This window comes from Marmota flaviventris, chromosome 1 (genome assembly GCF_047511675.1).
Source record: "Marmota flaviventris isolate mMarFla1 chromosome 1, mMarFla1.hap1, whole genome shotgun sequence".
Lineage (NCBI taxonomy): Eukaryota > Metazoa > Chordata > Mammalia > Rodentia > Sciuridae > Marmota > Marmota flaviventris.
The window spans coordinates 207,207,493-207,279,581 of NC_092498.1; the positions used below are offsets into that span (position 1 = coordinate 207,207,493).

Below are 72,089 nucleotides of genomic sequence, written 5' to 3' on the forward strand. Positions count from 1 at the left end.
AACCCGGGCCGCACGCATGCCAGGCGAGCGCGCTACCGCTTGAGCCACATCCCCAGCCCCCCACAGTAATCTTTTTTAAATTTTAATTTTTTTAGTTGTCAATGGATATTTATTTATTTATACGTGGGGCTAAGAATCAAACCCAGTTCTTCATGCATGTGAGACAAGTGCTCTACTACTGAGCTACAACCCCAGCCCAAGATCACAGTAATCTTTACAACAAAAAACAATCTTTTGAACACAGCTTTAAATAAGCTGAAGTCCAGCCTCTTTTGGAGACATTCTAAGATGGAATAAGGTGGGAAGCAGAGCCTTATCTTAGTTAAGGTGAGTTTCTTCACAAATAACACAATACATTATTACATCTGAAATATGAATCCACGAAAAGCTTAGAGAGCTTTTAACCCTTTTTTTGTGGGAAAGTGGTAAAATGGTTTCATGTTTTACAATATCCACTTTTAACCAGATCAGGCACTCATTATCTTAAAAGTACATTTACCTCAGTGTAAAAAGTAACAGGTCCTATTATAGACCTGTTGTAATTTTAGAATACACTAAAAGACATAAAGAAATCACCAGCTAAATTTGTTATTTCATTAAGTTTAAAATTACCATTTCAGACAATTTTAGTTTGGAGAACATTAGCTTGGAAAAGTGCTTTTTCAAGCTTTATATTTTAAAACTTGTATATTAGAAGAACATGAGCATACTTAATATAAAAAGAACTAATAGCATCATCATTACACAGATGTCCTTATATTAACTAGATTATTACAGGTTTGCAGAGTTTAGCAGTACTAGGAAAAAACCCTTAAATCTCTTATACATTTAGGGAACAGCATTAATGATCAGAACTAGATTTACTTAAAGCAGACAGATTTATATCACTTTTTCAAATGGCAGTATGGCCCTTTTATGCTAGATGCAATATATAAAAGATAGCACTTATTGGTGAAACCTGTATAAAATTTCATTTTATAAACTTTTACAGAACTTTTAAATAAGACTCAGACAAACCTATTTAGCTTCAGATGCATACACATCTCTAGTCACATATATTCATATATTCACATATTATCCATGAAAAAGTCAAGCCTGGCCAAAATTGTAAAGTTATCTGCTTCTCTAGCAAAGAAAAATCCTAAAAGTAATGGACATCACACTTTAATATTTTATAGCTCAAGCCTTGCACAAATTGTTATTCATCAGTGTTGGGTGTTTGTTTGTTTTCCTTTTCTTTTTCCAGGCAGCATAGGCATAGTAGGATACCTGGAAAACCTGACTCAACGTACATTTTCAAAAACTATCCAGAAGAGAATGAATCCCCAGAATCCCCATTAACATCTCTTAAGTGGTTATCCCCTCCTCCTCAGGGGCAAGTTATTTCTTCCTAAAATAAACTCTTGGTTAAGAAAACCTTGATCACTTTTCTCAGGGTTAGGGTTAGGCTTTTCCACATTGCTTGCACACATAAGGATTTTCTGCAGTGTGAATTATTTTATGTCTTCTAACTAAATTGGAATGAATGAAAGCTTTCCCACAGGGTTTGCAGGTATAGATTTTCTTTCCACTGTGAATTTGTTCATGTATTCTAACGGAGCTGCAAGATCTAAAGCCTTTTCCACGTTGCTAACATATGTTAAGGTTTATTTCTAGTGTGAATTTTTTCATGTGTTCTCATTGAATTGTAAGGACTGAAAGCTTTCCCACATTGTTCACATGTATAGGGCTTCTCTCCACTGTGATTTCGTTCATGGATTTTCATGTAGCTAGAAGTACTAAAGCCTTGTCCACAATGCTTGCATACATAAGGTTTCTCTCCAGGGTGCGTTATTTCATGTATTTGAAGGGTTAGGGTTGGGTTAGGGACTGAGGCCCGGGTCCTTCCCCAGCGACTCACCCATTCCCTCCACCGCGACCCGCTCCCCTTGCGGGAAGGGCGCCCTCCACACTCACCATTGCCCTCCTTCTAGGGTTTCCGGGGTCGCCTCGACCTACAGAGGGCGGAGGTCACAGCGAGGAGGCTCAGCCACTTAGAAGTTCTCTTCGCAACACATGTGACACACCTACTAAAGTGGCTGGAGAAATGAAGGTATTCAAAAGTGAAAGGTTCCTGTCCTCTCCCAGCTGCGCTCCTGACTGGACAGTTCTTGCAGCCCCACCCCGTGTCTCTGATTGGCTAGTGTTCCAGGACCCGCCCCCGAACCCTGAGTGACAGCAGAAGAAAACCTCCCTCCTGGCTGAATGGAACCCAAGAGATGGTTTCCAGCTACTGCCTTTCCCAGCCTGAGCTTCTTCCCAGGGCCTGGATCTGAGCTAACGGGAGGGATAATTGCATGGATCCATTTAGGTCCACCCTCCCAGGTCTGGAAACATCTATAAAAGATAAATATAGTATACAATATGTAATATAATTTTATAAAATACTACCATATTATATTAATATGGTTAACTAATATTACATAATTTAATTAATTTAAAATCATTATAGAATTGAAAATTTTGGATTTAATTGGTTAAGCAAAATTCGATCGTAGCCCTTCAGAACGGGTGTTGTCTTCTCAGCATACCCAGTGGGCTCTTCCTGTTTCTTGCCCCTGTGATTGAGGTAGCAAAGTGTACAGGCAGTTCCAGAAGCAATGTCCATGGAGATAACACCCCACGTCAGAAAAGGACATCTTGTCAGAGGCGGTGGCACATGCTTTTAATCCCCACAGCCGGGCACCTGAAGCAGGAGTACTGCAAATTCCAAGCCAGCCTCAGCCACTTAGTGTAACTCTTTCCCCAACAAATCATTTTAAAAAGAACTGGGCAGGTGGATCAGTGGTTAAGCACCCGGGGTTCAATCACCTGTACCAAAAAAATAAAAGGACATCCACCCAGACTACCACGACATAATGGAACAGAAGGGAGTGAGGCAGTGCCTCATATTGTCAGAGGTCAGAGACATTTGGGATGAGACACCTGGCTTCATAGCCAAGGCTTTCTTTGCCTTTTCTGTCTACTTACCCACTTTCACCCAAGAAAATAAAAACATACCTACAGGGAAGTACAGTTATTCAATTCAGGGGGAAAATGGACTTATATGGAAGCAACATTCTACAAAGGAATCAAGAGGGAATAGAAGGAAACATTTGAACTCAGAAACCAGCCTGCTCCACATGAGGCCATAAGAAAAACTTAGACGCAGAAGGTTAAACAAATTCACAAGCTTGAGGGCCAAAAAGACAGCTTGCTGAATCCAAGTTTTCAGAGTGGGACACTCCAGAGTTCTGAGCAGGATACCTAAGGATTTCACTTGGGGAGCCACCATGGCCAGCTGTCCCCTCCTCATGGTGTGCAAACTCTCCATCCTTCAAGACCTGAATATTCACCATAGACATTCTCACCTTGACTCACTTTCATGACCCTTTCTCAGGAGATCTTTAAATCTTCTTTCTCTAATGCTATTCCTCATACATTTTCTTCATAGGAACAAATTACAGACCATCTCCAGCAAGCTACACATTTGAACTCAGAAACCAGCCAAAATCACTGTCTCCAAAACAGCCACAGTGAATCATGAGTCTCAACCTCAGAAAGGAAGCAGTCCCAAGTCCACCTACAAAGGGGGCTCCTGCTTCTCAGAGCTCTGCAGCTTCTCACTGTCACCTCGCCCTCTGGGGTTGTGCTCAGCAGCAGCAGGACACCTACAGGAAAGGGCTGCTGCAGGAAGCACCAAGGGGAATTCAGTGCCTTCTCTTTCCAGGCTAGACACAGTCCAATGTGTAGGAAGAAAGGAAATGCTTTATTGCACAGTGAAAAGTACATATTCCAAGCTGCGTGTGGGTTTATTCAAAAGCTGAGTAGCTCCACAGTTAGAAAGACTGGGCTATTGTAACACAGAACATGAGTCTGGGTTGTCTCATGAATTCTAAGAATGAAATCTGTGGACACAACAGATTGAGAGCAAAGCAACGTTTATTGGGCAGAGGTCCCAAAGAGGGAGGGAAGCCACTGGGTGTCTGTCGTCTAGGGTGTTATGAACTTGATTTGTCCCTATAGGAGATTGGTTAGATGACATAAAAATATAGGATTTAAAAGGGGGCTCATCAACTGTATTTTGTTTTCTTCAACAAACACAGAGACAATAGTTTTTAAGCCTTTTCTAGCATAAGGGTTGGGGTGAGGGTTTGCTGGCTCTAGAGAAAGTGATTTAGAGAAGGTTATGTGATTTATGTTGTTAGGCATAGCGGGAGGAGGAACTCAGGATGAGCTGTTGCAGTTGAAGCTGTCAAGGGCGGCAACAATACATCCCCCAGGCTAGGATGGCATGGTCTCTTCCTCCTTTTATTCTGAGACCCTTTTCTGGTTGCCTCTGGGAGGTCTCTATTTCTGTCTCCTTATGAAGTTTAGGGTTGATCTTCATATTAATATTCACAAGCAGGGTTGATTATGGATGCAGTGCCTCAGAATAGGGAGGCCCTTGTGGAACCCCACTCAATATCATTAGCATGTAATTATGCAGCTAAGGGGTGAGGGAAGACATATGGTAATAAATCATAATAAGCAAAATGTAAAGTAGAGGTCAGCTTTCTTATTAGTGCAATTGAAGGCTTGCTCAAGGTACACATTGCTCAAGGTGTGGTCCCTTGTGGCTAGGGAGACTATTGTCTTTTCCAAACTAATGCAGGTGGGATACCTGTGGATGAACAGGAGGCCTGATGCCAGCAAGATTCCCAACTACTCCCCATATTTAGAATTGAGCAGGAAGCCTTATGCCAATGGAATTTCTGTTGTTGAGCAACTGCCCACTGAGCAAGACTGTGACTGCACCTACTTCCCTGTTTCCTGTCTCATTCGTTCCCTTCTCCAGAGACTCTGATATCTTACTTAGGACTTGATAAAGGGGGATGGTTCATTTCCAGAGATGCCTCTGGCTGGAGTAGGACAATATCCCTGCCTAGCCAGGAACCAAAGGTGTCTGACTGCCTGGACTCGGTGGAGGGGATGGTGGCAGCTGGGGGGTGGGGTGAGGGTGTAGTCTCTGGTGTAGGGAAGCCTAATGTCCTTGACCCAGCATTTTCTTAATCTCAAGTTTCTGTCTCCAAGAGACATATTTTACCAGGAGATAAAGATCAGGGCCCAAAGTAGGAGAAATATAGCAATCAAAAATCCTAATCATGGTAACAGCCAGGTGAAGCTAGTCAAGGAAGCCTCATAGTTTGGCATAGAGCCCAGCACTGCCTGGGGAAGCAGTTGCAAGCCAAGTATTTACAAAGATTTACTTTGTAAATAAAGTCTTATCAGCTATCAGCACTGGTTTCTGGGTTCAGACACACTGACATGAAAACAGCAGGTGGTATTTGCCAGAGCTCAAATCCACCTTCCTGAGGCAAAAAAATAATCTCTTATTTTGTAACACCAGATGCGTTAACGAGACCATGGAATTTGGGAGCAATTGAATGTCTTGTCCAGTTTCGATAGCAATGTCTCTTGTGGTTTCTGAGGTGTCACCAATCCAGAAAGTGATTTAACTCAGGTGATTCCCCAGCTACAGTTAGACTTGGACCTCTCTTGTCCAGTTCCTGTGTAGCATAGAGATGGTATCTCAGTGGTCATTGGTGAAAATGTGTATTTTGTCAAGCTGAAGAGAAGATACATCCTACTCCCCATGTTTGATACACCTCTTTTTAATAATGTGTTATAGTTTTCATGTTATAGAAGCCTCCAAGGTTTTGTGCCTGTGTCACAAAAAAACATTTTCCCAGGTAAGCACACAAGCCTGTGTTCAGGAACAGGAGCCGCTGAGGCGTCACAAGTTCATTTACTTAACAGGTTGGTGTGCGAGTTCCTTTTCCAAATCTTTAAAACAATGACATCCCTTGGTTGAATTTGTGGTACAGCAGGGCTGGAGTCAGAAGCTGAGTGGACTTTATTTCTGAACTCCAAAGGGCCTTTTGCACTTCTTTCAAATTGATTACATATCTGTGGCCTCTTGTACCTTAGGATCAGTGACAGGGTCTAAGTCACAAATGGCCTCTCATACAGTATTTCACAATGGCTCAGCTTGAGAGAAGTTTTGGGGGGCCACTCTGATTATTCACAGCCCAATAGGCCAAAGTTGTCCTAAGGGTTTGGGGGTTTCTTGGCAGTCTTTCAAGGTGATTTTAATCAGTAGATTGTCCCTTTCCACGTCGTCTGACAATTGAGGTAAGGTTGTAAAGATGTAAGAGGTGCTCAATGCCCATTAGGTCTCCTGTGTCACCTAGGAGATAGAGGCCCACGATCACTCTGGAGTGACCCAGGGATCCAAACTGAGGGATAGTTTCCTTTCATAGAGCTCTAGTGACCTGTTGGGCCTTTTGGGTTCAGGTGGGGTATGCTGCTATTCACCCAGAAAAGGTATCAGCAAAACCAAGAAGGTGTTCACATCCTTACCATGGGGGAGGGAAATGGGGAATGCACCTCATTCCTGCAGAGGTTAGGTAAAGGGGGTGGTTTGGTCACCCACACCCCGACTCTGCTGGTATTACACGGGTGTGGAACAAGCTCTTATAGCATCTTGAATGGCAGAGGTGACATCTTTCCCCACAAAAGTCTGAGTGACCAAAGTCATCAGTGCCTCCCTAAGCAACAAGTCATGTTTTATGATCTCTTTAGTCCCCCAGCCATCTTCTGCTGCTTCTATCCCCACTGTTTGCTCATCTCTCCTCCATCTTTGATTAAGAGCAGGATGCACACGAGATTGGGGCCACAGGCATTAGGCCATTTCTGAAGCACTGGGATCTATAAATGTACTCCCTGCATTCTGTGTGAACCACTATCTTGGGGGTCCCCTGACCTGCATGGACGCTGCCTGAGTAACCATACTGCTTCCAGGAGGGGGACAGTTTCACATCCATGTTTTTATGTTCGACTGGTTTTTTTTTTTTTTCCCCCGTCAGGAGTCCCCGTTCCTTCTATATTGTCATGTGTGCATGAAGACCTAGGAATGCACACCTACAGTCAGTGTAGATTCTGACTCACTTGCAGAAAAGCTGGTTATTTCAGTTTTGTTTTGTTGAGGAGCCTGGGGGAAGAGGTCTTGCTTCTGGGATGGAGTGGCACAGTCTGCCCTCCTGCTCCCTCCCCCAAGGAATACTTCCCTGTGTCAACCAGTCCACATCAGAGTTGGTCAAATGTTGGTTCCATCCCAGAGGTAAGGCCTTCTAGGGTGAACCTTTTCTGGGGTCTCCATACAGGGATGAATGAAGTCATCTTCTCCTCTGGGGTGGGAACCAGGGTTGCCAGGTTTTCAGTTAGGCAAACATTAGGAATGACCACAGGGGATTCCAATAGGGGGCCTAGGGCTTGGACAGTCATCATCCAGTCAGGGGTCTGAACCTCCAGTATGTATCCCAGGGTTAGTTTAATGACCTTTTCCACCAGAAGGCCTGTGGTGACCATGGTACATAGGCATTGAGGTATGCACGGGATGCAGAATCGAACTGATTAGAAAAGTTACAGGTCGAGGACCCTCTCAGGTATGTATGAGAGGAAGGGTTCATCCAAGTCAGGATCCCCCCAGCTGCAACAGAAAGCAGTTAAGTTTTTGAGCTCCATTTCCCTGTCCAGCCCAGCAGTTCAGTTGGGACCCAGAGTAACCTCAGAGTAGCTTGGCCAAGGTCAAAACCAGGGATCTACCTTCTACAAAATCCGGTCATTTCTAGGAAGGCTCTGAGTTTTCTCTTGGTGTGGAGTGGTTCTACCATTTAAAGGACTCAGGGGTGAAAAGTTATTTCCTGTGGAGTTAGGATATGGCCTACATATGTTACTTTTCGCTGGGAGAGTTGGGGATTTTGTGGAGACACCAGTATACCGGGCCCCTAAGAAATTAAGAACTGCCAGGCATGGTGGCACATGCCTGTAATTCCAGTGGCTCAGGAGGCTGAGGCAGAGGATCATGGGTTCAAGGCCAGCCTCAGCAACTTAGCAAGGCCCTATGTAACTCAGCAAGACCCTGACTCTACATAAAATATTAAAAAGGCTGGGGATGTGGCTCAGTGGTTAACCATCCCTGGGTTAAATCCTTGGTACAAAAGAAAGAAACTAAGAACTGACAGCAATTTTTGTAGGGCTGCAGATAAGGAGATAATTATTGAAGAGCTCCATTTCTATTACTTATGATGCTTCAGTTCTTTTGTTAGGCCATTTCTAAATAGGTGGGAATTGTGCTTGAGTACCTGAAGCAGCACCACCTAAGTGTATTGAGTGGTTTCTATTGGGGAAGGGTCAGTCCACTCAAAGCAAACAGGTGTTGCGAGTCAGAGTATAATGGAATAAGAAAGGTGGTTTTATTATTGTTGAGGTCAAGGAGACACTTCACTCATCCAGGCCTACTGGTAAACAAGTCAAACCAGTGTATAGGTTTGGGACTGTGGGATGGAGTGGGATAACTGCCTCCTTAATTGAAGGAAAACCTTGGAGTAGCAGATATTCCCCATTTGGTTTTAGTGCTGATAGAATCAGGAGACTGGCAATGAATGTCATCCTTTTCCCGAGTTATTTCTGTGACCTTTTCATAATTTATTTGCTCATGCACATTTTCATTCCTTTAATTAAATGTCGTCATGTGTTTCCAATGAGAAAGGTTGGTGTTGGGAGCTGTCTTGGATGCAGATGACTTTAAGTCCTGATGTCCCAAGCCACTGAACAATTATGCCTTCAGTCTGGGCGACAGTGCCAGGTCACAGTAACTTGGGGGGCGTTACCCCAGCTTAGATAACAAAGCATGCTCCAGGAGTAGGTGTCACCCTCCGGGGTTGAGTTACACTCACCTGTTCCTTTGTAATCCTACCCCTTTGCCCTTTTGGGGATAGAATATTCCATGGAACAGCCTCTTCCAATAAACCCTGGGTTCGAAGCATGCTGTCTTGCCACCTTTGTGGGAGCTGGGTCAGAGGAGCCATCACAGAACCCAAAGGAAAAGGTATTTCTCTGACTCTGTGTGATTCTTTCGTGTCAGCCTAGTTCATCTTGAGTGACCCTGGCTGGTGTGGTTGTGTATTGAAACAGGGTGGTATACCCTGGCTACCAATCCAATTAGGATCCTGGGTGTGTCCTGCAGTAGTTCCTACTCCCTGACTGAAATCCAGGGCCACTACACCTTCAGCATAAGCCTGAGCCTTGCCCCAGGTATGAACCTTCTCCTCTAGGGTACAGTAGGTGGACAACACTAAAAACAGAACACCCCAGGTAAGATTAAAGGTCACAGCACCTGTAACTAATCAATTTGCCTCAATCCCATCAGAGTCATCATTAGTTTTTGTTTGCATCAAGTCTAAACTAGAGAAAGGGGAATATATCCAAGTGATACCATCTGCGTTGGAGACTTCCTAGAGTGGACACATGGTAGTTGTTCTGGGGCCCCACTATGGAGTGAGGTATATGTCTGCCTGCTTTTCTCTGATATGATAAGCAACTAGGGAAGACAAATAGGTGGGGCAATTGGATTGAATGGCACTGAGAAGTGACTGGTAGTCCCCTTATGTGGGAGAGGCTGGACTCCCAGCTCCACAGGCCTGCTTTGTTGACACACAGCATTTTCACTCAGAACATTCTTCCTGGCTTCTGGCAAGAAACATGACTACAGCCCAGAGTCCTGGTACAAGACCATGAAGGTCTGGACATAGGGAACTTCTGTCCAGTTTTCCTCTCCCTTGCAGGAGATTCAATTTGAGCCTTGTATTTTAATTCAGAGAACCATTGGGAAGTCAAATTTCCCCAATTCCCAATCTGTATTGAGATCTTGAAGTACTGTAAGACAAAACCAACCTTTTTCTTGAATCTGTGAGCCTTAGATGATGAGCCATTTATCTTACATGTAGCTAAGAGACTTTACTTGACCTGTGGTTTACTTTTCTAATCAACCCCAAAGGAGCTGGGCACTGTGGTATATGTCCGTAATCCCAGTGACTGGAAAGGCTGAGGCAGGAAGGCAGGAAATTCAAGGCCAGAGCTTAGCAAGACCTTCTGTAATTTAGTGAGATCTGTCTTGGAATAAAAAACTAAAAAGGCCCAGGAATATACTTAGTGGTACACTTACTGTCTTTGGATTCAATCCCTACTACAAAAAACAAACAAAACAAAACCCCAAAGGGGAACTGGCTAGGATGGGTGAGGTGAGGCACCAACCATTTTGAAAAAGCTCAGCTTGGTCATGAACTGGTATTTAAACCTTCTTAGGCTTGAAAGAGAAAAAAAAAAAAAAAAAACAAATGATCATCTCCTGAAGAGATCCTTGCCCCTATGGACCAAGTTCAAGAGCAATCTACTGTGGATTTGGCCTACACAGGTCTGGTTTGCGATCCTCCTGAAGGTTAAGGATGTTAGGCATCCCTAAACATAATACTGTGGTACCCAAGTACTCCTAGAGACCCAGAATCTGCTTAGCATTCTCAAAGCCCATTTACAAGAGCCACAAAGCTCCATCAGGGTTCTTGAAAAAAGAACAATGTCAGAATAAAAGAGTCAGTTTTGGTGGGCCCTGTAAGAATCTTGAATGCAATTTTCAGTGATGGAAATAATTTGTATTCACCCTCATAATTATTCATATGGTTCAGCAGGGTAAAAGGATAAATACCCTGAACACTCCCCCAAATATCTGGTGAGAGGTTTGAGGAAAATAGGAGCTTCCTAATGGAAAAAATTTGGACTTAGTGACTGTCTTATCCCCACACCACTGCCAGAGCAATCGAGGATGCCAAGTCTGCCAGTGTTGTGATGGAAGGAGAGGAAGTGGGCAGGGAAGCTAACTCCTGGATAAGGTGAGAGCAGGGATCTACCAGAAAATGAGTCCAAGGGCAGAGACCTTTAGTGTGTGAGAGAGGAGAGTTATCTTCTGTAAGATTAGGGTGGGGGTGATTCCAAAGATGACCTTGGAAAGTCAAAAAAGATTGTCCCGAAAGCTTAGTAACAAGCCTTTGCAAGTAAATGCAAAAGCTAGAAAAGGTTGAGCTTCAGAGTCAGAGCAGCGTGAGCAGCATCCATTGAACAGGATCAGGTAAGTTTTCTCTAGATGCCTTAAAAAACAAACAACAACAAACTAATTTAGGGGCTGGGATTGTGGCTCAGCAGTAGAGCGCTCGCCTAGCACGGGTGGGACCGAGTTCGATCCTCAGCATCACATAAAAATAAAGGCATTGTGTTGTGTCCATCTACACCTCAAAATACAACAAAACAAAAAATCTAATTTAATGGACACCTCTTCTTTCCCTCAAGACACTGGTGATCAACCTGTGTGTACCTTCCCAGATGAGCCAGGGACGTTCCTCACACCCAGAAATGAAGTGTTCCTTTGGAGCTTCCCTGAGACGGTGCTGCACATGCGGGGTGTTCCCCCTCACATGTTCTCCCTGTTGAGTTGGAAGGAATGAATGCTTACAGTCAGGCACTCACAGACGTTCCAAACTAGAAGAGGCAAGGCTACAATGATTTAAGAGGAAACAAAACAGGCAAAAGGGCGGGGGGGGGGGGGGGCAGAAAATTTATCTAGTGGAGGGATAGCAGACTAAATAGAATATGCTAGAAAAAAGTTGGCCACTCACCAGTTTGTGCTGTTGCCTTCAATTTACTACCTGTTGGCTTCCCAAGGAAGGAAAACTGTCACGAGTTAGGGGTTTGCAGAGTTGTCCAGAGACAGAGCAGACCTCCACTGAAATCTTTCTAGGTTCCTAACTATGCCATCAAATATAATTTTATTTATGTCTTTATACTGGGGAATGAATCCAGGGGCATTTAATCACTGAGCTACATCCCTAATCCTTTTGTATTTTTTGAGACAGGGTCTCCTAAAGTTGTTTAGGGACCAAGATGCTGGAGCTGGTCTTGAACATGTGATCTTTCTGACTCAGCCTCTTGAGCTACTGGGATTACACGCAAGCCAAACCACCAAAAAGAACTTAAGGACAAGTCAGGTTACAGCAAAAGAACAACTGTTTTGTTGCAAAGGAAAGGTACACGCACTAGGAACAGCATGCAGGCATACCTGAAAGCTGAGCAGCTCCAGTGTTAGAAGGGCTGTGGTTGTTTAGAACTGATAGTAACATCAGGGGTTGACTATTTGGAATAGGGAGGTAACTTCATGGAACTCCACTCAACTCATTAGCATATAATTATTCAGCTAAAGGAGGAGGGATTACATATGGTAATGAGCCATAATAAGCAAGAAGGTAAAGTAGATGTTACATTGACTCTCGGTGCACCTGCATGAGAAACTATTTGGAGCTGGCTCAAAGGTGTTATCAATCTGGGGTTGTATGGATATCTTTTTGCTCAATTATAAGCTAACAAGATATCTGTGGTTGAAAAGGAGGTCTGATATCAGTGGGATCCAAGCCTGGTGCTAGCAGAATCTACACCTATCCCCATAACTACAGTTGAGAAGGAACATAATACAATTGCCTGACAGGTAAGAACTCTTGCATGGCCCCAATAAAAAGTTTTAGCTGAGCCAGTGAAAGTCCAGCTACATGGGAGGCTGAGCCTTGACAACTTGGACATATTCCAAAATGAAACAGGTCTGGGGATATGACTCAGTGGTATAGCACTTACCTATAAAGTATGAGGCCTCTGTACTAGAAAAAAGAAAGAAAAACATCTCTTAGTCATCAAACTATATGCTCTACAGGGCAAATATGGCAATTTGATTTTGGCAGGGCCCTTGGGCTAAGATTGGTTTCACAGATACCTGTAATCAATTTGATAACAGAGAAGACTTAATTTTGAACTCAGGGAAGGGAATTAGTATCTGAGAATTTCATTCTTCTCAATAGAACTATACCCACCCCAATAGTACTCAATTATTATCAATATATTTTGAGAACTGAGTGCGGTGGTGCACGCCTATAATCCCAATGGCTCAGGAGGGTGAGTAGAAGGATTGCAAATTCAGTCAGCCTCAGCAACTTAGTGAGGCCCTAAGCAATGTAGTGAGACCCTGTCTCAAAAAAATAAAGGGCTGGGGATGTGGTTTATTTTTTGAGCACCCCTGGGTTCAAGCCATGATACAAAACAAACAAAAAAAGTATATATATTTGAATTTTTCCAATAAAATTTAGAGAAAGTTAAAAAAATAGGAAAAATATATTAATCTACAAATTGTTTGAAAGAGTTAAGAAATTCTTTATAAAAAAATCTACAGAAATCTGAAGAAAATATATTATCAAAAAGTAAAAAAACCTAAAACGTAAAAATGTCATTTGTTTCCTGAAAATGTACACACACACACACACACTTACATAGTTCAAAATGAAAGAAGACTTACCATCCAGTTTGATTTAAAAAGACAGTTACCTATTAAACTCATATACTAATGCCTAATCAAAACTTGCAGAAGTATACCACCTCAAAGTTTATTTTCAAGAATAAAAATAGAAACACACAATATAGAGATCTACTTTTAAGAATGAATTACTGGAGCAGGCATGGTGGCACACACCTATAATCCTAGCAACTTGGGAGGTAGGAGAATTCCAAGTTCAAGACTAGCCTGAAACTTAAGCAGACCTCGTCTCAAAACAAAAGGTAAAAAGGCCTGGGGATATAGCTCAATGGTAAAGCATCCCTGGCTACAATCTCCAGTAGCAATATGCATCACACTTTTTTTTTTTTTTTTTCCCTTGCACTGGGGATTGAATCCAGGGGCAGTTTACAACTGAGCTACATCCCCAGAATTATTAATTAGTTTTTCAGAGAGGACCTTGAACTGGGGATCCTCATATCTCAGCTTCCTGAGTTGTTGGGCAATAGCAGTGAGCTGTAGGCTAATGCATGTGAGTATATGTGAGATAGGTTTGGCTCAGCTTTGAGGTTCACTAGGTGTATTAAATGCATTTGTTCACTTATGTGTTAACTTACCATGGGTTTATCAGAATGGAACCATATCAGTAGTTAATTTATATTTATGGAGAACACTGTAAAATACATTGTAGGAAATTACTATTTAGATAGTAAGTAAGAAAGGCAAAACCAGATCCTGAAACCTGGAGTCAAATTCATATTCCAGCCAATTATGACACATACTTCTGACAATGTGCCTGTAAAACTGGTGAAACAGAACATATTCTGAATCATGAAAAGGAGCAAAGTTTCCCTTTTCTCACTGAAGTGACTGGTACATCTCATGAATTAGGGTTCCCTTCACCCCATTATTGCTGCCTTCCAAGTCAGAAACTATTATGGTTACCAGACAGGAGTGCACTCAACCCTGCCAGTTCATCTAGTAGATGGAGATGCCTCACTACACTGAAAAGTCATCAGTCCCCCTAGAAAAACAGCAAATCCTGTCAGGAGGTCTAGGAGAATGCTCTTACTAATGAACCACATAAATAATCATTTGTGATGAAGAAAGTAATTACTGCAATTCAATACATTCTATATGACAAAGGTATATTCTGGCAGTCTCTGGCAAGAGTCCACTCACAATATCAAAATGTCTTTTTGGGTTTGTTGAGTGAAGGACAAATTATGATAAAAAGAAAAGCTATAAAACTATAACATATAAGCAGGAAGAATGAAAATTAGGTGGGAAAATAATCTTTAGTTTTATACACATGATAATGTATATTGACATGAAAGGAAATACAATTCACACACTTGATTTATCAGTGATTATGATGGGCTATTTACAGGTATTTTCTCAGTAAATAAAACATATTGTAAAGAAAAGAAAACACTCTAGCAGAGTTTTGTTATGACTACATTTTCTCCTTTTGTTAGTCTCTATTCATATCCTTATGACAAAGTTAATGTTGCAATCATTTCAAGGTAGCTTTATATTCAATAAATTTTTTGGGGGGATACTGAGGATTAAACTCAGGGGCACTCAATCACTGAGCCACATCGTCAGCCCTATTTTAGAGACTGAGCCTCACTGATTTGCTTAGTGCCTTACTGTTGCTGAGAGTGGCTTTGAACTTGCAATCCTCCTGCCTCAGCCTCCTGATCCCCTAGGATTACAGAAGTGTGCCATTGCCCCCGGCCTCAATAGTTTTTGTTATTACTCACAGAATTGACAAAAACAAAAATCCATAACAGGGAGGAAAACAATAAGCAAGTAATAAAAACAGTGAATCTGAATACTTTGGTTAACCTTCAAGTAAGTCTCTAACATAAGCAGAGAGTCAGTATGCTGGACATGATGGCACACATGTATAATCACAGTGAGCTGGGAGGCTGAGGAAGGAACATTACAAATTCCAAGCCAGTCTAGGCTGGTAATGTGGCTAAGTGAAAGGGGCTCCAGGTTTATTTCCCAGTACAGAAATAAACAAAACTAGAAAACAACAGCCTGGTGTAGTGGTGAATGCCAGTAATCCTAATTCTAAATATATTTATATGCAGTATCACATATATTTATATCAAACATATAAAGTAAGTATTAGTAGACCTAAAGTAAGAAATAATATCCAAAACCGTAACTGGGTGGCAGAGGCAGGATGATCACAAGCTTGAGGCCAGCCTTGGCCACTTAGCAAAACCCTGCCTCAAAATAAAATTATAAAAAGGGCTTGTGATATACTTCAGTGGTACGTGCCTCTGGGTTCAATCCCCAGTTCCACAAAATAAGTGAATAAAAAACTAGAGAACAAAGTACATAATTACCCTGAGGGCCCTGGATTTAATGCCTGGTACAAAACAAAACAAAACCAAACAAAACAAAACCTCGATAATTACCATAACAGTAAGATTGATATTCAATTAAAAGACAGAAAGAATGAATGGATTAAAAAATGCCCAATATGTTATATGAAACTCATTTAAACTGTAAGAAGACATAAGACTGAAAGTGAGGGGATGGAATAATATATTCCACCTCAGTAAGTGGAAGCCAAAAGAATGCAGCAGTGGCCAGACTAATTTCAGATAAACTTTAAATAAAAAGCAGTAAAGAGACAAAGGTATTAGATAATGACAAAGGTGTCAATTCAGAAAGGAAAAACAATTCTAAATATATTTATATGCACCCACTATCACATATATTTATATCAAACATATAAAGTATTAGTAGACTTAAAATAAGAAATAATATCCAATACCATAATATTTCCACACTGAACAGATCACCCACAGAAAATCAACAAAGAAAGAAAATTAGCCCTAAAACACTACAGAACCTTCGATTGACAACTGCTGAAAAATTTTTCTCAGTAGCATATGGAACACTCTACAGAATAAATGAGGTGAGAGGTCACAAAATAGTCACAACAAATTCTAAAAATGTAATATATTTAGTAAAGCTAGAAATCAGTAACAAAAAAGTAAAAACCTTTGAAAACTATACACACATGTGGAAATTAAATGACTTAACTTTTGAACAACCAATGTATTGAAGAAATTAAGAAGGAAATTTTAAGAATTCCACTGAAACAAATAAAAATGAAGACACAACATATCAACAACACAGATGTTTATAGCAGTCAATGCCCAAATAAAAAAATGGACAAGTATCTCAAATAATCAAGCTATTCCTGCATCTCAACCAGAAAAAGAACTAAACCCAAAATTAGTAGAAGGAAAGAAATAACAAATATCAGATCATAAATAAATCAAAGGGACACTAAATACAAAAAAGAAAAAAAAAAATCAATGAAACAAACAGATGGTTCTTCAAAAAGAAAAGACAAACCATTAGCTAGACTTAAGAAAAGGAGAAAACTCAAATAAAACTGAAGATGAAAAGGGAAACATTACAATTGATACCACAAAAATATAATACATCATTAGACACTGTTAAGCACTACTATATGCAAACAAAGTTAATAATCTAAAAGAAATTCCTGGACACAACACCTTGCCCAGACTCACTCTCAAAGAATTAGGAAAACCTGGAGCTGGGGTTGAGTATTTGCCTTGCATGTGTGAAGCACTGGGTTCGATCTCAGCACCATATAAAAGTAAATAAATAAAGGTATTGTGTCCATCTACAACTAAAAAAAAAAAAAAATTAAATTAAATTAAAAAAATAATAATTAGGAAAACATGAACTAACCAAAAAGCAAGTAGCAAGATTGATGGGGCTAAGGCTACAGCTCAGTAGTAGTAATACTAGCATAACATGAGCGAGGTCCTGAGTTCAATCCCCAGTACTTCAAAAAAATAAAAATAAAAAGGAACAAGAATCAAGCAGAGGTGGGGTGGGGAGTAAGAGCCTTCCATCAAACAGGTCAGGATCAGAGTGCTTCACTGTTAAATTTTATCAAATATTTAAAGGACTTTTACCAATTCTCCTTAAGTTATTCCAAAAAAATAAAAAATAAAAAAAGAAGAAATGGGAAGAATACTTCCAAAGACATTCTCTGAGGCCAGCTTTATTCTTCAGGTTGGTATCCATCTGTGTTGAACACAGATGCAAAATCCTCAACAAAATACCAGCACACTGAATTCAACAGCACATTAAAAAATTATTCACCATGATCACATTTTATTCATTGCAGGGATGAAAGGATGGTTCAATAAACACAAATCAATAAAGCTGATAGAGTAAGGGCTGTGGTTGTGGCTCGGGGTAGAGTGCTCGCCTAGCACGTCCGAGGCCCTGGGTTCAATCCTCAGCACCACATAAAAATAATAAAAAGGTATTGCATTCATCTACAACTAAAAATTAATATTAAATAAATAAAGCTGATACAGTACACCAACGGGACAAAAACCACATGGTCATCTCAACTGATGCAAAAAGGGTATGTGATTAAATTTAGCATTCCTTCATCATAAAAATACTGATCAAATTAAGCAGAAAGTAAGGTATCTCAACATAAAATCATTTACAATAAGCCAAGAGCTTTCATTATATTGAGTGGGGGAAGAGCTAAAGGCTTTCTAAGATACAAAACAGATCAAGGATGCCCAGTTTCACTTTTATGCAACATAACAGCAAGAAGTTCTAGCCAGAGACAAGGAAAGAAAAAGAAATAATGGGTGTTCAAATTAGAAAAATAAAACTGACACTGTCTACAGATGACATGATTATACATAGAAAATCCAAATCAACCAAAAGAAAAAAAAAAAGGTTATAGATTTTAAATGAATTGAGCAATAATACAGAATGAAAGTTCAACATAAAAAAAAACTTTGCTATATGCCAACAATGAATTATCTGAAATAAAAATTAAGAATACAATCTCATTTACAACAGCTAAAAGAAAAAAATATTTAGGAATGACTTTAAAAAAAAAGAGGGAAAAGAGCCTTAAAATTAAAAATTATAAAACACTGATGAAAGAGATTGAAGGGACACACACACACACACACACACAGGAAAATAACCTACATTCATGGATCAGAAGAATTGATATTGTTAAAAAGTCCATACTACCCACTGTGATTTACAAATTCAATACTATCCATATCAAAATATTTTTCACATATAAAAAAGAATTTTAATATTTTTATGGTACCCAGAAAAAAATCTATTAATAGCCAAAAGCATTTTGAGCAAAAAAGAATACAGCAGGAGGCAGTTAGCTACCTGACTTTAAAACATACTAGAGAAAGCTGTTGTAATTAAAACAGCATGGCAGAAGCACACAAGAGACACATTTATCAATGCAACAATATGTATTAGAAAAAGGCTGTCTTTCAACATGTTAATGAAAAAACTTAATTTTCAGATGCAGAGTGACGATATAGATGTTTGTCACTTTCTCTCACCAATCATAAACATCGACTCCAAATGGCTTTAAGACCTAACCATAAGAATTGCAACTACGAAATGAAAATGCAGGGGAAATGCTTCATGACTCTGGAGTGCACATATTTTTTGGATAAAACCCAGAAGCCTTGAAATGAAAGCAAAAATAGACAAATGAGATTACCTGAAGTTAAAAGTTTCTGCACAACAAAGGAAACACGAATCACAGAATACTCAACCAACATAATGTGTGAAAATATTTGCAACACACAAAAACTCAACAGGAAAAAAACAACCCAATTCAAAAGTTGTCATTACATCTAAATAGTTCTCAAAAGATGACATGGAAGTGGCCAACAGGTACATGGAAAAATGCTCAACATCACTAGTCATCACAGAAATGCAAATCAAAACCACAGTGAGATTATTAGCTCAAGCCAGTAAGAATGGCTAAGATGTAAAAGGCACACGAAAACAAGTGCTGACAAGAATGTGGAGAAATGACTGGGCATGGTGGTGCACCACTGCTGAGGCTGAGGGAAGGCTGAAATTCAGGGCCAGCTTCATCAACTTAGCAAGGCCCATAACTCAGCAAGACCTTCTCAAAACAAAAAGGGCTTAGCTCAGTGGTAGAGCACTCCCAAGTACCTGTCCCTCACCCCCAAATGTGGAGAAACAAGATCCTTGCAAACTTTTGGTGGGAAAGTAAATTAGTACAGCCATTATGGAAAAGAGGATGGAGGTGTTTCAAAGAATTAAAAACAGAACCTATGTACCAGCATCCCACTACTGCCTCTATATCCAAATGAAATTAAACCAGAATTTGGAAGAGACATCTCTATTCCCATATTCATCATAGCACTATTCACAATAGCAAAGTTACAGAAGCAATTTAAGAGTCCATCAACTGGTAAATGGATAAAATAAATGTGGTACATACTTGCATGCTGGGTACAGTGGTGCATGCCTATAATCCCAGTGACTCAAAAAAGTTGAGGTACGAGGATCGTAAGTTCAAAACTAGCCTCAGTGATTTACAGAGACACTACCTTAAAATAAAAAATAAAAAGGGCTGGGGATGTGGCCCAGTGATTAAGTGCCCCTAGGTTCAACCCTTGGTACTTAAAAAAAAAAAAAAAAGGTACCTATTTGCAATGGCAGACTATTCACCCATTAAAGGAATGAAATCAGGGCTGAATACGCAGCTCAGTGGAAGAGCACTTGCCTAACATGCAAGAGGCCCTAGGGAAGTAAGGAAGAATTAAAAAAAAAAAAAAAAAAAAGAGATAGAAATCCTGTCATTTGCAACAACATGTATGGAAATGGAGATTTTGACACTATGTGAAATAAGCCAGACACAGACAAGTATCACATGATCTCACTCATATGTGTATTCTAAAAAAGCTGATTTCATAGAAGATGACATTTAAGTGCAGATTACCAAACACTGGTGAAAGATGTGGTGTATGGGGAAAGGTTGATCAATGGGCGGTAAGTTAAAATTACATATAATCAGAAGCTCTGAAGTACTACTGCAGAATGGTAACTATAGGTATGTATTATACATACTAAAAATCTAGAAGACTTTTGAAAGGTTCCACTGCAAAGATATAAAAAAGGCTTACAGGGAAAAAATATTTCAATATTTATCCTGGCTTAAATATCACACAGTGTATATATTGTATGGGATAGTACATTATCCCATTCTTATGTATTATGGTTTTGTACTCCAGCTAAGATTTTTAAAAGCAAATACAAACAAAAAATATATATAATTTTTGAAAGAAATGAAAAACAAATTAAAAAAAAAGTCCTGAAAACGCTTAAGTTTCTTCCCATGGCGTAGTGAAACCAAGGGAATGAGTCATTCTAACCAAGTTTTTCACATGTATGTAATTCTAAAAAGTTTAACTCTCTTACTTCTGTTTGACTTCAATTCTCTGGTCTTACATGGAACTAAAAAATACTTATTTTGGTAATCAAAACTAAACATAGGTTCTTTCTGTGTCTTTTCATCTCTGCTAAATAATTCTTTTGGGAGGGGGAGTACTGGAGATTGAACCCAGGGGCATTAACCATTGAGCCACACACCCAGCCCTTTTTTAAAATATATTTTATTCAGAGACAGGGTCTTACTGAGTTGCTTAGGCCCTTGCTAAATTGCTGAGGCTGATTTTGAAATCATGATCCTCCTCTCTCAGCCTCCCAAACTGCTGGGATAACAGGTGTGCACGACCATGCCTGGCTCTGCTAATTCTAATACATGTCCAAACAAATAGATGTCCTGTATACACTAAGGAAAAGATGAAATGTGAAATAAAGCATATAAACCAGGAAAGTTACAAAACAGAACAGTCCTAGTCTTTGCTTACTTCTGCTTTTCTTTCTTTTTAAAAATATTTTTAGTTGTAGTCGGACACAACACATTTTATCTATCAATCCATCTATCTATTTATTTATGTGGTGCTGAGGAACGAGCCCAGTGCCTCACACGGGCTAGATAAGTGCTCTACGACCTAGCTACAACCCCAGCCCTTACTTCTGCTTTTTAACTCTTCCATGGTCCCAATAAAATGTCTTTTAGTCACCAAAGCATGGTCAAATCTGGTCATCTGATTTTGCATGGCTCTTGAGCTATAATGGTCTTCACAGATGGTATATTTGATAGGTAAACTTTAAATTTTAACTAAACTTAGAATTTTAACAGTTAAGGAAATTTACCCCTGAAAAGAACTTTGTTCTTTTCATTAGTAGACCTGTATCCAAAAAAATTATACTCAATTATTATCATCACTACATTTTGAATTTTGTCACAAAATTGTGTGGAAATATAAAAATGGGGAAAAAGGACATTTCTTAAAGTTGTTTGAGACACTGAGAAAAGTATTTAAAAAAAAAAAAAAAAACAATGTACAAGAAATAATTTTTTGGTAGATGGGAATGGGAAAGACAGTGGGATAAATCAGACTTAACTCTCCCAAGGTTCACATGAATACACTACCAGTGTAACTCCACATCATACACAACCACAAGAATGGGAAGTTATACTCCATGTATGTATAGTATGTAAAAATACATTCTACTGTCATGTATACCTAAAAAACAAATTTAAAAAAAAATTGTGTTTGAAGAAAATCTACATCAAAAAGTGAATACAAAATCTATGTAAAAAGTCCTTTGTCTCCCCAAAACCAAATGTGTATGTACATACATATATGTATGTGTGTGTATGTATATATATATATATGTACTTATATATGTATGTATGTATAAAGGGGTAAAAACTTGTCACGTGACTATTAGGAAAACCCCAACAATGAAATCTAATTTTCCCATTGGTCCATTAAAAACAATTATTTAAAAACTACACGGAGCCAGGTGTGGTGGCACATGCCTGTAATCTCAGCAGCTCACAAGGCTGAGGCAGGAGAATCAAGAGTTCAAAGCCAGCCTTAGCAACTCCCGAGGTGCTAAGCAACTCAGAGAGATCATGTCTCTAAATAAAATACAAAATAGGGCTGGGTTGTAACTCTGTGGTAAAGCGCTTACCTGGCATGTGTGAGGCACTGGGTGTGATTCTCAGCATCACAAATAAATAAATAAATAAAGGTCCATCAAAAAGCGAAAAAAATAATTACATAAAAATTAAGTCCTCTGACATTAGAAATATACTTCAATTTGCCTATGAGTCCAACATGATTCAAAATAAAAGGAGAAAAACCCCATTACCTGGTTTGAATTTAAATTCATCCACCACTGCCTAACAAAACAAAGTATGTCACCACAACTTTATACTTTCATGAGTAAAAATTAGACACACACAGGGTGGAGATACATTAAGAATGAGCCACTGGAGCCCTTTCCTTTCACCTGCACCACACTGGGGATGGCCAGGGCCTTCTGTGGTCTTCCCAATTTGCCTGGGGTTTCCAAAGATGGGCATTTTTTGCAGCAGCCTGGGAGTTAAGGACTGTGTGTGAGAGTGTAGCCTGGGTTAGGCGGGCTGTCAGGGCTTGGACTGGGAAAGCACATGCTCGTGAAACAGGAGACAACCTCCTGGCCTAGGCTCCTGCCCGCAAGCCATATGTTCACCAATGGAAGATGAACCCCATCCATGTGATGTTCTCAGATGTCTGAAGAAATCACTGTCTAAAAAGTACCTAAGGTACTTAACTCCCTGAGAAACATTTACTCAGGTCACTCAGAACCGCCTACTCTTCTTCAGCTGGGCTTAGCAGCTCCAATTACCATCTCCTTCAAGACAGAAAATGCTCTGCCTCATCACACTGCAATTAACCCACTTTGTTCACATCCAATCCTCATGTGGAAGGATGCACAGCTCAGCTAGAGGCATAGTGCCACAGAAGGCTCTCCACTTGCACCAGTGCAGGAGCTGGAGAGAAGAAATTGCAGGAGTGTCAGTTTCTCTCAGGGCTCCAGGACCTCGTTCTTCAAGAGGAACAACATGGCCATACAGGTTTCCCATGGCAGCGGGCACTGTGCCAGTGGGGTCTGTGTCAAAACTGAGGATTTTGCAGCTTCCTCTTACCACAATGGTACAAGAGTGTAGAGATGGCAGCTATGATCGCACCGGATTCTGGCCTTCCAGGATCACACCAAAGGCAGTCCCACAGATGCCAGGATAATGAGGATGAATACACCTTCACCATGTCCAGCAGTGCCCTGTGTTGGGATAGTAAGGATCTCCTAGTGGATGATCTGGATGTTCTGGCCACTCTGTTCTCAACCTGCCAGATCCCTAAGACATTCACACTAGAAAAGAACCACAACAGCATGGTACTGGTCACTCCCCAGAACTCAGCCATGGCTCCCCCATGCTAGTCCCACAATCCAAGCCAGGCAGAAACACCTCAGTGGAGCCAACCTAATGGAGCCACCCTAAGCAGAGATCTGTAGTCAGTGGAAATGGCAGACTGGTTTGTTACTGCAACCATCTCCATTTGCAGCATCTTTCCTGCAGTTGACAGCAGGAACTTTACCCAAGTCAGTGTGGGCCCAAGCTAAAGCTAAAATAATAAGTAGTAGTTCAGGAGCCTCACATTTTGCTGACCCTCATCACCTGGGCCAAGGGAGACTTCAACCTTGTGGTAACTGACACTCAGGATGCAGACCTCTTCTACCCAGTCCTCAGCAGGTCCTTGTAGAAGTCCACCCTCCTAAGGGGGGACAGACTCTGGGTACAGAGTCCTTAGGTTTAATTATGGTTCAAATCAGAATGCTTTACTCACTAACAAATCAAACCAAAGATTTTTAAAAGAATTTACATCAGGCCAAAATGGAGCCAAGCCTAGGTGGGCAGACTACTAAAACAAAATCAGAAATTCAGGATATATTCTAAACTTGAATCTCTTTGGTTGAAGTCTCAATGTCTACTTGAAGTATCTAAATTCCTGTGTCACTCATTTTCCACTGAGAGCATTCCAATTCTGTGTATCACCACTTCTGCCTGATGAAAGAGAACAATATCAATTCCTTTATGTTTGCATCCTGCCTCACAAAAGCTTTTTCTTATCCATCCTGTTGTTTAAGAGTTTGGTGAAACAAAACCTCACTTCTATTTCATGTGAGGCCCAAGGAAGTTAATAGAATTATTGGGTCCTGCAGTCATCAGAGGCAGAGATGACTCAGACTGGAGTCCCAGGGCTGGTTCTTTTATCCCTCCAAAAGCAAGCACTCCCCTGAGGCTTTGGAACTGAGGGTGGCAGAAATATTTATAAAATATGTCCATGCCCTTCACAGCTTGCATTCATTTGGAAAAATAAACACTACATGTAAAAGACAAGATGCTCCCCTCTCCCCAAAAAACCACTGATGAGCACAATCAATTCATGACAAGTACATTTCCTTCAGGTGGTGCATTTTCTGAAGCATTCTACTCAAAATTATTTTGCATCAAGGTCTTCACAGTAATCACACCTTTAGAATTCCAGTCCAGAGGCCTTTTTAGAGGACAGTGAAACTTTTTCTGTTAAATGACAACTTTCTTGTATTTTTCACATTCACAGCCTTTTTGTTCAGTGCAAATACTTACACATGGGTCAACTGAAGGCTTTTGCACATCTCTTCTATGTTCATTTATATGTATATACTGAACAAAATGACTGCGGGCATCCCCACATACTTAACATTAATACAAGTTCTCTCCACTGTTCACATTTGACAGAAAGTTTAAGAAAGAAGTCTTACCACAGTCTTTGGTCAGGGCTACTTTCCCTTGAGTTCTTTCATCTATGAGAACATAGTTGGACTGAACGAAAGCTTTCCCACACTGCTTGTATACATGGGATTTTTCTCCAGTATGTGTTTTTTCATGTATTTTAATATAACTAGAAGAACTAAAGGCTTTTCCACATTGCTTACATACATAGGGTTTCTCTCCAGTGTGAGTTCTTTGATGTCTGAGAACGTGACTGGATCGACTGAATGCTTTTCCACACTCCTTGCATATATAGGGTTTCTCTCCAGTATGAGTTCTTTCACGTCTTTTAATGTAACGGGAAGAACTAAAGGCTTTTCTATACTCCTTGCGTATAGCAGATTTCTCTCTAGTGTGAGTTCTTTCATGATTTTGAAGGGAAAAGGAAGAACTAAAGGCTTTCCCACATTGCATGCAAACATAGGGCTTCTCTCCAGTGTGAGTTCTTTCATGTTTTCGAAAGGAACTAGAGTAACTAAAAGCTTTCCCACACTGTTTACAGACATAGGGTTTTAGCCCACTGTGAATTTTTGCATGGTCTCGAAAGGAACCAGAATAACCAAAGGATTTTCCACATTGCTGACATACATAGGGTTTTTCTCCAGTGTGAGTTCTTTCGTGTAATTTAAGGGAACTGAAACAACTGAATGCTTTTCCACATTGTTCACAGGCATATGGTTTTTCTCCAGTGTGAATTCTTTCATGTAATTTAAGGGAACTGAAACAAGTGAATGCTTTTCCACATTGTTCACATATATAAGGTTTCTCTCCAGTATGAGTTCTTTTATGCCTGTGACAGGAACTAGAGTCACTGAAAGCTTTTCCACACTGCTTACAAACATAGGGTTTCTCTCCAGTGTGAGTTCTTTGATGTCTGATGATATGACTGGTTTGACTGAATGCTTTTCCACATTCCTTACATATATAGGATTTTTCTCCATTGTGTATGCCTTCACATATTTTAATGTAACAGAAAGAACTAAAGGTTCTTCCAAACTCCTTGCATACAGAGGGCTTCTCTCTAGTATGAGTTTTTTCATGATATTTAAGGGAAAAAGAATAACTAAAGGCTCTACCACAATGCATACATACATATGGTTTCTCTCCGTTGTGAGTTCTTCCATGGGTTCGAAAGGAACTCGAATAACTAAAGGCTTTCCCACACTGCTTACATACATAGGGCTTCTGTCCAGTATGAATTGTTTCATGTAATTTAAGGGAACTGAGACAACTGAGTGATTTTCCACACTGTTCACATACATAGGGCTTCTCTCCAGTGTGACTTCTTTCATGTACTTTAAGGGTACTGAAACAACTGAATGCTTTTCCACATGGTTCACATACATAGGGTTTCTCTCCAGTGTGAGTTCTTTTATGTCTATAAAAGGAACTAGAGTCACTGAAGGCTTTCCCACAATCTATACATACATAGGGTTTTTCTCCAGTGTGAGTTCTTCCATGTTTTCTGAGGGAACAGGGAAAATGAAAGGCTTTCCCACACTGCTCACATACATAAGGTTTCTGTCCATTGTGAGTTTGTTCATGTCTTCGCAGGTGACTCAAAGAAAAGAAGGCTTTTTCACATTGCTTACACCCATGGGGTTTCTTTCCATTGTGATTTTGCTCATGTCTTCCCAAACTACTGAAACAACTAAAGGTTTTACCACATTGCTGACATCCATAGGGTTTTCTGCCACTGTGAACCCTTTCATGGTATCGAAGAGTACTGTGATTATTGAAGGCTATACCACACGGTGTACATATATATGGTTTCTCTCCAGTGTCAATCCTTTCATGTATTGGAAGGGAACCAGGACAAGTTAAGATTGTCCCACATTGCTTATGTTCATGTTGTTCCACTCCCATTTGAGTCTTTCCATGCTCCTGCAAGCACTGGTAATAAACAACAGACTTCTCATATTGCTGATATTCATATGGTTTATGTCCAGTTTGAGATCTGAAAAGCACATTTGGTGATGAATCGTCAATGAGGACTTCTCCACACACAAAGCTTTCACCTGGTTTTGCGCCAGGAAGAGTTGTATTGTTCTCAATATAATGTGGAGTTTGGCTGAAGATGTCTCCATGTTCACTACCTTCACAGGGTGTCCCTAATACTTGACTTCTGGAAAAAAATGAGAAGTATATCATTAAGCTTTTGTTTCTTTATGGCTTATAAGGAAAAGCATTGATTTTATGTCCTTAATTTTTGAACATGAAATGATACCACGCAGAGCTGGGTTTGTGGCTCAGAGGCAGAGTACTCGTCTAGCATGCGCGAGGCCCTGGGTTCGATCCTCAGCACCAAATAAAAATAAATAAAGATATTGTGTCCAACTAAAAACAATACATATATATATTTTTTAAAAATGATACCATGCACTATGGTATGGGTCAATCACAAATATCATCGAAGTAGGGTTAGTGCGGTTTTGCTTTTTTTTTTTGTACTAGGGATTCAACCCAGGAACTCTTTACCAGAGCTACATCCCCAGCCCTTTTTAATTTTTTATTTTGAGACAGGGTCTTACTAAGTTGCTTAGGGCCTCACTAAAATTCTGAGACTGGCGTTGAAACTGTGATCCTATTGACACAGCCTCCCTAGTTGTTGGGATGATAGGTGTGTGCCACCCTACCAGGGAAAATAGTGATGTTATAATGCAAAAATCTTAATACTGTTCCTAAATAAACTATTTGGCCAATACTGAATATAATATCACAATTAAATATGGTTCATTACTCCTTATGTGAAATGATGGGGATCAAAAGCATCTGGATTTTGAAACATTTGCAAATAAAGAAATATCCAGGGAGTTAGCTCAAACACAAAATTTACTTTAATATCATAAACACCTTGTACCTAAACTCAAAGGAAATTTAATACAACATTTTTGATACTTTTGTGCATGGAACAAAGTCTCTCTAGGTGGATCCATCAGAAGAGTATCACATATGACAATATGAGAGCCTGATATGTTTCTAATGCTGGAACATTTTGAATTTCTGATTTTCTGATTAACAATACTAACCTGAATAAAAGTCAAGGAAAATTTCCTCAAATCAAATCAATTTAAAGCTGTGTTTATTTGCATTGTTTGTTTTTTAAAATTACTTGTCATTACTACATTCTTGAGCAACATTGCTTTCTCCTAAATATAGATTACCTTAGATTTTTCCCAGGATTTTTGTATGCATCTTCATTGGTCTGGCTGTCTCTTTCTTTTCCTAAAATGTAAACCCAGTAAATCAGTATGAATTAGTAAACACTATAGAAACCTTATTACATTCTAGTTAGGTTCATCGTGTATTGTGACCACACCTAGTCTAACAACTAAATATTTCTTTTACATATTCCATATCATGTAGTAGCCCTCATAAGGAAGAAACACTTTATTTCTGATAAAATAATTAAGAGAATGATGTCATCCTTACCTAGAGAGGCCAGACACCTGAAGGTTTCCTGCATCACATCTTGGTAGAGCTTCTTCTGGGAGGGATCCAGCAAAGCCCACTCATCCACGGTGAAGTTCACTGCCACATCCTCAAAGGTCACCAACTCCTAAATTATCCCACATATATTTCCAAGAGGAAGGGTAAGACTCAGTACCAGAGATGGGAAATCATTTCATTAAAATTTGACATGATGTTGTATTCCTCAAAATTCACTTCATATCACCACTCTCTAATTCCCTATCCACACTCATCTCCTCTCACACAACAATTCTGATACTAGTCTGGAACTTAACAGCATGATAGGAACACACATTGTGCTCCTGGGTCACACCAATATCTTATTATGCAGTGGGTTTGTAATACCTCTCAGAACAAAATCTTGAGTGCACCCAAGACAGTAAGCACCACCTGTCCAGATACTGCATATACTTTTTTAAAATATATATATTTTTTGTTGTCAATGAACCTTTATTTATTTATTTATTTTAGTTGGACACAATACCTTTATTTATTTATTTTTATGTGGTGCTGAGGATCGATCCCAGGGCCTTGCACATGCTAGGTGAGCACTCTACCGCTGAGCCACAACCTCAGCCCTGGACCTTTATTTTTTTTTCTTTCATTTATATGCAGTGCTGAGAATCACATGCTAGGCAAGCGCTCTACCACTAAGCCACAACCCCAGCCCACTGCATATTCTTATATATGCCTGAGAGAAATTTGAGAGTATATGCCAACAATGTGTTCTCATTCATAATCTGTTGTACCTCTGAATGTTTTCAATATTCAGAATGGTCATCAGCCCTCCAAGTACATTCTGGATGAAGAATCCCTAAGGAGTTGGTCTGACAGGTACAATTTACACCACCTGTCACAACTTGCTTGTTAGTACAATACCAGAGGATGTGTTCTAGTCCCTAAGAGACAACCTTTGGAAGCTTGTACATTGTTTCTTACAAAACAACCTTAAACACTAAATAAGCCTCACAGGGGCTGGGGATGTGGCTCAAGCGGTAGTGCGCTCACCTGGCATGTGGGAGGCGCTGGGTTCGATCCTCAGCACCACATTAAAAAAAAAAAAAAATAGAGATGTATCCACCGAAAACTAAAAAAATAAATATTAAAAAAATTCTCTCAAAAAAAAAAAAAAAAACTAAATAAGCCTCATGAAGAATAATTCACTATGCTAACGGAAAACACTTTTTATTGGACAATGTCCAAGAACAACTGAAATACAAGAAATGATAGTACATGAATATAGAGTTCAATGTCTTCAAGATGTCTCACACACATTAATAAAATTCTTAATTCCCAAAGCTCACTTTTTATACATTAACTAGTCAGCAAAAACCACTTTCCTCAATTTAGTAGGTATAATCAATGCCCAACAATCATTGGAACTAGAAATTAATTTAAAATTAATTCAAAATCATTGGAATTAGAAATTAATAGCTTACCTAAAATACATAAAAGATTTTCCTACTACACTATTCAGGATACTACATTTATCACAGATTAACAGATTACAGAATATTAATTTATGATAGCCCAGACTGAATACAAGAGTGGCAGAAATCACAATCTCAATACATGAGACAGGGAGAAACTGGTGTCTACTTGAATTTTATACAGTATTCCCGTCTATGTCATGGATGATAATCAAATTATAAAACGAAATGGGAAAGTTAAAACTTGAATTCTTTGAGAAGTCAGTAACAAATATATTTTGGATGAAATAATAATTACATAAAAAGAGATAAGCCAGCAAGGCATGGTGGTGCACACCTGTAATCCCAGTGACTCAGGAGGCTGAGGCAGGAGAATAACAAGGTCAAGACCAGCTTTAGCAACTTAGCAAGGTCCTAAGCAACTTAGCAAGCCCTTGAATCAAAATAAAAAGGGCTAGGGATGTGGCTCAGTGGTAAAGTGCCCCTGTGTTCAATCCCTGGTACAAAAAAAAAAAAAAAGGGATGGAGTTGTAGCTCAGCAAGCGAGTTCAATTCTAGCACCACATAAAAACAAATAAAGGCATTGAGTCAATCTACAACTAAAAAGAAAAAAAAAATTAAAGAGAGAAGAGAGATAAGCCACTAAAAATGGATTGGGAATTTTAGTATATGAATATTAAGGGAAGTAAAAGGCAAGGAAGGAACACATGAACAAAGAAGGATCAAAATCATGAAACTTAGGAAGAAGAAACCACATATTAAAACAAAAAGCAGATTTGGCTGAGGAAGTAGCTTGACATAGTGGCCACTGGAACTGATGAGGAAATAATTTGCCCCCCCTCCTGATACTAGCATGTGAGAAACATTGAGGCAAGTGAAGGACACATAATACCTTTTTCTGTGATTCCTTTAATAATCACTTATGGAAAGTTCCAAGGAGACAATGCTAAAATAATTGCTGAGTGAAAAACCACACTTGCTAAAAGATAGGAAAAATAGCCAAAGGATCAGGATAGTAGATACCTTTGGGGCAAGACAGGAAAAGATCAGTCAGAGGACCACATGGAGACAATCCAAGTTATAAATCTTCTTTCCCCCTTTTTCCTCAAGTTATTAATCATAACGAGGATTCCCAGTTTAGATTGTATTATTAAATCTTACCAAATTTTTTATTCTTTTTCTTCTTCTTCTTCTTTTGTACTGGGGATTGAACCCAGGGGTTCTTTACTACTGAGCTCTATCCCTAGCTCTTTTTATTTTGAGACTAGGTTTCCTGAAGTTGCTTAGTCTGGACTTGAACTTATGATCCTTTTCCCTTACCCTGTCCAGCATGCCTGGCTATTCACTGTTTTTAAACGTACTTCATGATGATTTATTTAAACAAAAAATTAAATTTGAGCCAGGTATTGTGGCACACATCTGTAATCTCTAGTGATTCGAAAGACTGAGACAAGAGGATCATAAGTTCAAAGCCACCCTCAGCAACTTAGTGAGACCCTGTCTTAAAAAAAAAAAAAAAAGGCAAAAAAAGCTGGGGATGGAACTCAGTGGTAAAGCACCCTCGGTTAAATCCTAGAACCCTCCCCTCTACACACAAAAATTAAATTTAGGAAAGACATATTTATTTATATGTTTTTCTTCCTTGCAACATGGCAACATGAGTCAAGATTTATACACTGGGCAGCAACAGAGAAGCACAGGTCTAACGCAACAAAATCCCTTCAAAGCCAGGAAGCAGAGGTCCAGTATATGTTGGCCATCAGGTAGGAGACCAGGTTAGCAAATCAAAGCAAGAAAAGACAGACACAGAAAGTGGTTATAGCTTTGGTTAGTTTTAGAGGTGTGGTTCTGATGTTGACATTGATGAGGAGAAAGAATACAAAACCAAAGGACAGCCAAAGTCTCACTATTCATATAATTGAGGGCATAGGGAGAGTAGGATAAGCATCTCAAACAAGTAGCAAGTGCCTTAAGAGAGGGAAGAAATGAGTCCGGCCTGGGAGTTTTATACGTTATTAACACAGAAGTTTTGATGAGAATTCACTCCAGTTACAAGGACATAGGTATGGGTGGTTTCAGGCTCCTGGCAATGCAAAGTAGAGCAGTGCCAGGCTTTTGATCACCTTATCTTGATGTGGGGCACAAAGGGAAGAAGGAGTGTTAAAGGTTAAATACTGAATTTGAATCAAATATCTAAAAATGGAGTCACATAGAAAGACACGGTGGCACATACCTATGATACCAGCAGCTTGGGAGGCTGTGGCAGGAGGATCAGAAGTTCCAGGATAGCCCTCGGAACTTAGTGAGATACCCGTCTTAAAATAAAAATAATGAGCTGGGCATGGTGGTGCAAGTCCGTAATCCCAGTGGCTCGGGAGGCTGAGGCAGGAGAATCACAAGTTCAAAGCTAGCCCCAACAACTTATCAAGGCCCTAAGCAACTCAGTGAGACCCTGTTGGCTGGGGATGTGCCTCAGTGGTTAAGTGCCCCCGAGTTCAATCCTCAGTACCAAAAAAAAGTTATTTTCAGGGAAATGGATGAAACCTGAGAACATTATGTTAAGTGAAACAGGTCAAACTCAAAAGGTGTGATAGCTAGAGAGGAAAAAAGAAAAGATCAGTGGGATCTCATGAAAAGTGAAGGGAGATCAGTAGAATACAGAAAAGGTACTAGGGAGGGGAAGGAGGAAGGGAGAAAAAGGGGAAGTACTGGGGAATGATAGTGACCCAATTATATGGTCATATTGTAGGCACGTACCAAACAAATACCACCACTATGTATGACGACAAAGCACCATTAAAAAATTTGGAGCCAGGTGCAGAAGCACACACCTGTAATCCCAGTGACTTGGGAGGCTGAGGCAGAAGGATCATAAGTTGGACACCAGCCTTAATAACTTAGCAAGGACCTAAGCAATTTAGTGAGATCTTGTCTCAAAATAAAAAAAATAAAAAGAGCTGGAATGTGGCTCAGTAGTAAAATACACATGGGTTCAATTCCCAGAACCAAAACAAAATACCCCCCAAAGCTGGCTCTTGGAAAAATCATCAAAATTGATAAGTCTTAATTAGCCTTAGTTAGATACACAAATAACTAACCTTGGTAACAAAAGTGGTACATTCCACCTAATTCCTTGGATATTAAGTGAACCATTAACAAATATTCTAAACAATTATATGTCCATAAACGTAATAAAATGAATCAACTCCTGGATAGAAATAATCTACACAACTCACAGAAGTGATAAACAATATACATAAGAGACTATACAGCCAGGCACAGTGGCACACACCAGTAATCCCAGTGATAAGGAGTCTGAGGCATCAGGATCTCAACTTCAAGGCCAGCCTTAGTGATTTAGCAAGACAATGTCTCAAAATAAAAATAAATAAATAAAAAGAGCTGGAAATGCAGCTCAGTTGTAGAATATCCTGGGTTGCATCCCCAGTATAGCAAATTATAGAGTATATTACAGAAACTGAAAGAGTATAAAACATAATCATACAAAAAAGACCAGGTCCACATGTTCTCACTGGTTTATTCCATCTAACATGTAATCATAATATGACACCAATCATCTACAAACTTTTTCAGGAAATAGAAGAGGTAGTAACACTACTTCATGCTTTGAGGCCCATACTGCCACGATATCAAAATTAGAGACATTACAATAAACAAAAACCACAGGAAAATATTTCTTTTTTTTTTTTTTTAATATTTATTGTTTAGTTAGTTTTCGGCGGACACAACATTTTTATTTGTATGTGGTGCCTGAGGATCGAACCCAGCGCTGCGCGCATGCCAGGAGAGCGCGCTACTGCTTGAGCCACATCCCCAGCCCAAACCACAGGAAAATATTTCTAACAAACACAGAAAAGAGTAAATCCCATTAAGGCATAAACAGAAATATGTACCACAACCAACTGTGAATTCTAAGTATGGAAACCTAATAGAAGATTTATAAATAAATTCATGTAATCCATCACATTTACAAGCTAAATATCAAAACTCCTAAAATCACATTGACACATAGAAAACACCAGGCAAGAAAAGAAAGCTCTGAGATTGAAAATAAAACTGTCTTTGTTCATAGGTGAAATTGTCTATGTAGGAAAAAAAAAACAAAAAAATCAAAATCAAGCACCTCTGGAATTAATAAGGGATTGTAGCAAGTTTCCATGATAGTTGCTAAATATACAAATATACATTTTATTTCATATCAACTATATAATTGGATCAGAAATTTTTTTAAAAAAAATCACAAAACTGTTTATACAGCACAAAGAGAGAAAAGAGGTGGGTAGAAGATCACCTAGGAAAAAATCTCAAAAAGATACAATCCCACAGTGATGCTCTTTAATACCAAAATATAAATAAATTAGAGCATTGCAAATGTTAGCAAGCCTTTCAATAAACAAAAAACATGAAAGGTCAGAAGATCATAAATTTATACAGACACAATTTCCTATTCAATTTCAATTTGTCCATAATTTACAAAAAGGTTTCCCACTCTGTTAAAAAAAAAAAAGATATATTAGCACTAGAGGACAAAATAAACATTGTTGAAAACATCAAAAAATAAACCTGAAAGGGCTAGGGTTGTGGCTCAGCGGTAGAGAGCTTGCCTAGCATGTGAGGCCCTGGGTTCGATCCTCAGTACCACATTAAAAAAATAAAATAAAGGTATTGTGTCCAACTACAACTAAAAAATAAATATTAATAAATAAATAAAATAAACCTGAAATAACCAAGTTCCAGAAGCAGTGAGAACCAAGGGAACTATCATCACACCAGCAATAGATGAAGGAAAAGATACAACAACAAAAGAGAAATCTCATAGTGCTGGGCATGGTGTCACAAGCCTGCAATTCCAGTAGCTTGGGAGGCTGAGACAGGAGGATGTCCCAAAGCCAGTCTCTAAACAAAATAAAAAAATAGGGATGGGGATGTGACCCAGTGGTCAAGTGTCCCTGAGTTAAATCCCTGGTAATCTCCTCCCCCTAAAAAAAAAAAAAAAAAATCTCATAATGATAAATAGATGGTAACCAATAAGGAAGGTTCAAAAAATACATCCTCTAGTCACCTAAGGATGCCAAGCTACATGAGATCAGGGAAACACATTGGAAGTGATTACGGTCTGTTTATTCCCCTGCATAGTGATTCCATGTACCTTTATAAACTTAATTCCTATAAACAAGTAATTCATGTCAATAATTCTCTTTCTCACATCTCCTTAAATCCATCCATTCAGGTCAAGAAAGCTGGCATCTTATGTTCAATAAAATTCTTAAATGTGTAAGTCAACTGCCCTTTTTTTTTTTTTAAAGTACTGGGGACTGAATCCACTGGTGCACTACCATTCAGCTCCATTCTCAGTCCTTTCTAGATTTTACTTTGAGACTGGCCTGAAACCATGCATGATTCTCTGGCTTCAACACCCTGAGTTGCAGGGATTGCAGGTATACACCAACATACCACTGCTATTTTGTAAAAACGGGATTCTACACAGGAAACAAAAGGGAAGCAGCTCAGGGCAGCAGTCTGCTTCACCCACAGTTCATAAGGGGATCTAAACTCAGAAGGCAAACACATTCTTAAGCCTACAGAATTCTGTCACTGCGCAGATGAAGCCCAGGCATCCACTGTCAGAGAGTGAGTGAGGGAAACATGAACATTCAGGAAATTGAATACTGGAACCTCCATATACCCTGCTTTTCACTTTTCCAAGTCATGGAAAGGCTCCCTCACACACAGGTTCAATTCTTGCGAGCATTCACTCAGTCATTTGAAGGTTCTGATCTGTGCTCTTTTCTAACATTTCTGACACTAAATCTGTGTTTACTGAATGCTAACCAATTCAATACCAACTGGGCATCAAACAATTAAATTCTGATACCACCAAGACTTAATACGGTCCCTGCAAATTCAGGGCTCTGTCCCAGTATACTGACCCCAGTGCAGATGTGAACACAAAGCAAGTGTTTGCTTGTGTGGTCAATAGTCCCCATTTTGAAGCCAGAAGGGTGGTACCGAGTCAACTCCTGAGCACAAATTCAGGTACTGTCTAAAAGAGGATGAGGATAAGCACCCAGAGATACTCCTATTGTTCAGGAAATTCCAGGGTTTTAGGTTTTCTGTGCCACAATCAGGGACAAAGACCTGTTTTTAAAAATTCTTCTATACATCAAAATGAAATATGAAATTCTCCAGTAGGCAGAACCCAAAGTTTTCTTTCTCTGACTGGTCCTCACTGACACAAATTACACTCTGACAAGAACAACTATGTAGATGCAAAAACAGCTGAAGAGATTGAATTTCATGTAACTGCTGAAATCCTGGAAACCAGTCGTGATTAAAGAAATCCCCTGTATAATGCTTTGTACTCTGGGGAAGCAGCCTAGTTCAAACAACACTATACTCCTTCCACTTACCTGATGTCCCTTTACCTTACCTATGACAAAGCCAGACACAGTTTCCAAATTCTCACTTTTTGCCTCAAAAATTGCCAGCTCAAGTGATTAATAGAAACAAAACCGTTAGGCAAACTTTCCTTGGTGGTTTCTCCTTCCTCCAAGCCTGGGATCCTTGACTCACCCTCAACCTGAGCCAGCACAAAATCTCTTTATTGTCACTCTAAGAACAGGAGCTTACGTTGCCATCTCCATCTTCCCCTCCAACCTAGTTTCTACTCCCATCTTCTTCCCCCAAGGAAAAAAGTCCCTTTTCTACTTATCCACTGAGATGCTCCGAACCTTATAGTTGGGGCTTCGCCCTACTGCAATGCTCCTTTCAAATGAAGTCAGGTCCTCCTTTAATCAGCGTTTCCTTTTTAAAAACAACGTCTGGAACCGTCTATAACAATGACACGGGGGAAACTCCCCTCCCAGCCAGTCCGCGGGACGCCCTCGCCACCGAGCTTAGCAACGTGGGGAGTCCCAGGAGACGTGGGGGTTCCCGCCGGGTCCCCGACCCCAGCCGTCACCGCACAGCCTGGGGAGACGCGCCTGCGCCCGGCAGAGGGCTCAGGACCAGGTAAAGGTGCCGCGCAGGGCCGAGCGAACGCCGGTCCCCGCGGCCGGCCCCGCCCCGCGGAACAGAAGGGACCAGCGGACCGAGGGCCGAGCGCGGTTCCAGGCACCTACGGAGCGGAGCGGGTTTCGCTGGGTCCCCGCCCCAGCCAGGCCCTGTGCCCACGTCCGGGACGCCTGGGCCCCGCACACTCACCATCTCCTTGCTTCTGGGTGTCCTGCTGTCCGCCTCACGGCTGCCCAAGTCAAAGGAGGTCACAAGGCCAAACAGGAAGAGCAACCTCGGGAGCCCACAGAGTCTCAAAGATGGCGGAGCCAGAACGGAAGGTCCCGCGGTTCGGAGCGGACCCACCTCCCGCCGGCGCTCCTGATTGGACCGCTCTGCAACTCCGTCCCGCCCCCGAAGTTGACTGTCAGTCAAAGACCCGCCCTGAGCGCGCCGCCGGAACGAAGCGGCAATCCCCTTCCCTCTCTGCCTGAAACCTCTGTGAGTTCCAACCAGAGCTCTCCCCAGGCCACACTTCTCCCCCGCGACCAGCAGCAGCCCCAAGACGGTGCACAGAAGCACAACTTGCTCCTGGCTTTCCACGGGGGCTCTGGCTGCTTCTTCAGTGGGCCCTTCTTGTTCCTCCTGGAAATGGGGACACAGGTGTGCTCAGGGGATTCCAAACTCAGTGTCCCATGCAGACAACCCTGTTCTCAAGAAGGAGGGGTGCCTCGACAGGCCAGGACAGGCCTCACTGGAACAGAGACAGCTGACTTCATGGTCAAGGCCTTTTTACTCCTCCTTCTAACCTACCTATTTTTCAGCCAAGAAAATAAAGGTGCCAATAAGAGATTAAATAGGTAAAGAAACTATAGAGTTCTGTGGCAGCAATACTCTATGTCCAGAGTCACAAAGAGAACATGAACTCAGGTTAAACATATCAAAGTTATTCAGGGATCAGAAAGAAGCTGTCAAATTCATAAACTTTCTCCAGGATAGTGCCTAAATGTGTCCTTCTCTAAGCCTGACCTTAAAAAGATTTTATTTACATAGAAATTACATGTTGACTACAGTAACTCCATGCATGCCAAAATCAGAATGTTGTCCAGAAAACAGCTACAGAGAAAACAGACTTATAACCTATAAATGTGTAATAATGGTTCACTTTATGCTTTGAATATAGCTCTTGCTGCTGTTACTGTAAATTATTTTCAAAACAGACAAGTTTCTCTCTCTTCCTCTCTCTCTCTCTCCACATCCCTAATCTCAGGGGAAACAGGATTACCTTTCTTCCCTATCCTGGGCAGGGCCATCTGTCCTTAAGCACACATCAACCACAAAAACTAAGTAATTCAGACTTCAGGGATGGTACCAGAAGATCTAAGAAATGACACTCCCACATTAACAAGTTAATTACACATCAACAGAGAGTATCTAGAATGTAGCCATTACCTCCTTAAAAGCCCTCTATTCTCCCCGACAGTCAGAATCACAGCCTCTGGGACAGGAGCAAAGCAACATACGGAGACCCTATCTCAAAATGGGGAAAAAAAGAAAAACTAAAAAACTGGAGATGTAGTTCATTGGTAAAGTGCCTGTGGGGGCAATCTCCTATACCAAATTAATTAATTAAGAAAATAAAGATGCAATACATTAGAATGACAACAGGGAACACAGTGTTGCCAGAGACAAAAACAACTGCCAAAAATCACATTTCACATACTTTTACACCAGTAAATATCATTCAAAATATATCAACATATTATTTACATAAAAGTAAGTGGCTCCTAGGGCTGGGGTTGTGGCTCAAGGATAGAGCCGAGGCTCTGGGTTCGAGTCTCAGCACCACGTAAAAATAAATAAATAAAATATTGTGTCCAACTACAAATAAAAAAAAAATTTAAAAAGTAAGTGACTCCAATATCAACACAAATTATAAAGAAATACTCTGGGAGCCAGGCATGGTGGTATACGTCTGTAATTCCAGTGACCTGGGAGGCTGAGGCAGGAGGATTATGAGTTCAAAGAGAGCCTCAGGAACTTAGCAAGGCCCTAAGCAACCTAGGGAGACCCTATTGCTAAATAAAAATAAAAGGGGCTGGGCATGTGGGTCAGTGGTTAAGCACCCCTGGGTTCAATCCCTGGTACCAAAAATAAAATAAAATTAGAAAGCTTGCTACCAAGGAAAAACCTAAATAAAAACCCTGTAGCTTTAGATTTTCTTACTTGACATAATTTGAAAGGTTGAATAGTGGGGTACTACATTATTAGTCTCCACTAGCTTTGTTGTAGATCACATCTGTCACGTAGGTTATGATGTCAATGATTGCTCAGGTTACTATTCAGGGATTGAGACTGCTTTTGCTGAAAATACTTCCTCTTCACTTTGGCTGAAAGCAATGAAAAGGCTTGAAACCTCTCTGTATGTCCTTTGCTGTCTTAATCTTTGGGTCAGATTTCTACTAGAAAGAAAAGGGAACCCTGTAAGAGACTGTTGCTATCAATGGTCCCATCTTGCTTGATTCCAGTTCCCTTTCTCATTGGCCAGCTATGGGGCCTTCATCTGCATTCTGGTGATCTTGTTTATTTTTCAGAGCTGACTCCAGAAACTGGTTGTTGATCACAAAATTAACCCAAAAACAGACTGCCTGGCTCAGGTTCCTGAGATAGTGCTGATTTCGGCTCATATTCCCCTAATTGATCTTCATATAAACATTCTCCATCTCCCCAAAGACCTTGAAAGAACAAATTGAGACATTAGTCATCCTCCTTTCCTGGTTAGTAGCATCCTCAATAAAGTCTTTCATTCTCAACACTTGACTCTCATTGATCAGTTTTTCCAAGGGATGAGCTTCTGCACCTAATTTCAGAAATAAGCTCCCAAACATTTACTCTCCAGTTCCCTGTGCACACAATAACTATGGAGGATTCTAAAGGACTTTTGTTTGCTTTGGCTAAACTATTGCTATTTATCATGTGAGGAATCAAAGCAGAAATATAAAAAAAGTTATTTAGTCATCAATTTATTTATTTGGTAGCGGGAATTGAACCCAGGGGCTCTCAACCACTGAGCTACATCCCCAGACCAATTTTTAGATTTTATTTAGAGACAGGGTCTCATTGAGTTGCTTAGGGCTTTGCTAAGGTGCTGAGGCTGACTTTGAACTCACGATCCTCCTGTCTCAGCCTCCCAAACAGCTGGGATTCCAAGCATGTGCCACCAAGCCCAACAAGACCTCTTAAATAGGTGAAACCACAAATGTCAAGTTAACTTTATAAAGATATAGGAAAAAGGACTAGGGATATAGCTCAGTGGTAGATCATTTGCCTTGCAGGCGTCAGGCACTGGGTTTGAATCTCAGCACCACATAAAATAAATATATTATGTCCATCTACAATTTAAAAAATATTTAAAAAAAGATACAGGAAAAACAAAATTTAGGATTTGTGATCAACAAAGACTATCCTGGATAAATTAACAGGCAGATGGAAAGTTGGGAAAAGGTGTCTGCATTGTCCAAAAGTGACAAGGGAAAAATACTGAAAATCAAGATGTCAGGTCGGTGGCGGTGACTTAGGACAAAGCAGCCCTCGGGAAAGAAACATCTATCAGGCACCAACAGAAACGCCTATCAATCAGCAGGATCTCCTGACTAACGCCTGTCAATCATCAGGACCCCCTGGCCAATCGTGGAGTTCAGCCAGCTCCCGGGACCAACTACAGTGGGACAAGGGACTCTAAAAATACCTTTCCTGTCCCAAGCCCTTCCCTTCCTGCCTAAGCCCCTTAAAACCCCAGTCCAGGTTGAGCTCCCAGGCAGTTTCTCCTCAGACCCTTCACTCTGTCGGTCTGATCAAGTTCCACCAGGGAGTGATATCTCAATGAAGCCTCCTTTGGCAGCCTTTTAAAATCTGCCTCCTTTGGTTGCTGCCCGCCTCGCCTGATCTTACACAAGAAACCAGTTATATCAAGACATAGGAACCTCAATACAAAAAATGAGCACAGAATATGAGCAGATAATTGACAGAAGGGTTACCTGAGCAAAAGGAAGGATAGACAAAAGGAAGAAAAGGAGGGAGGGAGGCAGGAAACAATGAAGGAAGGAAATTAAAAATAGCCATTGCATTTCACTGTTTATCAATGAATTTCTCCAAATTAGAGAACACCCAGTGATGGTTTGCCACGACACACGACTAAACCAGTCAGGGTCACTCCAGGTGAACAGGGCTGGCACAGAGACAGGGAAATACCTTTTCCTTCGGGTTCTATGACAGCTCCTCTGACCCAGCTCCCCCAAAGGAGGCAAGGCAGGCAAGAAAGAGAGAACATGCCTCGAACCCGGGTTTTATTGGGGGGAGGATGTTCCATGGAATACTGTACCCCCCAAAAGGACAAAGGGGTAGGATTACAAAGGAACAGGTGTGTGTAACTCAACCCCAGTGGGTGACACCTACTCCTGGAGCCATGCCTTGTTATCTGAGCTGGCATGACCTTGCAGCCTTGCCCGCCTGAACACAATAATTGTTCAGTGCCTCAGGGCATCGGGACTTAAAGTTGCATTCATTCGAGGAAGCTCCAGACAAGGGTTGGGATAGGAGGAATAAGGAATCCTTGCACACTGCCAGTGGGAGGGTAGAGTGGTGGAAATGCACATGTGCACTATATACCAGGAAATGTGCTTCTGGGTCTCTATGATGCCTTCTCACACCTGTTTGTAAGGCAGCATTGGAGTCGATGTTCCCAGAAGCATTTCTTTCAGTGAGGGAACTGTTACTGGGTAGAAGGCAGGAAAGACCATCCATAAGCCAACAGGGTAAAGGCCTCAGAGACTGGAAAGAGGGAATGAGGCCATTCCAGCCTAGAAGGAGACATCGGGCCTGGGAATGTTCTGTCGCTGCCCCTAACAGCTTCAGCCACACAGCTCCTTAGTTATGCCTAACCCTACCCCTAGCAATGGCTAACCACTTAATCTTCTCTAAAATCCTTCCTCTTTTGCCAACAAACCCTCACCCCCACCCTTATGTTAATAAAGGCTTAAAAATTACTTTTCCTAGATTTGCTGAAATACTGAGCTGATTGGCCCCTTTCTGAATCCTATTCCCTACCAATCAAATATAGGGACAGATCAAACCCATGAAACACCCGAGACAACAGAGACCCTTGGCATCCCTCTCTTGGGACCCCTTCCTCTTCAGGACCTCTGCTTCTATTATTCAAATAAATCTTGTTTCTTGCTCTCACCCTGTTCTCTGTGGATTTCATTCTTCACATTCACATGTTACTCTGGCAGGAACTAGGTAAAGACACACAATATACGTTATCTGGTAAACAATACTGACCGAATACATCAAAAACCAGAAAAAATTCTCTAACATTATTCCATTTGGACACATTATAAATATATGTACATTAACTCTGAGGCAGAAGGATCTCAAGTTCTCACAAATTTGAGAGCAGCCTCCGGAACTTGGCAGGACCTTTGTCTGGTTAAAAAAAAAGGAAAAAGAAAGAAAAGCAAAGATAACGACTCAAAACTGCCTGGCCTTGCACTGGGAATTTGGCTCAGTGGCAAAGTGTCTACCTAGCATGTGTGAGGCTGTGGGGTTGGTTCCCCAGCACCCTCCCCACACAAACACACATAACCTGTCCCAGCATCTATCCACTACCCAATTCCACAGCCACATCCACATTTTAGGTTATTTGTTCCAGCAAAATTCATTTCTTTCTTCCATTCAATTTTTGTTTTGGTCAGCTTCATGCGAGACTGGGGAATTCCTAAAGAACCAGAAATTTATTTTCTCACACTTTCAGGGGCTGGGAAGTCTGATATCATGACACCAGCACCTGGACATGTCCTTCCTGCTGCATTCTCATGTGGCAGATGGCAAAGGGGCAAGATGAAACAACTCACTTCCATGAACCTGTTAGAGCGGCATCAATCCATTCATGAGGACACATCCCCCATCATCCAAACTCCTCTCCAAAGGCCCTGCCTCACAATACTGTTGCATTGGGGACTAAGTTTCCCGCATAGGACTTTGAGGAAAACACTGAGACCACAGCATAAGACTACACGTCCATTTTAAGTTTGAATCTGAGCTCTGACTTTTATTTCCAAGAAGTTATAGTTCTAAGATTTTTCACTTACAAACACAGGAAAACCAATTAAACAGCCATGCACTCCAAGATCAAGGACACCACTATTTACTGACCGTTCAGTCTATTCTGGGAGCTACTCATAAACACTCTGGCGTGCAACTCAGGAAACAATCTCTTGAGATTGGCACTGTGCTGATCACCACGTCATTAAAGACTCTGACTAACAAGCCGACAGAAGTTCCTTCCCTTAGGACCAGGTCACACCCTCATAAACCCATCATCATGTTAAAAATGCATTTAATACACCTCATCTACTGGACAGCACAGCTTAGCTCTACATACCTTGAACATGCTCAGAGCACTTCCATTAGCCTCACCTGGGGAAAATGATTGAACAAGGTCTGATTTCTACAGAAGTGTTGAAAATGTCATGTAATTTACTGAATATCGTACAGCACAGACTCATCAGTTCTTCACCATTTCCTGATCACAATGCTGACTGGGAAGAATGTCATACTGCATGATCAATTCAGGAAAATACCCAAATTCAACATTCTGGTACTCCACCCTGCCCAGAGTTGGCTGTGTGACTATCTCTATGACTAAAAGGGTATCTCCTTGGGGCCTGAGGCTTCTGCAGGTCTCTTCCCAAGAAGCCCACCATGGGCTCATCCTGGGAATCTCCAGTAGCCATTCAGGAGGTATGTGCCAAGGCATGGGGATGGGGCCGAGAACAAAAGAAGTGTCCAGGTGCCAGGGAGTGGACATTCTAGAGGGGGAGCTGGTGAGCCAGGGACACAAAAAGGTATTAATAAGCAAGTCACATAATAGAACTTTAGAGAGGAATAGATGGTGTCATGAGTAATGGAGTCTAGTGGGTAGAGTTAGGAAAGTGCATTAGAGAGGGATTCAGGATGGGAACCCTCAAGTATTTAGAGCTAAAGAATATGAGAATCTAGCTGGGTGCAGTGATGCATGCTTGTAATCCCAGCGGCTCGGGAGGCTGAAGTAGGAGGATTGTGAGTTCAAAGCCAGCTTCAGCAACAGCAAGGCACTAAGCAATTCCGAGAGACCCTGTCTCTAATTTCTCTAATAAAATACAAAACTGGGCTGTGGAGGTGGTTCAGTGGTCGAGTGCCCCCAAGTTCAACCTCTGGTACCAAAAAAAAAAAAAAAAGATGAGCCACTGATGAACACAATACTCACAACTTTTAGAAAGTTTGCTTCAAGTAGGATATTTTCTACAGCATTTTACACAAATTACTTTGTATTAGGCTCTTCACGTGACTTGACATTCATAGGATTTCTTAACATTCATAGGATTTCACAGCGTGAGGAATTTTCATAGGATATTCAAACTATTTGTCACAACTGACAACTTTCTCATATTTTTCACATTCACAGGGCTTTGATCCAGTGCGCATCCTTACATGTAGGCCAACTGAAAACTTCCACACATCTTCTATTGAAGCAGTGTTTCTCTACATTATGTTCTTCTATATCAGTGAACTGAACCAAGATGATGAGAGCTGTGGCGTTGAGTCCTCTCCACTCTGCATGCTCATGTGTGCTACAATGGTTGTATGGTAATGAAGCCTTCCCACATGCTACAAATAGGGTTTCTCTCCAATGTGAATCTTTTCATGTTTTTCTAAATTATTGGAGCCCTTGCAGGCTTTCCCACAGTGCTTACATAGTTTTTCCCTCCAGAGTGCATCTCTTCACGTCTTTGCATTTTACTGTACTCTCTGAAGGCTTTCCCACATTGCTTATGTACATGAGGTTTCTCTCCACTGTGATTTCTTTCATGTATCCGAAGAGTACTGGCTCAAGTGAAGGCTTTCCCACAGTGCTTACATATGTAAGGTTTTCCTCCAGTGTGGATTCGTTCATGTATTTGAAGGAAACTGGAATGTTGAGAGCCACAGCCGAAGGGGCCCCAGCAAACTTCCAGCTGCCGGCTGATGATTGGCTCACTGCAGCCCCAGCAACATCTAGCTGATTGGCTCCTCTGAGGTGATGCTCATTGGGCTGTTTCCCTGCCCTTTCAGACCACAGAGCTGCTCATTGGGGGACTTTTTTGGCTCCGCCCACGTGACCCAGCCAATCGGCCTCAAGAGCAGGAGGATTGTGGGAGGTGGAGAGAAGCTTGTGTTGGAGAGAGAGGCTTGTGGAAAGCCGGTGGTGGCAGTTGAGGCTCTGAGGGTTTTTCCTGAGAGGCTGTTTTGTTTGGTGTGTGGTTCTAAAAATAAAGTTAGTTTCTTTTGACAAGTGGCTCTTGATTGTGCCCAGCCAGACTGCGGCACTGGAACATCTGAAAGCATGCCCACATTGCTCACACACGTTTCTTTCTAGTGTGAGTTTGTGCATGTCTTTGACAATAAACAGGAAGACTGAAGGTTTTCCCACACTGCTTACATTCGTAAGGTTTCTCTCCAGTATGAGACCTTTCATGATCTCGAAGGTAACTGGGCCACTTAAAGATTTTATCACATTTTTTTACATTCATAGGGTTTCTCTCTAGACTCCTGATACTTAAGTCGTCTGCATGTAGAGTCAGATGTGATGTGCCTCTTAAGGGATGAATGACCAAAGGCCACTTCACACACACAGCTTTCATGAGTCTTTACTCCAAGAAGTGTTTTCTTGTTCAGAATATGATCTGGAGTCTGGCTGAACATTTTTTCACACTGTCTACTTTTTTTTATATTCATTGAGTCTCTCTACCACTTGACTTCTGTAACAAAAAAGCAGCACAATATAAAGGATTTGCTTATTAGTGATTTTACATTTATTAATATATATTAGCTTTCATGTTAACACCATCAAGAAGTGTGTAGGCTTTATACCTATATAAACCAAGGGAACTTGAATGGACTGACTGCTTGGCAAGATGGTTCAACAACAGATATTGTCAAAGCAGTGATATTCACTGGGTTTCTTGATTGGGGTTTTGGGGAGGATTTTTTTTCTTTTCTTTTTAAATTGTATTTTTTTTTTCTTTTTTAATATTTATTTTTTAGTTTTCGGTGGACACAACATCTTTGTTTGTATATGGTGCTGAGGATCGAACCCGGGCCGCACTCATGCCAGGCGAGCGCGCTACCGCTTGAGCCACATCCCCAGCCCCTTAAATTGTATTTTTGGAACTGGGATCCAATGCATGACTTTGCACATGTGAGACAAGTGCTTTACTGCTGAGCTATATCCCAGCCCTCACTGGGGTTTCTTGATACTATTTCCAACTTAACTATTTTGCAAACACTGACCATCTAAGTCACATTTAAGTACAGGTTAGGTATTCCTCATCTGAAATGCATGGGCCCAGAAGTGCACTGAATTTCAGATTTTGAAATATTTGAATATACATATGAAATATTTTGGAGATGGAACCCAAGAGAAAAGGTCAAATTCATTTAGGTTTTATAATATACCATATGCTCAAAGCCTGAAAGTAATTCCATACAACATTTTAAATAATGTTGTGCATGAAATAAGGTTTCTGTACATTAAATCATGAGAAAATGTCACTTGTAGCATCATGCTGGTGCTCAAGTAGTTTAGGATATTGCAGCATCTAAATTTTGAATTTTTGGAGTAAGGATGCTCAACCTGTATTTAGTTCTGGAGAAAATATTCTGAGAGAAAATAATTTTGAAACTGGGCTTATTTGTTTTGATTGCAATGTTTTAATGTTAATGTTTCCAACTCCAAATTTCTTGAGGAATGCTGCTTTCTCTTGTGAGTTCAAATCATTAATATATATATATTAGCTTAAAAATTGATTTCTCCACGGATTTTTGTACTCATCTTCAATGTTCTGATACCCCCATTTTTGTCCTAAAATGTAGACCCAGAAAAATCATTATGAATTATTATCACAGAAAATTTCTAAGAACGTAGGTTCACATTATATTGAGATCATGTTGAATTTTTCACCAAAGCATTCCCTTTTCATATGAAAAATCTTTAAACAGCATTGATGAATACTTGTTCCCTAACTGACTAGGTGAATGAATGATTTCACCCTTACCTACAGAGGCCAGGTTCCTGAAGGTTTCCTGCATCACAGCTCTGTAGAGCTTCTTCTGGGAATGAGTTAGCAATGACCACTCTTCCCGGGTAAAGTTCACAGCCACATTCTCAGAGGTCACTGACCCCTAAAAGAATCCCAAATATGTTTTCAGGAGGAAGGGTGAGACTGACAGCTCCTGGGATCCTGTACTCAATTCATGACAAGGTCACATAAGGCTGCAAACTACAAACGTTTATTGCATGACTTGGTTGTTACATTCTTTCTCTGCCCATACCCATGTTCTCTCACACAGCTTTTCTGATGCTAGATTTGAATGCTTCTATACAGAAATAGCAGAACGAGAACATTTGTCACATTGGGGAGTTCAAATATACTGCTGGGGCATCCCTAATATCTCCTTGTACTATGGACCTATAGCATCTATCTACGTAGTGTAGGCAACAGACTTAATATCAGTGGTCTTGAGACTTCATCCTTGGAAATACTTTGTCACTCATTCTGCCTCCTTTACTGGTAGCTGGGAACTGGAATTGGGATGGACTTCATCTATCTAACCAACAGGAAAAGCTTGATTTGCCTAACTGGTTTATGCAAATGGTATGGGAAGTTGCTTTACTCCTGTTTCCCCTCTAAAAGTTTGCACTTTTCTTACCTGTTTAATAGAAAGGGCCTACCTGATCAGTCCTGAAAATCTTGTTTGGGTAATGAATCCCTCTCTCTTTCTTTTTGCAGCACTGGAGACTGAACCCAGGACCTCGCCCATGTTAGGTAAGTACATTACTACTGAGGTATATCCCCAGCCCTTTCAAGAAAGTTTTATCTTAACTTGCCCAGGCTGACCTCGAACTTGAGATCCTCCTCAATCATCCTCCCCAGTAGCTGGGAGTATGGGTGTATACCACCATGCCTGGAATGAATGCTAGATCTCTAATGAGCTTCCCTAATGGACAGTGGTTGACAACTTTTAGTAGTTGACAACTTTTCACCTGGAGAATGCAGCACATCCTCTATGGTTACATTAAGGGACGTCTGGAAGCATGAACCTAGTATCCTTTACATCTAATTTAATTAAATATTTGATAAAACTCATGAAGGATAAATACTCAGTAGCAGAACTGGGTAACTATCAGTAGGAACAATTTACTGTATACTTCAAAATAGGTAGGAGGAGTTTGCATGTTCCCAGCATGAAGAAATGGTAACCATTTGAGGTGATAGATGTGACAATTACCCTGATCTGCTCATCACACACTGAACACAAGTACTGAAATATCAGATGGTGCTCCATAATATACATAATTATTATGAGTTAATTAAAAATTAAAAACACTTATCAAATAGCCTTATGTTTTATTGGGGGATGTCAAAGGAAAATGAAATAAGGTGAAAGAGGCAAAGGTTTTTAAGAACTCAATGTCTCCTCTCACATATGTCTATAAAATCCCCTAAGTTCCTCCAAAATAGACCTTTTAGGAGTTAACCAAAACTATTTTACCAAATCTAGTAGGAATAACAAATTCTAACAGAACTGAAAATCTTCCAAATGGGAAAGAGCTTGCCTAAAATACATAAAGGGTTTTGAAACTATAATATTTAGAACATCATGCTAATAATGGATAGAGATAAACCAGTAAACTAAGTATAGGAAAATAATGTTCACATGTATGAACAGTAGATTAATAATAGCACAGGTATGAAATAGAAAAGTGTCAGAAATCAAAAGCACTTTAATTCATGGGAAGGGGTAAATTGGTATCTAACTGGAAACTGCATTACCTCCCAATCCATTCCATGTACAATAATCAATTCATTATACATTCAAATGGGAAAGGTAAAACTCAAAGACTTTAAGATGTCAAAAATCTTTTGAAGGCAGATGTAGGGCACAGGCCTGTAATTCCAGCTGCTCAGGAGGCTCAGACAGGAGGATCCCAGTTTGAGGTCACTGTGGGCAACATAGTGAGATCCTATCTCAACATAACAAAGTGGGAGAGGGGCAAGAGGGGCTGGGAATGTTGCTCAATGCAAGAGCTTGGCCTAGCGTGCCCAAGGCCCTGGGCTCAATTCTAGTCCTCAATAAAAATTTGTTAAATTTTTCTGGATGAAAGAAGAGACTCTTCAATACTTTAAATACAGGGAGATAAAGAAGAAAGCAGAAGTAAAATAACCTGAACACATGCAAAATGAAAGGATTACTCTGCCAAGTTAAAACAAACGAACACATGATTTAAAGACTGGGAAGCCAGGCAGGGGGGTGCCTGTAATCCCAGCAGCTTGGGAGGCTGAAGCAGGAGGATCCCAAATTCAAAGCCAGCCTCAGTAACTTGGTAAGGCCCTGTCTCTAAATAAAATATTTAAAAAGAGCTGGGATGTGGCTCAGTGGTTAAGCGCCCCTGGGTTCAATCCCCGGCATAAAAACCAACCAACCAACCCGGGAAAATGATCATAATGTATTTAATGGTACATAAAAATACCATACATGGAAAAAGATCCATGTCCTTGACAATGAAGGAGTAGTCAATAAATTAACAGTCAAGTAGGTCCCATTTCATAACCATAAGTACAAAATTTAGCCAATAAGATAGTGCCAAGTGTCAATGTCCACAGCAAGTCATTATGATGAATGAAGATCACTGGACCCACTCCATTGGTATTTCCTATTGTTTGAATTTGAACACAATCTAGATAATAATGTACTCTGGAAATCAAAGGATTGCATTTTAAGCATCCTTTCCATACACCAAAAAATGGTAGATATGTTAGCTCAACTTAGGCACTCCACAATGGATACATATTTCAAAGCATGATGTTTTAAATTATAAGAATTCAATTTTATGTATCAATGAAAAGTATATGGATATTTTTAAAATAAAATAAAAATAAAGACAAAGACATTAAATATGTTATGCAGAGAGATAGGTTTCTAGCATTAACTGAAAAAACAGCTGGGGCTAGAGTTGTGGCTCAGTGGTAGAGTGCTTACCTAGCATGTGTGAGGCACTAGGTTCAATTCTCAGCAACACATATAAATAAATAAAGGTCCATTGACAACTAAAAAAAAATTAAATTTTAAATAAATATTTAAATATTTAAATAAATATTTAAATAAACAGCTGGAGTGCTTATATTAATTCAGACTAATCAGGCAGTAACTGTTCAAGGAAAATTATAAGGAATACAGGGATCAAATAATGATAAAGCAGTAGGTTCTCCCAAAAGACATAATAATCCTTAATATGTATGCTCCTAAGAGTCACGTTATGTGAACCCAAACTTAAAACAAAGAAAATATAGATCTATAATTATATTTGAAGACTTCTACAGACATATTAGTAATTGACAGATAAAGCAAAAATAGTTATAACAGAATTAAACTCATTAAGGCTGGGTTTGTAGCTCAGTGGTAGAGTGCTTGTCTGGCATGTGTAAGGAACCAGGTTCCATTCTCAGCACTGCATATAAGTTAATTAATTAATAAAGGTCCAACGAAAACTAAAAATAATAATAATAATAATTAAGTATCATCCATTAACTGAAGCCATTTGATATTTCAGAATACTCCACCTAACAACTACAGAGTATACACTATTCTCAAGATTACATGGAATACTCACCAATATAGACCATGTTCTGAGCTATAAAACACACCACAACAAATCTAAGGGAACAGAAATCATATAAAGTATGCTCTCAGAGCATATTGGAACTGAAGTGGAAATCAACAGCAGAAATATAGTTGGAGAAACTTCAAATTACTACAGACTGAAACATAGATTTCTTTTTAAAAAAATGTTTTTAGTTGCAGATGAACACAATATCTTTATTTGATCTATTTTTTTAATATTTGTTTTAGTTTAGGTGGACACAATAACCTTTATTTGTACTAAGCAACTCAGCAAGACGCTGTCTCTAAATAAAATACAAAAATAGGGCTGGGGTTGTGGCTCAGCGATAGAGTGCTTGCCCAGCACATGCAAGGCGCTGGGTTCGATCCTCAGTACCACATAAAAATAAAGGTATTGTGTCAACTAAAAAATATTAAAAAAAAAAAAAAAGAAAAAAGAAATCAACAAAACCAAAACCTATTTCTTTTCTTTTTCTTGTTTGGTACCAGGAATTGATCCTAGGGCACTTAACCACAGAGCCATATACCCAGTCCCTTTTTGTATTTTATTTATAGATAGGGCCTCACTAAATTGCCAAGGCTGGTTTGGAACTTGCAATCCTCCTGCCTCGGCTTCCCAAGCTGCTGGGTTTACAGGCATGTGCCACAACCACGCTGAGCTCCAAAACCTGTTTCTTTGGTGGTGGTGGTGGGGGGGGGAAATAATCAATGAAATTCACAAACCCCAGCCAAACTAACTGAAAAAGGAGAAAACACACAAATAACCACCACAATGATATAATGAGGGGATCACTGACACTAATTCCATAAACATTAAAGAAACCACAAAGGAATATTACAATTCCATGCCAAAAAATTTACTAACTTGTCTGAAATTAACCAATTTCTGGAAAGAAACAATCTGCTAATACTCATACCAGGAGAGAGAATATAAACAGAGGGGACAAAAGTATATAATTTTGTAATATATCAACAATAAACAATTGGATATGAAATTTAAAACCACAACATCATTCACATAATACCCAAAACAAGAAAAAAGCAAAAACAATAAACCTCATGAAAAAGTAAGAGGCTCTCTGGGGCCCCACCCAGTAGGCACTAAGCAACTCAGTGAGACCCTGTCTCTAGATAAAATACAAAATAGAGCTGGGGATGTGGCTCAGTGGCTAAGTGCCCCTGAGTTCAATCCCTGGGAGCCAAAAAAAAAAAAAAAAAAAAGGCTTGCCAAGTACAGTGGTGCACACCTGTAATCCCAGTGGCTGGGAAGGCTGAGGCAGGAGAATCACGAGTTCAAAGCCAGCCTAAGCAACTCAGCAAGGCCCTAAACAACTGCCTCTGAATAAAATATAAAAAAAGGGTGGGGATGTGGCTTGGTGTTTAAGGTCCTCTGGGTTCAATTCCCAATACCAAAAAAATAGAAATCAAAGGTTTAAACAGCAATACTGATCAGTAAAAAGCAATATATAATCATACAGATATAAAGGATATAAATAAATAAATTAGATCATTCCGAGTGTAAGTCACAAGCATACATACATATGCTTGAAAGGTCAGTGCATTCATCCATAAACAACTACTGACATCTTAGATTAAATTAGTCACAATGTAAAAAGCAACATTTTCCCCAATTGTGTAAAAAAAAAATCAGCGGTGTTCTAGCAGTTGGGAACAAAAACTGAGAATGATATTATCAACATCAAAAATAAAACCCCTGCTGGGCATGGTGGTGCAGGCCTGTAATCCCAGCAGCTTGGGAAGCTGAGACAGGAGAATCAAGAATTCAAAGCCTCAGCAACTGGCAAGGCACTAAGGAACTCAGTGAGCCCTGCCTCTAAATAAAATACAAAATAGGGCTGGGGATGTGGCTCAGTGGTTGAACTAACTCAGAGCCCCTGAGTTCAATCCCTGGTACCCCCCATCAACAACAACAAAACCCCAAACCATCCAAATCCCAAAATAAGTGAATCTAGGTTCTGCATTAGGAGCAGCATGTGTGTGACAGGCAAAGAACCAAGAGCTTTTCAGTACAAAGGAATGGGATCTTAAGTGTACTATTAACACCTTCAAAATCCCAAAGAGGTAAAACCCAGCAAAACTACCTCATGATAAATACAGGGTAAAGCCATAAAGAACTTCAAGAAGTGGGAATTATTGTCATCTCTGGGTACGGAGGTAGGTGAGAGTAGGGAGACACTCCAAAATTAACCACCATTCTACCTGGATAGTGACGCTGTGGGTGCTTATATTCTTAAACTTAGTATGAAACAGTTTATTTCAAGAATTCTCTTTGCTTCTCCAGACCTTATCATTCTATCCACTCAGGTTCAAACCAAGAAAATAAAAATCTTACATCTGCATCTTGAAATACATACAATTCTTCACTGCTTAACTAAGCCTGAGCTGTTCAAAGGAAACAAAAGGGAGCAGCTCAGAGAAGATGAGCACTTTAGCCAGAATTCACAAGAGAATCCACACCCCTAAGCTTGGGCCCAGGGTGGCTCACATTTAGGCTGTGAGTGAGGAAAGCCTGAGCAGCCCGTAAATGAATTCTAGGGACTCCATACACCCTACTGTCCAATCCTCACAGTCCTCCATTGTCCCAATTCTCACCAAGGACCACTCACCCAGTTTAAAGCTCTGACTTGTGACATCACTTCAGGTACAAAATGCATGGTACTTATCAAACACCACTGAGTGTGCCCCAATTCTACTCTGACACCAGAGTTAACAGAGACCATACTAGTTCAGTGCGCAATCTCACCACACCACCCCCACTGTAGATGCCAGTCCAAAGCTGTCTAGCTCCTTATGCACAACCAAAGACATCCTATCACTCAGGAAATTCCAAGGGGTTTAGGACATATGCGCCAGAAACTGGAGACAGAGATCAAATATATTTTTTTAATTATATCACAGACCCCAAAGAAATTCTCAAATTCACAAATGCTCCTCCAGCAGAACCCAGAGGTGTCTGGGTCAGAAATTCATAGACTTTCTCAATGGGCACAAATTATGCTGACTAACCCAACTCTGTGGATGCAAAATCAGGCTGCTAAGAGTTTAATGTCACCCAAGCCCAGCCATCCAGCAATAATAAAAGAAATCAAGTCCCATTGCCTGGTGTTCTGGAGAAGCAGCCTAGTGCAAAAAACACCCTTCTCATTACACTTAGATGATACTGCCCCCCACCTTTTAAACCAGACATGTATTTTCAAATTCTTGATTTTTGCCTCATATGACTAAGCTGAACTTATCAGTATAAATAATATATACTTGTTCATCAAACTTAAATTCTCTCCTTCCTCTAGACCTGTGATCTCTGACCCAATCTCAGCCTGAGCCAGCACACAACCCTCCCTTTATATAATGGACTGTCTTCAGGGGAAACTTTCTCTGGTTCAGGATCTTATGTTCCACCCTCCAGCATCCCTTGCTCTCCCATTCTTTCTGCTCTCTTCTGGTATCTACCTCCTGAGGGTGGGGGTGAGGGAAGCCCTTTCTGCTTTCTACTGGGATATCTGCAGACCTTACAGCTGAGGCTTTCCCCCTACTACAGTACTCCTTTCAAATAAAGCCATATCCTCAATCAACATTTCAATTTCACTTTTTTATTTTTGGTACTGGGGATTTAACCAGGGGCAATTTACCACTAGGCTACAACCCCAACCATTTTATTTTGAGACAGGGTCTCACTAATTTGTTTAGGGCCTAAGCTAAATGACTGAGGCTGGCCCTGAATTTACAAGCCTCCTGCCTCAGTCTCTGAAAACAGCTGGGATAATAGGCGTGAACAATCACACCTGGCAACATTTCATTTTGTACAACATGTAGAAAAGCCCAGGAATAAGAACCACAGCCTCAGAGAGTAAGCATATCTCCCCTTCCAGTCCAATGCTGTCCACAGGTGCAGGTGGATCCAGGCTTTCCAGTGTCTCAATACCAAGTATCCTTCTGTACTAGGTGTGGGACATACTTGTGGGTAGGCTGGGACATACTTACGGGTAGGCTCCCAGGAAGAAGCTAATGGTTCTCCAGACCTCCCTTCATAATTTCATTACTTGCCTCAGTTTGGAATCACTAGGGGAGACCTCTGCTCCCCAGTCAAAATGACAATTTTTTGGAGGGGGAGGGAGGGAGACACCCAAGTGTGCTTTACCACTGAGCCACATCCCCAACCCTTTTTATTTTTCATTCTAAGAAAGGATCTTGCTAAGTTACTGAGGCTGGCTTCAAACTTGCAATCCTCCCGTCTCAGCCTTCCAGGTCAGGAGATTAGATCTGTGCCAATGCACCCAGCTACAATTCACTTACTTTATGAGAAAATATCCAGTTTGAAAAATCCATCAAGATAATGTGATAGTAGGAACAAATGTGACTCCATTTTGTTTTATGACTTCATCCTGTAAAACAACCACGCCAAGTAGAAGAGTCATAACTGGGGCAAAATGTTCTTTTCCTTTTGCTATAGAAACCTTTAAGAACACGGAACTACCTAATGGGGTATTGTTTCTGTAACTAGGGTAACGGGGCTCTGTTTCTGTAACTGGGGTGACTGGGCTAACTGTGATTGGTTAGGCTTCCCTCTGCTTGACTGCACTGTCCTGCTTCTGTAACCTGGCTTGCTTGCATTGGCTAGACCCCCTGAATATCCCTTTTGCGGTTTTCAGGCTTATAAGGAGTGCCCTTGCAATTGTTCAGGGCTGATCAGGGGAACAGCTTTGTGTTCTGGTCAGCCGCCACCGGTGTGCTTCAATAAAGGCTTGATTCGATTATACGTGAGTGGTCTGGAAGTCAGTTTATGAAACCCTGGGACAAAGCTTTAACTATAACAATAACTCAAACTCAGTATTTATGTTAACAGCAGGGAAGGAAATGGTTAAAGCACTGGTATTTCTTTGCTCCAAAGGAAAAGCACAAGTATCTATCCTTTTCAGACAATAGATATGACATTTAATTATTTGTTCTATGGCATTGAATCATTTAGCAAGAAATGTACTGAAACATTTCTTGGTATTACCATGCTCCAACCCATAGAGTTTAACATTAAGCTGGTAAGTACAGGTAGAAGGAAAGAGATCAAAGTTATTTACAGGGACAATTCTCCACCTAGGAAAGGAGAGGTACTGACACTGATGAACTATTTTATTTTGAGAGGTGGGTCTCACTAATTTGTTTAGGGCCTAAGCTAAACGACTGAGGCTAGCCCTGAATTTACAAGCCTCCTGCCTCTATTTCACCAATTTATCTACCATACTTTCTTGTAGAAATCTGTTAATTTCCCTCATTCATAATGGGAGCCTGTTGTTTCCTAATTTTCTTTTCTCCAGTGTCTTTCTCAAGCCTAAGTACTGAATTTCCAATTGAAAGGATGAAAAAAGAACTGAGAGGCATAATAACCACATTCTGGGGGAAAAAAAGGAAAATGAAAAATTTTAACAGAGCACAAGACTACATAGTTTTTTTTCTTTTTTCTCCCATTTTTCAGTACTGGGGAATTGAACCCAGGTGACCTCTACCACTGAGCCATACTCCCATCCCTTTTTATTTTTTAATTTTCAAACAGGGACTTGCTAAATTGCCCAGGCTGGCTTGGAACTTGGAATGCTCAGTCTTTCGAGTAGCTGGTATATTACAGGTGTGCACCACTAAGACTACGTACTGGTTTTTAATAAAATCCACCTGCATACTTGCCTCTTTGGATATACCTTATATTTCAAGCTCGAATGATAAAATGTTTTACATTGAATGAAAAACTGAGGCTTGTGGTAGAGAGGCTCAAATAAACAACTCTTTTTGAAGAAGGAGCAATGCTGGCCTGTAACCGGACATAGGTGAAACATTAAGACTCATCTTTTTGCCACACAGGACATCCCTCTCCACTCCCACCCTCCACCCCAGTACTGCTCACTCACAACACAGGATTGTGCCATGCGCTGGAAGTGTGCTGAGTTTTTGAGTTCTGGCGCCATCTCCTTTTCTTTGGGGAGAGGTTTTCTCCTTTCACAAATCTGGGAATCCAGAGAGTAAGAATGTCTCCGTCTTTTCCCCCTCAATATCAGCATCCAATCAGATGACGACCAATACGAATCAGAGCAAGGGGAATCTTGGTGGAGAATATAAAATCTTAACCCCGCTGGGGCTATTTAGATGAAAGCAACAGCGCACTCACACCAAGGAAGAACGGTGCTGCGCATACAAGGCCGTGGACGGGCGCCCTGCGTACCAAGACTCCAGGGAAGAGGGTGGACATCCACGGTTCCTCCCGCGCACACATTTCACACGCGAGTCGCGTTCTCTCTGCGACCCTCCCGCGGTCAGTCCGGGGAGTAGCGGGGCTGTGGGGCGGACCTGCCTAAAGAGAGCTCGGGGCTCAAGTAGCCACGTGCGGTCAGGGCAGGACACCGGGGTCCCGGCTGCCCGCAGCCCCTCCATGCGGGCGGCAGGGAAACCACGGCCGCGTTGGTTCCCGCAGTCCTTCCTGCCCCGCCTGCTGATGTCACCCCCTCCGCAGCCAGATACACCATTTCCCGGCTTCTGGGGTCTCCCCGAGTCCCTCCTAAAAAGCACCGCAGCTGGTGGCGGTCACAGAGCGATAAAGGCGGAGCCACCTGAGATCGCTTTCAGCCCTTCACGCGCTGTGGCCACCAAGGCTGCTCCGGGAAGCACCGCGGAAAATAAGGTGGGCGGCGACCCCGCCCAACGGCTCTCCTGATTGGACAGATCGTACGGCCCGCCCCTGCTTCCTGAGGACAGAGGCGCAGTTCCTACCTTCCGAGCCCCGATCGGCGGCGGAAAGGATCAGCTACCTGGCTGGGTGGAGCTTAAACGGCACCTTCCGGCCACAACCCGTCCCGGCAGGGACTTCCTCACCGGGTTTGAACTGATTCAGCCTGAAGGATAATGAGTTTTAAACAGTACTTGATCCTGGCTTTCCAGAACCGGCCCTGTCCTGGGCTGTGGCTCTGTGGTGCTCAGAGCGCTTGCCTGGAAGATGTGAGGCGCTGGTTCGAACAAAAATAAACAAAGGCCTGCTGTCCATCTACACCTACGAAAAAAAATCAAAAAGAAAAAACTGGTCCTGTCTATCCACTGGATTCAGTGGGCCCTTTCAATTTTTTTACCCACGTGCTTGAGATAGGAAAGTCTCGGGGAGTGGCTGAGCTGGAAAGTTCCATAGATTTCCTCCTGGCACCTGTTTAGATGAACTGGCGGGCAACCAAACCGCAATCCCCCTCCCAGACGCCCCACCGTGGAGCCGGCTTGTTTGTCCGGGAACAACTCTGCCACTGGTGGCGCTCGAGAGCAGCTAGTACTTGGAGAGTGCGGTGCAGCCTCGGAGGGGCTTAAAGGCCCTGCCCTTCCTTCCTTCTTTTTTGATACCGAACCCAGTCGTGCACACACTAAGCCATATCCCCAGCCCTTTTTATTTTTTAAGACAGGGTTTACCAAATTGCTTAGGGCTTAAATTGCTAACGCTGCCAGGCGTGGTGGCACACGCTTATAATCCCAGGGAGAACTTGTCTCAAAATAAAAAAATAAATTGGGCTGGGAATGTGGCTCAGTGGTTAAGAGCCTCTAAGATAAATATCTAGTACCAAAAAAAGAGAAAGTAAGTTGCTAATGCTGGTCTCAAATTTGCCATCCTCCTGCCTCAGCTTCCCGAGTTGCTGGGATTTTAGGCATATGCCACCGCACCCAGCTAAGTGCTATCCTTTCTTGGAATTGCAGATATAGGGATTTAGGATAAAGATAATTTTTAAAGGAATTGTCCACAAGCCTTTGAAATGCAGAAAGGACTGTTGTAATTCTTGAGCTTGAGTAACAAGCCGTTGTTTGCCATGGTTAGCCTTCTTGGGTGGCTAGGAAATCCCCAGACCTTGTAGATTCAAGCGGCAAGAACTGCCGCAGTCTGGCTGGGCACAAATCACGAGCCACTGAAGCAGGAACAAACTTTATTTTTAAACTGCAGGAAAACACTTCACACAGCTCGGGGGAATCCTCCCAAGCGCGCCAGGAGGCTTGTCCAGGAACCCCCAGCCGGAACTATCTCTCCCGGAAATCCCTCCTCCTGCACTTCCCCAACCAATGGGAACTCTCGGGGAATCCCCGGAAATCCCCAGGAGAACTCCAAAATAGTGCGAGAACTCAAAAGTTGCGGCAAAGGCGCCTGTCAATCAATACTGTTGGCAAAATGCCAGGGGCCATACAGACTCAGCCGTGGCTCTCAGCAAAGAAAGTGACAGCTGACACCATCCTTGAGATTGGTAAGAGTCTTTGAACTCAAAAACCAAGAAGGAGCCGGTGCGATAGCACATGCCTGTAATCCCATTGACTGGGTGTAAGGCAGGAGGATGGCAAGTTGAAAAGCCAGCCTCAGCAATTTACCAAGGCCCTAGGTAATTCAGCAAGATCCTGTTTCAAAATTTAAAAGTGGTTAAGTGCCCCTGAGTTCAGTTCCCGGTAACAAACAAACAAACTCGAAGGAGCTCAGTGGCCCTCTTTGAAACACTTTCTCTTTTTCCGCACTGCATAAAAGGATCATGTAAGTTTCTCAGTCTCTGTGGGTTGAATTTTTTTCTTTCTCTTCTTCCTTTCTTTGGCAAAAAGTCCTTTTCTCCTTTAGATAATGAGTGCTTCTTTATAAAAGCACTGCAGCAACCGGGCATGGTGATACACGCCTGTAATCGCAGCAACTGAGGAGGCTGAGGCAGGAAGATCACAAGTTCAAGGCCAGCTATGTCTCAAAATAACAAATAAAAAGGGCTGGCACTGTGGCTAAATGGTTAGTGCCCCTGAATTCAATCCCCAGTACCAGTTTCTCTTTCTTATTTATGTTTCACTTCAGTACTCTGGACATGGTTGAAAATTAAAACATTTCACTTTGGTAATTAATAATGAAACATAGGTCCTTTCCCTGTCTTTTCATTTTTGCTAAAAAAATTCGAATTAATCTCTAAGCAAATAGATATCTTTGATACACCAAGAAGAAGGTCAAATAAAATGAAATAAGAAGGGACTGGGACTGTATATAGCTCAGTGGTACAGTGCTTGCCTAGCATGTGTAAGGTATTGAGTTTGTAATGCTAGATTCATGGGTCCCCAATAGACCTCCAGGAGCCGAATCCGATGCAATCACACAAGAGTCTTTATTGCAAGCTCAAACCTGGACTCACAACCGTTTCCAATGCAGCTGCCCCAGGGAGTGAGGCCCAGTCGTTTGTTCAGTAAAGATTTATAGGTTTTTGGGGATACTCTATGTGTCTCAACATCACACAGCAAATCATTTCATATCGCCGGAAAGTCAAACAACAACATTAATTAGCACATTCACTGGGAGAACAAGTTGGGTAAGGGTGATTGGCCAGTACAAGAGGGGGATTCGTTTGAACTGATTGGTTTAATCTGTGAGAGGTGTACGTGCTAAACTACATGGTTTCCCAACATGTTGTCAACCACCATAAACTACTAGGGGGTCATCTGGCATCCCAGATATTTTCTCTGTCTCATGCTGATTGTGGTTGCTAGGGGGTTGCTATGGGGCCTCACCTAGCCTAACTGAATCAGGAACACCTGGCGCTGCAGATCTCTCCTGTTATTTGCAGACAAACAAATCAGCAGGGTGGCTATCTGCCTAGGAGTGCTCTGTGGGTTTTTCCAAGGACACGGGTCACGCCCCCTTCCTCTGGACAGGCCTTAAGGTGGAAGCTGCTGTTATTTATTTTTTTTTCCAACAATGGAGTCATATCAGTTTCTCAGGTTAGAATCTCAGTACTGCATTTAAACAAAATAAAGGTCTGTCAACAACTAAAAATACATTTAAAAAATGAAATTAGTGGGCTGGGGATGTGGCTCAAGTGGTAGCGCACTCGCCTGGCATGCACAAGGCACTCACTGGGTTTGATCCTCAGCACCACATAAAGATAAAATAAAGATATTGTGTCCACCTAAAACTAAAAAATTAAAAAAAAAAAAAAAGAAATTAGAGGGTTGGGGTTGTGCCTCAGTAGTAGAGTACTTGCCTAGCACATGTGTGGCCCTGAGTTCCATCCTCTGCACCACATAAAAATAAATAAATAAAATAAAGATATCATGTCCAACTACAAATAAAAAATAAATATTTTTAAATGACATAATAAAAATGCATATAATTTAGAAAAAAGAATAAGTTACAAAGTCTAATATTCCTTGTCTTTGATTATTTTTGCTTTTCAACTTTTCCACGGCCTCAGTAAAAACGTCTCTTGGTCATCAAACCATGGTCTCTAGGCCAAATCTGGCCATCTGATTTTGCATGGCATTTGAGCTTAGAATGGTTCTTACAGACAATATCCGTAACTACTTTGATAGGAAACTTGAACTCTGAATTCCCAGTTGAGAGAACTGTTATCCCTGTGAAAAAGAATTTTATCCTTCTCTTTTCTTTCTCTTCTTCTCTTTAGTAGACCTTTATGCAAAAAAAAAAAAAAAAAAAAAAAAAGCACTCAGTTATTATTATCACTGTATTTTGAATTTTATTAGTAAAATTTTGTGGAAATATAAATAGAGAAAAAAGTGATAACATTTCTTTTCTTTTTTTGGGGGGGGTGGGTACCAGGGATTAAACTCAGGGGCACTTGGCCACTTAGCCACATCCCCAGCCCTATTTTATATTTTATTTAGAGACAAGGTCTCACTGAGTTGCTTAGCACCTCAATTTTGCTGAGGCTGGTTTTGAATTTGCAATCCTCCTGCCTCAGCCTCCGGAGCACTGTAATTATAGGCATGTGCCACCATGCCTGGCATAACTTTTTTTTTTTTTTTTTTTTTTGGTGGTGGTGCTGGGGATTGAACCCAGGGCCTTGTGCATATGAGGCAAGCACTCTACCAAATGAGCTATATCTGCAGCCCCAAAAACATTTCTTCATCTACAAATTTTCTGAAATAGCTAGGAAATGCTAAGAAATAATGTACAGAAATTGTGTTTGAGGAAAATATACATCAAAAAGTAAAAAAAATACAAAATTCATGTAAAAAGTCCTGTGCCCCTAACCAAATATGTGTATATACATATACATGTAGGTATGCATGCATGTAGGAATAAAAGGATAAAAACCTGTCACATACCACCAGTACAAAAATCCCAAGAATGAAAACTAGTTTTTCATTAGCCCATTAACTACCATTATTTTAAAACTACATTAAAATTAAGTCAACTGGCAGGACTTGGGTTGTGGCTAAGTGGTAGAGTGCTTGTCTGGCATGTGTGAATCACTGGGTTCAATTCTCAGCACTGCATATACAAAATAAAATAAAGGCCCATCAACAAGTAAAAAAAAAATTTAATTAAGTCTACTGGCATGTTAGTAATATGCTTCAATTTGCCTTTGGATTCAAATGATTTAAAACAAAGGGAGAAAAGCCATATTATCTAATTTGACTTTAAAGACACTACCTATTAAATTCACCTATTATTGCCTTGCGATAGTCAAGCCAAGGTGACTCCATTCTGTTTAGTAACTCCATTCTGTAAAACAGCCATGCCAAATAGAAAGGTCATGACTGGAGCAAGTTGTTCTTTTTCCTTTTGCTATAGAAACCCTTAAGAACACTGAACTACCTAATGGGGCATTGTTTCTGTAACTAGGGTAATGGAGCTGTGTTTCTGGAACTGGGGTGACTGGGCTAATTGTGATTGGCTAAGCGCCCCTCCTTCTGACTGCACTCCCTGGCTTCTGTAACCTGGCTGGCTTGCATTGGCTGGACCCCCAAACGTCCTGTCCCGTTTGTGGTTTTCAGGCTTATAAGGGGCGCCCTTGCAATTGTTTGGGGTTGATCAGGGGAATAGCTGTATGTTCTGGTCTGTTGCCACCGGTGTGCTTCAATATGGGCTTGATTAAATTATACATGAGTGGTCTGGAAGTCAGTTTATGAAACCCCGGGATGTTGCTTTAACTATACAGCCTAAACAAAACTTGCAGAAGTATGTCACCACAAACCATTTTCGTGAGCCACTGGAGCCTTCTTTTTCCCCTACCACCCCAGGGTTGACTACAGGCCTTCTACAGTCATCCCAATTTGCTGCAGTTTTCCAAAGCAGAAGAGCTGTGTATGGTGAATTTCACACAGGAGCTGGCCAGGACTAGAGATCAGCCCCCCCAGCTCTCCAGGAACAAAGTTTTATAGCACAAAAAGTTGCAAAGTGGGGTGTCTTGAGAACTTACAGGTAACAGGATTTTGATAAGCATAACACAAAGGCAGATAGCAGGTTAATGATCTACACAGCATGCTATTTCAAGATAGGGAGTAAATTCAGATTCCAACATCAGAATTTATGAGGTGCTGCTGAGGTTTCAGAGAGGGTTGTTATCTGGTCGGGGGAGCCAGGATTTATGAAGCGCCACTAAGGTTTTAGAGAGGGTTGTTATCTAGTCAGGGAAAGCCAGGCATGTGTGAGTTCAAGGTATGGGCAGGAATTCCAAACAAGCCTAGAAATCGTAGTAATTTATATTAAAACAGAAATTAACTTTTCAGGACTTTGTGACAAGATGGCTACCAATCTTAAAATGTAATTAGGTTGGGTTCATCATTATTTCCTATAATACGGCTTTTACTACTTCTGTCCGTTCAGTTTTGGAGGGGTAGGCCTCAGTGCATCCTGTAAAAATACCCACCATAACTAATAAATACTAGAATCCACCGCTCTTAGGCATGTGGGTAAAATTAAGTTGCTGGTTCTCCCCAGGAAATTGTGCTTTTGAAATCCTGGAGGCTTTTTGGTAGAGTTAAGTGGGTTAATTCTCTGGCATGTCTCACAGGCTTTGACTATTATTTGATGGATTTTCCTTGGTATATTTTTTTCCCTCAAATATCTCTTGAGTTAGCTGGGCAGTGTTTTTCTCCAAATGGAAAGATTTATGTAGGGTGTGTAAAATTTTCAATTGAGAGTTAGTGGGAAGTTTATTATCTCCCATCTGAATCCACCCAGAAAGTAAGAGAATGTCTCCCCTATATAAGGCCTGATGTGACTCTTCTTGGCTGTATGGAAGTCTTATCTATGGGGGAGACCCTGTCCATAGTAAGGTTGTCAGTTGGCATAGAGTTCCCTTAGAAGCATCTTTGGCCTGTTGATCTGCTTGTCTATTGTTTTGATGCCCTTGGTGTTAGGTCGGTGGTGGCGACTTAGTGGCTACTTAGAACAAAGCAGCCCGCGCTGGAAAAGAACATCAATCAGATGCCAGATGCCGGCGGAAATGCCTGTCAATCAGCCAGATCTCCTGACTAACACCTGTCAATCAGCAGGACCCCCTGGCCAATCCTGGAGTTCAGCCAACTCCCCTGACCAACTCCAAGGGGGCAAGGGACCCTAGAAACACCTTTTCCTGTCCCAAGCCCTTCCCTTCCTGCTGTAAGCCCCATAAATGTCCAGTCCGGTTGAGCTTCCACGCGGTTTCTCCTCAGACCCTTCCCCTGTCCCCTCTGTGGGTCTGATCGAATTCCGCCCGGGTGTGATATCTCAATAAAGCCTGTTCAGCGGCCCTTTTAAATCTGCCTCCTTTGGTCGCTGCCTGCCCCGCCTGATCTGACACTTGGCAGTGCATTACTGCTACTTCTTTAGGTGAACAAACAGCCTCTAACAGTTTTAAGATAGGTTCAAAGTTTTATGTGGATGTTCCCCCAGTTGTTTGGAATCCTCTTTCCAAATTGTTGCATGTGCAAGCAGCATTAGGTAGGTGTATTATAAACATTAACTCTGTTGTTTCCCTAGTTTATGTGCTTTCCTTAGGGCTATCAATTCTGCAAGCTGTGCACTTGTACCTAGGGGTAAAGATTGTGCCTCTAAAGTATCATGTAATGTCACCATGTCACCATGGTGTATTCAAGCCTTGTGTTCTGCTTGTTCAGTAAAGGAACTCCCATGTGTAAACAAGGTGCTGTCGGGATAGACAGGGGAAGGCTATGAAGGTCTCCTCAGGCTGAGTAGTTTACAGCTAGGACTTGTAGGGTAATGCCAGATTCGTGGGACCACAATAGACCTCCAGAAGCTGAATCCGATGAAATCACACAAGAGTCTTTATTACAAGCTGGAGCCTGGACTCACAACTGTTCCCGACGCAGTGGTCCCACGGAGTGAGTCCCGGTCCTTTGTTCAGTGAGATTTTATAGGTTTTGGGGGGGTACTCTATGTGTCACAACATCACACAGCAAATCATTCCATACTGTGGGAAAACCAAGCAACAACTCTTAACATTGATTAGCACATTCAATGGTAGGAACAAGTTGGGTAGGGGTGATTGGTTAGTACAAGAGGGGGATTCGTTTGAACTGATTGATTTAGGCCACGAGGGGTGTACGGGCTAAACTACATGGTTTTCCAACATGTTATCAACCACCACAAACTACTTGGGGGTCATCTAGCATTCCAGGTATTTTCCCTGTCTCATGCTCATGGACCCATGACTCATGGGTCCTCACCTAGCCGAACTGAGTCAGGGACACCTGGCACCGCAGACCTCTCCTGTTATTTACAGACAACTCAGCAGGGTGGGAATGTGCTTAGGAGTGCTCTGTGGGTTTTTCCAAGGACATGGGTCACGCCCCCTTCCTTTAGAAGCTGCTCTTATTTTTAAAAATGGAGTCACATCAGTTTCTCATTCCCCCCTTTGTCTGGAAACTTGGGTGTTTCCCTTAGTTGGGGGTCTATATGGGCAGGCCCTACATCTTGGTAGGATTCTCCTTCTGGGTCTAGGACTTGATAATGGGTACGCAGAACCATCATCTGAACTGTGTTTACTCTGTCCTTGATGAAAGCCACTAGCTTGTTCACAAGTGGTCCTACTAAGGTTGACACTAGGGTAATTTTAGAGTATACAGTAAACCTCAGGGGACAGTCTTCAACTTTCCAGACTCACTCAAAATTGGCCTCCTGACTCAATTTACCTATCTACACTGTATCTATTTCTGGCTTCATTCCTCCTCTAATTTTAGGAACTCCTTATTGCTGTAAGGAGAAGGCGTGATGGCTTGTTCTGGCTGCTTCAGAGCTGATATGGGGCATCGAACATGAGGGGGCTCTATGACGTGGGAGACGATGTGGGGGCATGAGTTCCCTTTTAGAAGTCACTTCGGTTTGAAGTCTGGTTGGGGAAGAACAGGTTGTAAAGTCATCTGGGGATGGGTGCTTCTATAAGAGAAATAAAAACCATGAGTACTGAATAAATGTTGCAGCAGCTGGAACATGTCACTGTACAGAAGTTCCCTCACCAAGCTTTAACATCCCCAGATATCAGGCATGTAAACATAACATTTAACTTTTAGTGTTACAGATGTCCTTCCCTATAAGATACAGTTTAATAATTTAATGTCATCTTGCAAAATCCTTTTACTAGTATGATCTCTGTGTCTAATAGAGAAACATTTAATTTTGTTAATTAATCATACTAGCAAACACCAAGCCTCCCTGTGTAGGTTAGGAATATCTGTAGGCCTTAAACTAAAAACTACTCTGGCAGTTCCTCTTGATAGTTTATTTTGATATTATTAGGCATTCCTGCATAAGAATCTCTTCTGCAGCCTCCATTCTTACTTATTCTTGGGGGCTAGCACAAGGTGTATACCTTAAGTTACATTTAAAATTATTATTATTTAAAATGCCCAGGAATAACTGTTTTGGTTTTAAGTGTTTTTGCTAAGTGTTTAAGATGAAGCAGTCAAACTGACTTTTGTTTCTATCTATTGTTAACAGTCAGCTGAGTTTCCATGGGAATTCTGGGGGAACTTTGGAGCAGATTCTCAGTTCTGCTAGTGCCATTTGCGCTAAGATGGGTCCAGGTCTTGCTTGACCATGTGGCTTCCCTTGGAAGCATCAGGGATGTCTCCCTTCTCCGATGACCCTCCTATTCATAGCAAATGCACTGATTGGCTTTCTGTTCTCCAGTGGTCTCATTAATCTCCCTGATCGGGAGGTTATGTGGCCCAGAGTTGCAAAGCTCTTTAGAAGAATCCCTGTTCCCTGGATTCAGACTGACTCAGAGGGCAAGAGCCAAATATTGGTTTTCTTGGCGCTTTTAATTTAACTTTAATTTTAAATCTTAATCTTAAACATCCAGCAAATAAATTTCAACAGAGTACTGGGCTTTAATGTCTATCTCTCTATCTTGTAGGTGATAACTTATTATCTTAAATTAACCCAGGTTGTGTGTTCTTAAAGCAGTACCTCTGCAAAACATTAACAGGCAATCCATCTTTAAACCGTTTATACAAAAACTACAGAACAAAATTAACATGAGTAAAAACGTATTTAGTTCATGTAATAGCTACCTTGAACTTTGGCAGAGTTATACATCATATCCCCTGTTTGAGATCCTAGTAATCTTGACAAAAACCAACTTTTGGACACAACCTTAAATGTACTGAAATCTGGCCTACTTCTTTCATAGTCATTCTCACATGTAGTGAGATGGGACACAGAGCCTTATCTCAGGTAAGGCGGGGCTCTTCATAAATCTTAAGTGCTGTAGTTCTGAAGCTGATCTTTGTTTTTTAAACATCATTTTACAAAATTTACATAAATTGTTGCTCAAGTTCACATGAATATTAGCTAACACAATATGATATCACATCTAAAACATGAATTAAAGAAAGGCTGAAAGCTTTTAACCTTTTGTAGAAAAGTAGCAAAGTACTTTTATGCTTTACAATATTAACCTTTACACAGATAGGCCCTCATTAGCTTAAAAATACATTTAAATTGTACCCCAGTGAATAAAGTAACATAAAACTTACATATCTTATTGATAACAGGTCCAGTTACAGAACATCAAATGATATAAATAAATCTCCAAATGTTTTTTCTTTTAAGTCTAAAATTACCATACAACTTTAGAACACTGGATTGATATCATGCTCTTTTAAAGCTTCTACCTTACAGACTTGTATACCTGGAAGATATGAACACATTAATAGCACCACAATTTCATTGGTGTTTTTATAATAACCAAGTTTAGTTTTTAAAGAAATAACATGGTACAATTCTCTAAAATAACAGTCCTTGTTTAACCAGCTGTTTAATTCCTTTAAGATTACTTGCTCTAGAAACAAGAAACAAAACTTAATAAAACACAATGTTATGGGTAAACTAATGTTTTAAGAAATCTTTGTCCTTTTAACATATGACTGATTGTAAAAACAAACTTACACAGACCTTCTTTATCACTTACTTAAACTCTCTTATTTACTTCATCACATAAAAACTTTCTTTATCCAGGAACACTTTTTATCTCTTCTATTAAATATGATTTCCATACCTAGAACCTTCTAATTTCTCCTTTCCATCTGTTAACCTCCTTTTCTATTCACATTTTAAAAAAATCCTTGTAAATTTCTGAATTTAGGTAGATTGTTTCATTTTAATAAAAAGAAATACTGGATTTTACTTATAGCACTCTTAATTGAAACAGTTGAAACTTTTGGGCCTTTGTATAAAGAAATCTTCTATAAACCCTTGTATATAGAATCACATCTGTTTACCATTTCATGAAAACATGATGTCTGAGTGTCAGTGGTGACAAAACAACTTTAAACCTTTTTTTCTTCATTTACCAACTTACGAAAACATCAATAATGTTACTCAATGCAATTCAGAGTTAAGAGTACTCAATGATATATTTAACATTTTGCATTTTAACCTTGTAAATCAATCAGATATCTAACAAAAGTACTCATAAATGAGCAATCCCATGTCAAATTTACTTTACTTATTTTATCAAAACATCAGACAAGTGTATTGAACAGTGTTAACCATTTCTTTCTTGTTGAAGAAAAGTCCTAGAACGAAAGCATATCAAACATTTCATAGACATCAACATTTTATTAGTTTTTTTAGCATCTAGAAAAACTTGTAAGCTTAATTTTAAAGACATCTTTATTTTTATCTGTTTGCCCAATTTAAATTGAACCGTTTAAATCATGTGAATCAAAGATATTTGGATCCATTTTTTTTTAAATTTCATGAGGCTCCTCATATATCTGCCAATTTTCATATCATGTGCATGATATATGGACATACGCACATATAGACATACAACACATAACACAAGTGTGCAAACATAACACAATAGTAAAGGCCTTGTAGCTTTTCACAGGTGAAATCTCCATTACAATGTTTAAAAACTCCACAGTTGATAAAAAATAGAACTGATCAGAAAAACATTAACCTAGGTCTGAAGGATCAAAATCATGAGCTCAAAAAATACAGAATCTAAGAAAAAGCAAGAGTCCTAGAAAAAATGACCGGCCAGTAAATAGTAAATACCATACAATTTACTTTTTGGTTTAGTCTAGTTTGAGTTCAGGTAAAAGACATCTTTACTCTTTTCTTCTTTGGGCCTCAGATCAGTCTCCTACTGAGCTTGCAGGCTTCTTCTATTTGCATTTCAACTTAAGTCCTGGCTGAGGTCTGGAAGGAGCAGGGAAAATTGCAATTCTGAGCAGAAACCTCATGCCTAAGGCATTTTAACCATAAGTCATAATTTTCAGGTTTGGATGTTGAAAATTATGATGCAAATTTAAGATACAATTCACAAAATTTTATATCTTACATCTTGTTTTGCCAAAGGAAAATTTTTTCCTACACTAGAAAAACTTGCTTACAAACAACTGAAAATAGGATCTTACTTGATAATATAAAATCTACCATCAGAAGAAATCCCTTCAGGATCATTAATCTGAAGTTCCTATAGTAGTATTAAGTTCCAAAAGAGAAACCCACACTACCATCTATATCCAAAATTAAGCTTTAAAAATTCCCAAGACTGTTGCTATTCAATGTCATTTCAATAAGCCAGACCAACCCCCAATCCAACACTTTCTTTCCCCAAGCCCTACACACTGAGGGGAACAGATACCACACCATGATTTACTATCCTTGCCCAAATTAATAATGCATTGGTACACCCAGTGAAATCTTCCCAGGCTACTCAATTCAAAAATTGGTGAAAAAATAAAACTAAATGATTGGGAGTTACTTGCCAAACTTGGAAGTAGAGTTCTTTAGTTTTCCATCCTAAGTATTTAAATTCTCTGGCATGAATTATCTGAAATAATAAACTAAACAATTACCTAAACCCAACTTTCAACTGCAAGATTGTGCAATGCTTCAAAAACCCATTCAGATACCAGATTGTTACAATAAAACATCATCTTTAAGACACACATTCAGCCAATATCATCCCCCAAGAAACAATCTATAATAACCTTTAAAACAGACCAGATAAGAGAAAAATCTCCCCAAGTTTCCAACTCCCATTTAATTATGACTCCTACACCAGTGACACCATAGATGCCCTATGAGTGGACCAGATGTTCTCACAGAGGGGAAACCAGAAGTGTAAAATCAAGAGTCTCGATGTGGCAATTTTACTGCATTCAGTGTCTCCCCCCACCCCCTTTTTTTTTTTCTTTAAGTAGACATAGGTGAAGTAATCCTTACAGTGCTGGGAAGGAAGGAGGGAGTTCCTGAAGCAAAAGGGCTCCGGCAGCTGCTGGGAGTCCCTCAGTCCCTCCTTTTACTTACAGGATTAACTCCTCTAGTTTGGTCTGACCCCAGGCACCAGGCACGCTCCCTATCTCCTAACTTTTCAGTAGTCAGCTCTCAAAAAGTTCATCTTACATCCTCAGCATGCAGTTGTTTAGGGTGGTAGGTTTCCCCAAGAAAGCGGAGTGGGGGCTCCTCTGGAGTCCCCGCTGAGGTGTCAAAATTTGTAACTAAAAGTTCGGTTCCTGTCCTTGAAGCCAATTAATGCCAATTTAATAATGAGGACAGGGTTTTGAGAAAAAGAAAAAGGGAGATATCAAAGTTCTTAGATCCCCAGCAGGCATTTCCCTCTGCAGTAGGTGCACTCAAGTCAGCCTAGTAGGGGAAGACAAGAAAACATTGCTTCCCTAATCCCATTTAACAAAGGGGAGTAAAGCTTATCAGAGTTCTTTAAAACACAGCTCAAAGGGGTGCAGGAGGTGAAAATAGAAAAGCTGGCGGTTCTATTTTGGTCCCTTTCAGAGAAGCAGGAGAAGCATACTAGGGACATTTTCAGGCTAAAATTTAGCTAAAGTTACCTCCACTAAGGCAGATCATAACTTGGTACACTGCATCTGTCCAAAGTAAAACAATGCCATCACACTTAACAGAGGCAGAGACAAAAAACCAAAACATAGATTCCCTCAGATGAACAGATTGGGGGAGTATCCCCCCCCCCAGATTGGGGTCTGGGATGTCTCCCAGGAGCCCCAGCTGGTGACCCTATGTCAAGGCCAGTTGCCAGCCCCAGAATTCAGATTACAGAATACAGATTCTAGAACAGATTCAGAACAAAGCAGACAACAGACACACGAATAACAAAAAGACTCACTGGTGTTAGACTCTCCGGTTCGGTTCGGGGGTCTGGGGTCTGAGGGATCCTGGACAAGCCTCAGATGTAATGCCAGATTCGTGGGACCCCAATAGACCTCCAGAAGCCGAATCCGATGCAATCACACTAGAGTCTTTTATTACAAGGGAGTGAGTCCTGGTCCTTTGTTCAGTGAGATTTTATAGGTTTTGGGGGTACTCTATGCATTACAACATCACACAGAAAATCATTCCATACCACGGGAAAATCAAACAACAACTCTTAACATTGATTAGCACATTCAATGGCATGAACAAGTTGGGTAGGATGATTGGTTAGTACGAGAGAGGGATTCATTTGAACCCACTGGTTTAGGCCACAAGAGGTGTATGTGCTAAACTACATGGTTTTTCTAACATGTTATCAACCACCATAAACTACTTGGGGGTCATCTGGCATTCCAGGTATTTTCCCTGTCTCATGTTGATTGGACATTGCTAGGGGAGTTGCTATGAGTCCTCACCTAGCCTAACTGAGTCAGGGACACCTGGCGCTGCAGACCTCTCCTGTTATTTACAGACAAACAATTCAGCAGGGTGGGAATGTTCTTAGGAGTGCTCTGTGGGTTTTTCCAAGGACACAGGTCACGCCCCCTTCCTTAGGGACAGGCCTTGAGGTAGAAGCTGCTGTTATTTATTTATTTATTTCTTAAAATGGATTCACAACAGTTTCTCAGTAGAACTCAGGTTCAGGAATTTCTTCTTGTGTTTCTGGGAGGAACTTGGTTTGATTTCAATTAGAGCAAGTCCTTATTTGAGTTACAGGTCCTTCCAGAAGTAAAGCCTGGCATTTCTTTTTCTTTCTTTCTTTTTTTTTTTTATTTTTTAAAGAGAGAGAGAGAGACAGAATTTTAAAATTTATTTTTCAGTTTTCGGCAGACACAACATCTTTGTTTGTATGTGGTGCTGAGGATCGAACCCAGGCCACACGCATGCCAGGCAAGCGCACCACCACTTGAGCCACATCCCTACCCCCAAGCCTGGCATTTCAGGAAGCAACTGAGAGCCATAATCCCTCTTTTGTATTTAAAATCCCTGAGAGATCATAAGAGGCATAGACATAGGCTATGTCACTGGCTGTTCAGCTGTCCATTCTTTTGTGTGACCACTCCCAGGACTATC

At 40.7% G+C, this 72,089-nt stretch overlaps 1 protein-coding gene and 1 long non-coding RNA gene across 2 annotated transcripts; both read right to left on the reverse strand.

The window, feature by feature from the left end:
* Nucleotides 1-13,119: 13,119 nt before the first annotated feature.
* On the reverse strand, nt 13,120-37,103 carry LOC114090009 (zinc finger protein 709-like). The gene is made up of 4 exons (XM_027932021.3): nt 36,995-37,103; nt 28,302-28,428; nt 28,034-28,094; nt 13,120-26,994 (listed from the first exon to the last, which is right to left on the reverse strand). Exons 1-4 carry the CDS (start codon nt 36,995-36,997, stop codon nt 24,801-24,803), a joined length of 2,385 nt encoding a protein of 794 aa, XP_027787822.3. The 5' UTR covers nt 36,998-37,103; the 3' UTR covers nt 13,120-24,800.
* Nucleotides 37,104-44,103: 7,000 nt separating this feature from the next.
* Nucleotides 44,104-56,689, reverse strand: LOC139701789 (uncharacterized). Its single transcript, XR_011704342.1, has 4 exons — nt 56,461-56,689; nt 54,860-54,948; nt 46,918-47,142; nt 44,104-45,621 (listed from the first exon to the last, which is right to left on the reverse strand). It is a non-coding gene; the product is annotated as an uncharacterized lncRNA (long non-coding RNA).
* Between the last annotated feature and the right edge of the window lie 15,400 nt (nt 56,690-72,089).

Bases quoted from the DNA above. Each gene is read 5' to 3' on its own strand.
- LOC114090009 (XM_027932021.3), bottom strand. The intron at 28,095-28,301 runs GTAAGGATGACA...TTTACATTTTAG, and splicing joins CAGGTGTCTGGCCTCTCTAG to GAAAAGAAAGAGACAGCCAG. The intron at 26,995-28,033 runs GTAATCTATATT...ATTTTTTTCCAG, and splicing joins AATCCTGGGAAAAATCTAAG to AAGTCAAGTATTAGGGACAC.